Here is a 72,089-nt window from a genome sequence, read left to right as displayed (position 1 = left end):
ATCGTCATCTTCTTTTTCTTCGTTTTCTTCATCAAGTTCAAGAAGAGTCTTTAGCTTCTGGATGCTATCCTTCTTATCAGCAAGCTCGGATATCTACTCCGTTAAAGAAAATTTCAAAGAATCAAAGTCCTTTGATTTCTGTTTGAGGATGGCAACAGTATCTTGGCCAGCCAAAACATACTCATCAGGAAGCTTGAAGTTTAATCCAAACTGATAACCTTCTTGGAAGCCTAGCTGGCGACCGGCCTGTTTAGAAGCTTTGAGAAGGATAGCAACACAATTCCTAGCTCATCACTAGCCCGGACATCAGCAATGACCTGTCAAAATCATCACGAATAAAAAACTCTAAACACTTAGATTATTTGTGGCTAGAATAAAATACATACCTTGGGAATAGCTTCCGCCAATAGCCATTTTTGATCCGCCTTGGCCTGAATAAGCTTTATTTTGTGTTTGGCCCATTCCAGGGCTTGATCACGATTTCTGACATTAAGATCAGCCAGGCGCTTGTCCTTGGCCACTGACTCAGCCTGCAGGGTTTCCAGCAACTTGGTCTGGTCAGCCATCATCTTGGATTGTTCATCCAGTTGTTTTTGGAGAGTGATCTTGGCTTCCTCGGCAGCAAATCGGGCAACCTTCTCTCCTCCAGGGCCTGGCCGGTTTCTCTAGCTTAGTTTATAGCTTTAGGGGCTTCTTCTTTAGCATCGGAAGCAGAGGCCACCAGCTCATCCCATTGTTCATTTATTGCCAACCAATCCCTGGTTATTTCGTGGGTGGTGGAAATAAAGTTCGCCAAATAATAATAGTGAGAGTTTAACAACTCTTGGCGAACACTAAGGCGACGTCTTTCCTTTTCACCATGCGAAAGACTCTCCCGCAGAAATTCATAACATGCGTCCACGTCACGGAATGTCGAATCCCGACGTAAGGTCCAATTAGGTTGATGCGGGGTAGGGTCTTCCTCTTCAGGAGTAGGGGAAGTTTGGGAAGCATAAGGGAACGTGCTTATACCCCCTTGATCCCTGAAACGGTGAACATTATAAGAGGGCGACACCTTGGCATGATCAGTCGTGTTGACCCCCTTATCCTTCAAAGGCGAATCATCCGCCACAACTACCGGGTCCTTGGCAGTATTAGGAGGTGGTGGTGGCGGACGAACAGGAGAATCCTTCAAACCGGAAACACCTTCAGAGAGGTTATCCAGGTTCACTGAAAAACATCAACAAATGAGTTATAAACATTCTAATTCACAACAATTAACAAGAGAAAAGATTTAGCTTACCTAACGAAGGATCGTCAGCGTCGAGTTGATCTAAACGAGCTCCCAAAGCAGCAGGGTTTGTCTTTTTAGATTTCTTCTTCTTTGAGATAGCCTTGACTGGATTAACCTTGCGTTTTCCAGCCGCTTTGGAGACGCCTGCCTCACTCGCTCGACGATCACCCTCAGCAGTGATGTCATTAGACGCAGATCTATTACCTTCTGCTTCAATTGTAGCATCACCTTGATCCGTCGTTTGGCTAGACGCAGCCCTCTGGCGAGTGAGACCTGCAGATGAGTCCACAGCTCTATTAACATCAGTTGAACAAGCTTCTTCACAAAGTGATGACTCCTCGCTAGACGAGAAGAGCACAATCACTCCGCTGGAAGTAATAGCAGTCATAGGTTTGGGTTTCAAAATGCCCTCACCTTTCTGGATACAATCTTTAACATATGCCTCACCTTTGGCATACATCGCCTCGGAAACTTTAGGTTCCGGGCGGAAAGCTGTGGGGAATATAAAATTATGACAGGTGCGCTCAAGAAAAGGCGCATCCCTCTTATCGATTGGGCGTCGCACCATCATTCCCCCCTCGCGATCCAACAAAGTACTAAAGGAGGAACCTTCGCCTACACAAAGCAAGAAAACAAAGTTAGAAAATACTTAATGACAAAAAATAGATAACAACAAACTTACTCTTGTTGTTCTCCTCGTAGTACGGTTCCAGACTTGGAAACGGCCACAGGCGGCTCATCTTTGCACACACCATCGCCCCTTCATGAATTGGGCGTAGAGGAGTTGGCGTGGAGATCAGCATTTCATACCACGCCTAATCCTCGTGAGCGCTAGAAAGAACTACGGGCATGGGAGCGTCCGCCTTACGTTTCGTCATCTTGAACGGAATGACGTCCTCATGAATCCAGAAAAACTTTGGCTTCCAGCCATGAAGGCTACGGAGCCATTCCGTGCCTATAATCCTCTTCTCGATGGAGGCAAAACTGTACCATCCATCACGAAAGGTCATCTTATAAAAACGGCAAACATGCCAACAGTCGGTTCTAGGTTATAAGTTTGGCAACAAAATTCGAAATGTCGAATACTCAACATCCCAAAGGGATGGATCTGGGATAGATGAATCCCATAAGTTTTTAAGATCGATCCGACAAATTTGGTGATCGGAACCCGGAAGTTCCCCGTGGTAAAATGGTCCACGTAGACAGCCATTTTATTCAGAGGAGGACTAGTGGCAATAGAACCACTAGCAGTACGTTCCGGTTTCCACTCCGTCGTTAATCCGTAAACATTAACAACGTCATTATAATCTTCTTCTTTAAGGCAGACGACAACGTCGTTGATGGTGGGGGTATTCTTCTTCTCTTTAGCCATTTCAGTTTCAAGAAAATTAAGGAATCTCAGAAAGTTGCAGAAAAGTTTCAAGTGTTTGGGAGAAATTTGAAAGCGATAAAGATTAAGTGGAAATTACAAGGGTTATATTTATGCCCATCGCAATTAATGCGATTCATAAAGTGACAGAGGAGAGAGAAACCGCGGAACGCCAGATGGTTGACACGTAAGGCGGGAATTTCAAGATAATGCAAACAGGCTGTCACTGGCGTTCTCCACGTCTTGTCAGTTGTCCTCAAAGAGTTTCTCTCTCCGCCACGTCGTTATAGTTATCCAAACGTTTAAACATTTCAAAAAACCTGTAAATTTCAAAAATATCTTTTAGAGATATTTTCTCCAAACAACTGATTGTCCACAAAATTCAAAGAGGTTTTCTCATTAATTATTCGAAAGATAATTATAAAATGAGAAAGAAAAATTACAAGTGATAAAAACCTAAGAATATCCTAAGGGTTCGAGCCTGACGGATCTTCTGGAGCCTTCTGCGAAGTATCTTCTGAGGAATCATCATCAGATTCCTCCCCAAGGTAACTCTTCAAAAGTTGTACGCCGTCGTATACAGAAGCAAACTCCGGAAGCGCATCTTGTAAAGGAAACACTAGAGTGTCATGCTCCTTGACCGGGTCCGCACGATCTTGTTTGATGTTTACACCATATAGCGGATGGTCTTGAAATGTGCGGTTGCTTTGAGTATAACTCACTCCTTCATGGAAGCCCGCCACACGCCTAAGCAAAGAAGAGGCAGCCATCACATTGGCAAAACTATCATTCAGCTCCTTACTTCTTTTAATATGGCGGACGACCTGTTAAGTCAAAAACATAAGTTCCCAATATCAAAGAATAAGAGCGAAATAATAAACGATAAAGATTAACTTACAGCATCAACTCCCCGAGTAAGGAACCACTGACGATCCTGCTCTGCACGCTCTGCCCGCGCTTGGAATTCCTTCGATTCCGCGATAGCTTCCTCATGAGCTCGAAGAGGAGAGTCATAGGCAGTCTGAATTTCAGCAGCGCTCTGGTCTTTGAGTTCGACTCGCTCCTTCTGCAACTTTAGCTCCGCCTCGAGGTCATGGATACGTGCACCTTGAAGGGCCACTTGATCTTCCAAGGAAGAATTGGCTTCTTGAGCGCGGGCTAAGTCATCCTTTTTCCTTTTGGGTCTTCTCCCGAGCAGCTTCAAGAAGGGAATTTTGTTTCTCACAAGCTTCCTTCCATCGACGAGCAGCAGCAGCATTACGATCTTGTTCACTTTTAAGGGAATTCTCCGCATCGATCTGCTTCCACTTAGCAGTTTGGGCAGCAATACGTTGCTCCTCAGCTTCTTTCGTGGCAGCCTCAGTGGCCCGCCGGGCCTCTCCCACTTTCCCGCCTAAGGTACGCCATTCACTTAGGACTTCTTGGCTACTGGCTAAAGCATTAGCCAGGTGGTAAGCCACGTTGGTATGTAGGTCATTGCGGGAAAGGTCTCGTTGAACTGCCATCTCAGCGGGTGGCGTACAATGTTCAACAAAATCTATACAAGTTCTAGGATGGGAGAACCGTGACCCGTTAATAATCCCCCATGGAGGGACAAACAATTTATGTGTATCACCCAGGCCCGTATCCCCATAGTAACGAGAACCCGAAGGTTTAAGGCGAGTTGGGGTTGAAAGAAGTTGTTGAGGAAGAAGCTGAGGAGGAGACTCCTCAGTCCTATAACCCTCCTCATTAACAACAGGATTGTCCTACTGACCACCAGTACCACCCCCCAGCCTCAAAAAGATAGTTAAAACGATCATCAGTCTCAGACTGGACATTAGCCCCCTCTATAGTGGCAGTATCAATCGGAGGGAATGACACTCTCTCCTCTACCAAAGGTGAGGATGGTTTATCCTTCGTGTTAATATTGCTAGGAGGAGTCGGAGGCTTATCCCCCACATTCTTCTCTGGAGAAGGAGATGGTTGCTGTTCAGTTTTAGGAGTTGGTGTAGGCAACTTCTCAGAGACATATTCACTAAAGATCAATGGGTCTACAAAAACAAAAGCCATCTTTAGCTACACATCTTATGAAAGTATAGTACTTAAAAAAGATTAATATGTACCTTCGACAGTGTCAATACGGTCAGCAAGGCTGTATTGTGGCTTCTTAGAACAGCGAATTTTTCGTTTCTTCTTCGAAGGTCCCGCCTCAACATCCGCAGTCTCGACGCCCACTTGTCCTGCTTGAGAAGCCATAAAAGCTCTTTTTTTCTCTAATTCTGCCAACAAATGGGAGACAAAAGAAGGTTCAGGTGTGTCATTATCAGATTCCCTCTCTCCTTGGGAGATCGAGAAGTCAGAACTATCGCCGTCATCGTCACTCAACAATAAAGTGTCGATCGTCCCGTCAGAAGTAATAGCAAAAAGTGGATGAGGGTTTAGAACATACGCACTTGTCTCAAAGGTGGCATTCGAGACAATGGACTCAGCCCGCACCTTCTTTGGAAAAAGGAAGCGGGACTTAGTTTTCTCGAGAATAGGCATGCCACTGGCATCCCGGATGCCATGTCGGACACAACCCCTATCTTCAAAAAGCGCATTGAAAATCGAACCCCGACCTGAGGAGATAAAAAGATTTAATTATAGAATACATCGCAAAAAGAAGAAAAAACAGTAACTTACGTTCATATAAGTCAACAAAAATAGGCTCTATAAATTCTGAGGCCCATAAGCGACTCATGCCTGCCCACACCAGGGCTTCTTCTGGCAGTGCCCGCATTGGTGTTGGTTCCATCGTGAGTACGCGATACCATTCTTGACCTTCATGATTAGCGGTAACAATGTCCGGAAGGGCAGAATTCACCGGACGGCGAACCATGTTTAACGGCACCACGTCCTCAGAAATCCAAAAGAACTTATTCCGCCAATCTTTAGATACCTTTTTAACATCATATCCGATGCTTCGGTCAGAAAACCCCTGACACGTATACCAACCATCACGAATGGAAAGACGGTAAAAAACTGGAAATCGATCAATATGTGGCACCATGTCACGTGCTACGGAAGTTCCCATGAACAAAATAATCGGCATACAAAGCCATTTTCCCAGGCGGTGGGAAACTGGCTATAGAATCGATAGAAGGAAACTCTGGTTCCCACTCGGGTGGAATACCATACGTTTCCAATAACTTTTCATATTCTGAGTAGTCCCATGCAATTTCTATCTCATCAACTTCAGTCTGAACATTCGACATTTTAGGAAGATTTAAGGAAGACATATAAGAAAGATTCGATACTTTATTAGAGGGAAAATAAGAAGATAATCAGAGGAAAAGAGTGATAAAACCTCTAAAGAAAGGAGTCTCTCCTTATTTATACCCATCGCAATTAATGCGATGGGATATGAACAGTAGAGATAGAAAAACATGACCCAACCAGTGACTGCCAAGTCACGCGGGAAATTCGAAAAAGAGAAAAAGTTGTACAGTCGGGTACAGTGACAGCCGTAAAAAACGTTCCACCACCTGTTCACGCGCTTGCGAGTGGTCAACTTGTCCTTTTTCATGATTATCCATACCATCAGAAGATATTTTTTACCTAATTTCTGAACAATAAAAATCCCCAACACGCATTAAGTCCATAATTTCACCCGCATAAAGATTTCACATGGAAGAAACACTATACTGGGGGGACTTGTAGAGGTAGGGTACCAAAAAGACCCAAATACCCTTAAGTACCACCCGCGGGTCACAGAGAATCCTCTTATAAGCCACCCACGGGACTCATGGACCACCTGCATATCACGAATGAGGAGGAACGTCCTCACAACACACGCAAAAGCATCCTGGCATCCTCAAAAGTCATCCGCAGGACAGGATATCTATCCGCCTAAACAACCGGAAGACAATGCCAGCGGGACAGCTGTCATCACTCAAATACTCTCTATAAGAAGGTTCATAATTCTTACTTGGGGAATACGTGACTGAACAGCCAGTAAATAAAGGACACCTGGCCAGTTTGTTATAACTGTGCACATGGCCAGGGTGCAATCCATCCTATCATTGGGCGACGCGTGTCCAGGTTGTTATACCCATGCACATGGGACGAATAGCTCAACCTATCACAAGAGGACACGCGTCCAGGCAGTTATCAAAGATCTTTTGGAAGAGGACAACTGGCCCAATCACCTTCCTACATCCTTCGGCTATAAATACCTTGTCAAACGGTATGAGGTATTCATTCACTCACTTGCATCCTGACTACACTTAGTCTGTTTACTTCAGTACTTTCTCCATTTACGAACGTTACTGATTCTCACGCCGGATGGTGGTTACAGGAAGACCCCCCTCTTGTCCTTCCTGTAACGAGACTCACGGTGTCTGTTTTGCAGGTTTCGGTCATTGGACTTTGGGAAGTTTTACTCATATCCTAATTATATTTACCGTACTTTACCCTGTAGACTCATTGGATCCAGGACCCATACCCAGGGATCGGATTCGTGTTTCTTCAGTTTATAAGAAATATAACTTGTTAATTAATATGAACTCCTTTAAATTCATGAGCTTAAATAAGCTCGGCATGTGAAATTCGGGTTTAAGTTTGTTTATCAAATGAGTCCCAATTTAAGCTTGAGCTCACAAGTTTCAACTACGATTCAATTTTAGTGAGACGATAACAAGTGGTTTATGACGATCTCAAGTATCTTATGTACATATATCCAACGTCTCGATCACTTTTTATTACATAATCGATCATCACTTATTGGTAGGTGTTAATTATAAAATATTTTTATTGCATCACGCTACGTACTATATGTATAATTACATATCGTACATTAGAGTATATTAATTGGACTTATTAATAGGTGATATATATCATTATTTTATACAAAACTTTACATTTTGTATAAACTTTTTATTGTTTAACACGTACATGCTTGTTTGCTACCAGCATGTATGGGTGAGCAAGATAAGGGTCGGACCGTTGAAACCCGATTACTCGACTCTTAAAACCCTTAGTTGGACCCGAATAAATAAGATGGGTCGGGTAAAGGGAATTTAAATTTCATCTTGAAGGGTAAAAGGGTTTCAAGGGTCCGACCCCTTTTCAAACCCTTGACCCGTTTTATACATCACATTCACGATTAATCTGAAATTTATGAGAGGTTTGTATTTCATATATGATTCATAAAAAATTTCCCAACTACTAAGAAAAATAAAAATAAAGGGTCATACTACTGAATATAAACATATATAAAGAAATCACTGAATTGTGTTCTACAAGTAATTTGTGAATGTGAATATTGTTTGCATCAGCTTAAATGATGTTTAAACTACTTTCGAAGTTAGACTTTACTATATTATTAAATGAAAGTATAATTGTTCTAGGATTCATATATATTAAAGTCATTATTATATATGCAACTAGTAATGTAGAAAATGAGATATGATTACTGTCTTAAGGGTAAAGGGTTAGACCCTTGAAACTCTTATTTATACCCGACCCTTTTATTGGTTAGAGGGTAGGGTCTAGGGTCCACGTTTTTTCCTAAAAGGATAAAGGGTCCGGGTAGGGTATTAATAAAAGAGTCGAGTCTTACCTTTTGAACAGTCCTAAGCCCCTTGTCTTCAGCCATAAACGTACACCGTCGGCTTATTGGGCCGTTACATTAGAAAAAAATACTAATGCAATGCAAATAAAGAAATCATAATGTTCCAATGCTTGGAAATTTAAAGATTGGCTCCGTGCATTGTATCGTTAAACAAAGTCCAATTATGTGCATAGTCAAACTTCAAAAAAATTAAACCAGGCATATAATAAAAAGTTACACAACCAAATATCTTATATCTAATTTGATTTTTTCAACCTTCTTCAAGTATAATTAATTGTAAACTGACAACTATACAAACTGTTCCATCATTGGCCAGTTCTAGATCATGGCCTATACATCATTTGGACATTAAGAACGCTTTCCTTCATGGTTCGCTACAAGAAACCGTATTCATGCAACAACCTTGAGGGTTTGCAATCCGTCTTTACCCAAATCATGTATGTTTTCAAAAATTCCATTTATAGGCGATCTAACAGGCACCACGGGTTTAGTATATTAGGTTTTCATCATTACTTTTTCTCTTTGGGGTTTCAAAGCAGCTTTTGTGGCACCTCTTTGTTCATCTATCAACAAGGAACCGACTTGCGTATTTATTACTTTATGTGGATGATATTGTCTTAACCGCTTCACATCCAAGTTTTCTTGATATCTCAATCATCAATGGAATTCGCAATGAGAGACCTCAATCCTCTGCATCACTTCCTCGGCAGCATAGTTACATAAAAGCATTCACATTCAATCTATCAAAAAACGTGAGTGAAGTGTATATTTGAAAGTGGTTGTATATTTGATTTTTATGTATATTTGAAAAGTTACTATTCACAAGCTATAGTTATTTAATATATTCTGAAAGTGGATGTGAGTGAAGGAAGTGAAATGTTAATGATAAATGTATAAAAAAATATTATTTAATTAAAATGAGAGAGAAATTGTAGTTATTTTTAGTGTAATTTTGGAATAAGAGATAATGAATTAGATGTGAATGCTCTAAGACAATCGTGATATTAATCTTTCACAAGAACACTACGCTAGCAGGGACGGACGTAGCTCTTTACTAGGGGTAGCTTCTGCTACCCCTCAACTTTTCGTCGGTAGTGTAATTTTTTTTGGTAGGTTTTCATATTTCGATACCCCTGAAAAAATATAACGTGACGCCTATTTGTTTAAAGCTTAATCAATTTAAAAGTTCAACCCAATTAAAGTCCAAACCAATTAATTCTCATTAGTCATTTTCCAAAATTATACCCGTTGTTTGGAAATTGGAAAATAACCGGACATCAAAAACGTTGCACCAGACACCACCACTCCACATCATGTTGAGGTTGAAGTTTTTTAATATGGTTATGGATATGCAAATTCAAGAACATCGAAATAGATTCAGTGAGGTCTCAACTAGTTTGTAAGAAAATATGTCTGGTTTAAATTCTTGCAATTCAATTTTTAAGTTTGATATATCTATGATGGTGACATTTTATGAGATGCATGAGAATGATTTTTGTAATGAAGAAAGATGGTGTATTTTGAATAATTTTTGTAATGAAGAAAAATGGTTTATTTTGAGCTTCAGTATTTCATTCCTTCATCGAGCTTCTATAATTTTTATAGGTGGTGGGGCCATGTCACACCCCGACCAAAGGCGGCGGAACATGCCGGGGTGCAACGGATTGCCCATGAACACAAGACACTATTAAAGAGACAATATTTAAACAACTCATTCATTTATTAAATCAACCAAATAACACAAACTTGTTCATACAAATAACCGAATAAATAGTCAAACAAATAAATTGTTCATTTATATCTTATAACCTAAATGGTGAGAAGATAATAGTTTTTCAAGTCTTCAAAATCAACCATGTAATAAACCTGTAACATTGCATAAAATAAACTTTGTCAACACAGATGTTGGTGAGCAATTTTCATAGTTTTGAACAATAAATATATAATAGATGAAATCCACAACTCGTATATGCATGGAACAATAAATAATAGCAATAATTTAGATATGCAAATAGTAAATAGTTTGAGACACATTTCTATATGGTAACAACCAAGTATACTCGGATAATAGTTGCCCTATGCTACTAGCAATTCAGCTAAAATATTTAGGGGTGTGTATGATCATACTTAATTGTTTCATAGAGGCCAACCCGCCTAAAGCATTAAACATATAACATGTAATCATGTAAAACATATAACACCAAATCGAGCATTTATTTAAGTAACATATACTAAAGAGTTAGTAGTTTTAGACATAAAGTACAAATCGTTTGAATTTGAATAAGTATGCAATGCCACCCCCAAAACGTAAGATGAAAAACAGGGGATGAAAAAGTACTCAAGCTAACTAAGTAACTTGAAAGATTAATTCGTGAATAATCAGAGATCGGTTTAACGAGCAAGACCTAGATTATAGGGGTCTTAAGTTAGTAGGTAGTCTTGAAAAGGTTTAAAGTAAAAAATATATGTCAAGTAAAGTAAATAAATGAAGTTTAGGGTTTAAAAATGTAAATATTTGAGAAATTAAAAATGTTTCTTGAAAAATAAGTTTACCCGAAGCCGGGTTTTGGTATTCCATTCATTAATATTACTCAACCTATGTTAAGTAATTATGTGGGTTATAATGCACTATTGCAAGACCCTTTGTTATATAAATACCAAAACGAGGTTTTAATTGAGTGTTCGGATTTGTCGATTCGAGTCTTGATAATTATCCAAACTCGAAGTCAACTTTCCAAAGTGATAAATGTTATGAGATAACTCATTAAAAATCAAAAGACTTAACCAAGTATATACTATTGTGAAGAACCTTAACGTCCGTTAAGCGAGTATTTGGTTTTACCGGTCCAAACTTGTTATAAGATCAAGTTGGATTCCGACACACCAAATATGTTGAGAAAATAATGTAAAATTAGTTTAAAATATATTCTTGAAGAAAAAGATGAGTTTCGGTGTCCCAAAACACACTTGTGTGTCTTAAGCGAGTGAACTCGGTTTAGTTCGGGTTTAGTTCAGGTTTGGTTCGGTCCTTGACTCGGAATAATACCGAGGATGGTTGCCACATACCCAAATACCATAGAACTATAAAAGCGATTTTAGAAGTTATAATATTCAAATCTTACATATAACATGTTTATTTAACTAATTAAACAAAACTTGTACACAAGAATTCGGTTTTGGTTCAGTTCTCAACTCGGGATAAAACCGTGGCTAGTGACTACATACCCAATACCAAGGAACTCATATGAATTAGACACTAAACTACTTACACTTTAAACAAGACTAGTAAGCATTAAAGGAAATATAGTATATATAATCAAGGACTATAATGAGTCCTCCATGTAGCCTTTCCTTGTAGCGTATCACCTCACCTGAACATGGCAGGAGAAGGTGAAAGCCGAAGGTAAACAAGGGATGCATATTATATATATATGTGCTACAACAAGCTTCAATTACTATGCAACAAATTAAATTAAAGAATAGTTATTGTTTGATTAGTAAGAACCTTGAAAAGGTGAAGTTATGATCTTGTTTGAGAAAGAAAGAAGTGAATGAGCAAAGTTGAAATGAAGGAGATGAGCTTATTTATATAGGGTAATGGTCAAGGTTTATTTCTATGTTTTATTTCAAGACTTGCATGAGTTTTGCTTGGTTAAACAAGTCAAACAATGCAAACAAACAACAAAATTCGTCACATGAGCTGCAGCCAGGGGCGATGCAAGGTATAACTACGATGGGCCGGTGCCCACCGTCCGGCTGCCGGAAATCCGCGTTTACAGTTACGCTTCAGTATATTATGACTCAACAATCATTCCATGGCCACCGTCGGTTAACATCATCGGAGGATTTACATGGATGTATTAACCTTCAACGACAATGTTGTTGTTAAATTACTTTGAAAGAAAGAAAGAGAGAGGGAGAGGGAGAGGGAGAGGGAGAGAGAGAGAGAGAGATTGATTGGAGAAGATGAGTAGGCCCACCACTATTGCTATTTATTAATTAAAGAGTTCTTATATTTGAATTATTTAATTAAAAGATCGAATATTGTAGTATTGTATCATAATATGTATTTTCTTTTCTAAAGTTATCCATATTACTCTTATATAATTTTTTTGTTTTTGCCTTAAAAAGAAAAAAATAATCCCATATTACATTACTTACCATTTCTAACTCAAGATTGAGATTTTGTCATTTTATTGAATTTTTGTTTAATATATTAATAGCATTTTGGTATGAAGTCTTTTTTATTTTTATGTTATAATTTTATAAAGGTTATATTATTTGATTAGATATGTAATTTTAGTTTCTCAAAAAATATTATTATCATTATTATATAAAAAAGTCTTTTTGGAATGATAAGTTGTGAGCTCCCGATTATTATCAACTACTGTCAATTCGTGAAACATATACAAACAAAAAGTATATAGTTACACTTCAATTAAAAGTTTCTGGTTTCGTCACTGAAGGTCACAGTAATGACAGTGGTGCTTGGTGATGTTGTATAATAGTTAAAGGTGGGTCCAAAACACAACTTATTTAACTCTTAAAGGATGGTGTGTAAATAAATCGGTTTACCCTCTCATCTGCCTCGAAAGTCACTTTGGGCCTCCAAAATAGTTGGATGGCCCTGTTATCTTGACCCGGCCCATTTTTTTACCTGATCTAGTTTGTGCCCACCCTAGAAAAAATTTCTGGATCCGTCACTGGTTGCAGCTACTAGGAGGCGCCGCACGACCAGCCTAGCCTCCCTGGCCGCGAGGCGCGGCGTGCTGGGGGGGTCAGGTTTGATTGTTTGGCAGATTTGGTCCCTGCAGTTCGTTTCGAGGCGTTTTCGAGGCGTTTTAAAGCGTTTTAAAAGCCGTAAAAAGTGTTTTCGAAATTCGACAAGTGCGAGATGATTATGTAACATAACAACCCATTATTTCATATTATAGAAAGATCCGGGTTACAAATCGGGTCGGTTTACAGTTTAATCATACAAACAAGTTAGCCCAAAAACAAAAACCAACCATTTGCTGGTTGGGCGTCACATTGCGCAAGTTGCCCCATTTTGTAACCATTCCACTACACATAGCCTAGTGGGTGAGCTCTTGGTGTTTTTAGAGAATGATATTTTTATTATGTGCCAACTAATTTGGTATGTTTTTTTGGTGTTTTTAAAGTTTTTATTGTGGATACTCAGACCAAAATAACTCTTTTGACCAATTGACCAGCAACATTTCTTGACTGCCCTTCTGTTTAGAAATACCCAAAATAGTCATCCAAATAACAATCGGTTCCAACCGTTTGAAACCGACAACTTATTAAATGGCCGGCCCGACTGTTTAATGACCTTCAATCATGCAAACCTATAACACGTTTATAAAAATTGTTTTTAGTGATTTAAGAACAATATAAGTACATAAGGCCATGCGTAGTGGGCGGGAAATATGGGCGAAATTGGGCGACAACACGGCCCCCGTGGGCGACAAAAGGGGCGAAAAGGGGGTGGGCGACATATATTTATCGCCTATGCATGCTTCGTTTTTATTATTATTTTAATGGTTGTGAGTGTGATATATGTATATGTATATATATATATATATGGCTACAACACCATTACACCCAAAAAACAAAAACATACATTTTGTCACATGACGCAAAACGCTCCATTTTATACCCCCTCCACTACACATAGCCTAAGGCATACAACTATAAATTGTTGTACCAACTACCATTAAAAGTACTAAAAATCTTTTGGGTTTAATTATGGTATCAACTAAACTCACATTAGTGCACATGTTATAATGTGTTGGATACATAAAAAGATCCGACTTACGCAGATGATTGTTGGTGCCGCAAGGTCCTGATTGGGTCAAGTGGCACCACATTCATCCAAACTGACTGAACATTAATTTTATTTTTTGTTACTCTTTTTGTTTTAACCGACCAAATTCGTATACCCTCACCACCTCAACGCACAGGACTAACGTGACAATGCTCAGGTTTGAACAACACTCATGTTTTAACGACCGACGCCACCCCATTGGTCCACCTCAACTTTTTTTCAGTTTAGAAAGCAACCGAAACCGTAACAGACAAGACAAAAACTAAGTGAATTCGCGTAGACTCGTCGCCTCAACGTCCAAGAGCAACAGCACCCGGGTTTTACAAACATTGCTTGAACCGTAACGAATGTAACCGGCAATGACCGAATTCACGTCGACTCACCGTCGGATTTTACTAACTTCCGAGCACCAACATCCAGGTTTTGCTGCTACTTTTTTTTGTTTTTTATTTTAAACATGTTAATTTAACGAAATCTTTTAGGTTAGTTAAAATATCCACCTATTTCGCGTTGACTCTCCGCTACCACCCTCGGTTTTTACCGAATGAGCGCGAGTAATTTACTATTTAAATATATTATAGTCAATGTTTTTTCGTCCCAAAGTACATCTTGCATTTGTCATGTTGTGTAGTGATGGAGAAAAGATACGCATGGAGTTGCGACTCAAGCAGGGTTAGTTTGGCCTTTGGGCATAACATCACCGTAATGTCCAAACTTGATATTGGTAGATCGTTTATTCTATAATGGGGTAACCTTATAAATTAAAATCAAGTTTTCCAATTTATATAATTAGTGCAACTATTTTTCATCTTAAAAGTCACTCAAATTTAAGTTGTTATTTCAAACTTGCGTAATTATAAGGTTTCCTTGATAACGTTTTGTTCATATTTTTGTATTAGTTCATATTGCTTTTAGCTAAATAAATTGGAATATGTAATGAAACTTAAATGACTTAAAAAAAAAGAAATTTTTTAGTAATTCAATGAAATAAAGAAAAACTTGTTATTATTACATATTTACATAAAGTTTTTCTTAAATATATATTTATTTTAGATTAATTACATTACATAAACTATTCGATTATTTTTTTCTAAACTTTTCACTATAACAAGTTGATATAACAAAAAGGAGCACATCTCAACATTACCCAAAACACGTGAAGCTAATAATTGGTCTCTTGGATTCCACATGAACCACTTGTATTTTATTGTGTTAACTTTTAGTTTTATTAAATTTTTGGTGTGAGCTGTGCTATTTCAAGTATGTTATTGTATTTCAGGTTGTTGAACGTTAATGATGCTTATTGGGGCTAGTTACTAGCTTACATTGACGTTTCAGGATGATCGGGATTGACACGTAGGCATTCCAGAGTTTGAACGAGTGAATGGAGAAAACTTTCGGTCACCAAGCCCCGTTGCGTTGCGTAACGGGGTGAAGACATTGTTGTGTGTTTCCATCTTGATGGTATTCTCGTATCCGAAAGGCTCACTCTAGTAATGAGAATAGTTCCAACAATTGTTTTAAACAAAAAAGCCATTGTCTTTCTATTTTTATTTATGATTTATCTAAAGTTGGCGTATAACATCGGTTTTGGGCTTTTGGTGTACGATTTCTAGACCCAATGTACGATCACGCCACCTACATTATTATTATTTTTTTTGTGTGTGTGTTTCATATTCAAGTGTCCCAAGTTCTAACTTCTAACTCAACACAACCATGCAAACCCATAGTGCTCTAAATATAATGAATACAATGATTTAATTAATGTGTTCATTTTATCACAACAGTGCAAGTACACTATAGTCACGTTTAGTTGATCACAATCAAAAGTTCAATTAATGGGCCAAAAAAAAACTTTGTGACTCCACTTGATCACCTACAACTTCAACTTGATCACAACCATGTGATCTCATTGTTAACTTTTTTATTATGTACATCAATGTAATCTCATAAATCTCATGATGAGACTTTTAACTTTTAAGCAACATGTATGGATTTCTACTTATATCACACACATATAATTCCGTATGAAATTTAGCATACAACTCACCACGTAGTTTATCAAATTCAACCGCATTGCATAAAACGTAGACATATATACTTTCCTACTAGTGGTGTTAAGTCACATGTGCTCTTAGGACCCTAAGTTTTAACATGCCATTTTGCAATTTGTTGACTTCCTAAAAATCAACCATACATCACATGCATTAGTGATGCAAAATTTGGGCATTAAGATTCACACTACAACATATTGATTATTTCTAGTTAACATTTATAGGCTACTATGACACATTTACCGACATTTTAACTAATATAGTTTGTTTTGAGTTCTATATTCTAAGATCTTGACTTGATAACCTGCTTGTATGTCACACCTCGACTTACGGCCTGAACGTGTGACCAACAGTTGGTACCGGTTTTGTAAATGTATCAGAGTTCAGGGGAAGTTCTTAAAAATATATTTTGAAATATTAATTTATTTATAAACTTTTTATTTATAATAAAATATAATATATATATATATATATATATGGGGGATGGATCATGCGAGAAGTGAAATTATAGTGAGAAGTGCGAGAAATAGATCTGGACCATTCAGTATGTCAATCAATGGTTCATAATAAAAGTGTCAAACTTGTAATATATATGAAAGAAAAGGTCCAAGATTATTAATAAAAAAGGGTAATTTAGTCATCAAAGTGTAGACATTTAATATGAAACGTATATAATTAATTACCATCTCTTATTTACTCCAAATTTTCTTTTGGTATTTCTTTAACTAGAAACTTTTAGCCACCAATTTATTTATTTTTGCTTTCATGATCTTAATCATTTGAGATTTAATTTTTTGTCTGTTCAAATTCTAGTTGGGTTGTATTGAGTTCAAAGCAATTTGGTTTGTACGTTGATTAATAGTATCCAAGGTTAATTTCTATTATTATGTTTCATAATAGAATAATTGATTTAATCATATACTGGTTTAATACATATACATTATACATAAAAACATACATCAACTTATCTTAAGTGACTACACAACATTAGTTTTGCCTACACTACATTTGTTATGACAACACAACATTTGAAAATGTCTCTACACTACATATTTTGCCTACACTAAATTTGATATGTTTAAAATACATTAGTTATGACTAGACAACATATGAAAATGTGGCTACACTACACTACATTCGTTTTGCATACACAAACATTGGATACATCTACGCTACATTAATTATTAATATAAAACATTTAAAAGTGTGCCTACACGGCTACACTACATTAGTTTTGCCTACACTATATTAATTATCACTACACAACATTTGAAAGTGAGCTTACGTTACATCAATTTTTCCTACACTACATATGATATGTCTACACCACACTAGTTATGCATATACAACACTTGAAAGTGGACCTACGCTACATTAATTTTGCATACACTAAATTAGTTATGAGTACACATCAATTGAAAGTGAGTCTACATTACATTAGTTTTTCCTACACTACATATGGTATGTTTACACTACATTATTTATGACTATACGATATTTAAAAGTATGCCTACACTACATTACATATCTATATCAACATTACATAAGATAAGCTACACTACATTAGTTATTTAAAATGAAACAAAAAAACTTCACATTTGAGACCAGACAAAAACATATTAGATGGCCATTTGTTAGAATAAAATGATTTTAATTCAAATAGATTTTAATGGTTCAAATTTTAGATGAAATAAATAATAATAATAATAACTTACCATATTTTAGTAACTTATCATAAATTAATTCATTAATGAGTATGAGTTACAAAACAAAAGATGTTATATTTTACTAACATAACCTTGTATTTAAATAATAATAAATTAAAAAAGAAATCATGTGATTGGTTATAATCTCTTCTCGCACTAATAAACGCTTCTGAAATGAACCAAATCATATATATATATATATATATATATTTAAACATTAGTTTATTTGTACATCTTAATGAAACGTTTTGATTTATTAGAAAACTTCTTGGATAATAAATATCCACATGGTTGATTTATAAAATTTGTTTTAGATTTAATAAAACTTGTATAAATATTTCTTTCAATATTTTATTTATTTGAAATTATGAGCCATCTCTACCTTGCGAACATCCACTTCATGAATGGCTCCGATTCTTGATACTTTAATCACCTGAAATGTTAGAAAAATACGTCAGCGATGTGCTGGTGTATACGCTGACGCTAAAATATTTTCTTTTACTTTATTACTCCTCGAGACTACGCCTGCCTCGGCCCATCGTGGCTTAGGAATAATAAAGTTAATACACACATTTATAAATTCAATTCTCTACTCTAGGTCACCTCAGCAAACACCGCAGCGTTCGACTTAGTTAAGTACCCGTAAGTATACACAATGATCGTACTTCCCGCGGGAAAACGTCCTACGATCAGGGTGGTGCGATGTGTCCATCGCGTATTACCACATATGTAAGGATCCAGATATACGTATACCACAGCCTGAGGGCTAGGTTTATACTTTCATTTATAATGGTTTTAGGAACACGTAGTTCCTTGTAAACAATTTTCATATAACATGTTTGACTCGTTTAAAAACAAGTTTGTAAAAGTTTGGGAGCGTATTCACCTTTTCGCTTTGGGATTGGCTTCAACACCGTCCGAGGGTCTTTCCCTTGCTATATCGCACCTGTAGTACGGGTATAGCCTTCTCTTTTGGATCAGCTTCAATACACTATCCGAGTGTCTTTCCTTCTTCTTTGTTATCTCGCACCTATAGTACGAGTATAAATTTTTGTTAGTCGGATATACAATCCGGCTTAAGACCTCTAGTCTCTTTTGTAAAAATCTTTACCTCGATTTTAAATTTCTTTATGAACCTTAGTTCAAAACATCTTTTCTTTATTTTAAACCTTTAGTTTAAAATATTATTTCGTTCTTTTCTTTTTCAAGTTAAAATTCTTTCTTTTAACTTATTTGCTTTTCTTTTCTTTCACAAGATAAACTTCTAGTTAAACTTGTTTTCTTTGTTTAAATTCTACGTTCCTTCTTCATTAAGAAACATATATTTTTCTTTTACTTATTATTTAAGAATAATAAACTTAAATAATATTATCAATTACATATATGTTTGAACCTATAGTCCAAATCATATATCTCTTAATCTTTAGCTTGATATGTTTTCCTTTCTAAAAGATACATTTCCAAAACGTATACTTATATATATATATATATATATATATATATATCATTTATATAAACAATATATATATATTTTCATTTACTTAACATATCTTTAAATATTAACTTAATCTTTATTTAATAAAGGTTATATTATTTTATTTGTTTCTTCATTATTTCTCTCTTTATCATAATAATCATATATTATCTTTATACTTTCTTTGATTTATTTTCTTTTTGTTTATTTTCGAGGTATAGACTATACCCTTGACTAGGGTCTAATCCTTTATTATTTTATTAATATTTTATTCGGGCATTAAGCATACCTTGTTCGGTTTATTATTTTATAAACTCACGGGCAGCACTTCGACGTTTGCATGTATATCGAGAATCTTGATCCACACCTCCTTGTCGCGCTAATCGAGGCACACCGGTCTTCGAATCTCGTCGGCACGCACTTCGGGGCGGGTCGTCGGGGTCGTCTCGGGTCGGCACGTACTTCGAGGCGGTACGTCGGCTCGTCTCGGTTCGGCACGTACTTCGAGGTGGAACGTCGAGTCCTACCGGGTTGGTATTTGGGGTATCGTCGGTTTAATGACACACATTACGAGGTATAACGTTGGGTTTTTGGTATGGAAAACGAGGAGGTCGGTGACACGTTTTACGAGGAAATTTCTAGAGAGAGAAAGTAGTGTGTGAAAATGGATGTGTGAAAATGAGATGCTCAAAGTTGCTATTTATAGAGAATTTCTGGAGACCCGTTGCGGTATGCGAGGGGCCTAGACATAGCCGTCGCGTATCGCGACGTAGCTATGGTGAGTCGCAGGTAGGTTTGCCACGTGGCGGACGCGGTGCCACGTGGCGAGCTTTATGCCACATTGTGACACGTCTCAGTTGGTGTGCCACGTGTTGACACGTGGCATGGCACGTGTCTGGCTATCAGACATCGCCATCGGGATACGCGATGACGTTGCGCCCAAGTACGTCGCGTATCGCGATCGGTCGCGAATTCAGAAATTTTTATTTTTGATCCTTGGACTTTTTAAACTTTGATATTTTTGACCCGATATTTTCATGATGTTACGTTGTAACCCTACATTATATATTCATTTGTTTCGAACCACATATCAATTATCAAACACGCTATATAGGTAAAGTTGTGGGAATTTTGTGAGCAAAGTTCAACATTACCCTTTTAGGCCTAACTAAAACACCATTTCTCATTTTGAGTCAAATATGTGACATTTAACAGCATTTCATTAAAATCATCATTTGAGTTCTTAATCACCATATTTTGATTACGAAAACATTTGCACGGTATGTTTAAACGTGTCATTCATCTTTGATTTACTAGAACTGGAGACCATGTATAACTTAAAACACCCAATTTCATAAATTAGATCAACTCCTTCAAAAACCCACACACCTTGAATTTGATTATATAAGCATGTCTACTTAAACAATTTATATACATCTAAAGAGGCATTATATTCAGAAAAAGTGCACAGTCTCTCCCAAAACACAAGTGTACGTCCATACACAAATCGTTTTATCAACAATGAGGTTTTATGATTTCTAGCTACATTATAAACTTTTGTGACATGTTTCTAACTCATTTAGCAACAAACATTCAGATTTCAATCAACACAAAACCTGATATCATATTAATAAATTTCAATCAAGTTTAAGAGCACATATCCTTTACTCTTTTAAAAACCGGGGTTTTGATCGACACATCCTGCCGATTCAATAAAAAATATGTAACACGACCTACTCAATAATATCATGTTACGAAAACATTCCGTTAATACTTTTTTAAGATTTTTTATTCACGTGTTGTTATTCTATTTTATTTTATATTAACGGTAGTTTTGGCACCTAATTAGAGGCGCGTAAAGGTTAGCTAGCTATTAACGAGAGCATCTCTAATGGTTTTGAAATAAGGACTGCCACCTCACCTACCTTTATCTTCTCTCTCATCATTATCTCTCCTCTACAACCCCACATCTCTCACATAAAGTTTCAACAAATCGGTTTGTAAATTCAAAACATTTTGCACTCTCTCTCTTCCAACAAGGATCCATGTAGGATAAAGATGGTTTGTAGGAGCACCATTGGAGATGCCCTAAGTTAGCATGAAAAGATGATCTATGTAGATAGCAATGGTACAGCTCGAAACAAAAAACTGTAGATAGCAATGGCCGTTCATGTGACTAGTCAGTCAGTGGGTGTAAAACTCATATTCATATTCATATTCATATTCATATTCCTCACTCCACTCTTTCTAGAACAATTACTTTCAATTTATTAATAAAAACAAGTTAACTTTCTCTGTTTCTTTAACCATTAAGTGTTGGGTGTTTTACGACACATGACGTTCCTGCTCGTAAAGTGGCATTTTGCAAATGTGTTAGTAGTGATAAAATGTTGTCATAGTCGTTATCTAATCATTACTCAGTTATTATTTTTCTATTTTCTTTTTTCAATTTGTAATATAAATAAAAGAATAATTTCTTTAAACAATAGCCAACGGTCATGCTTACCCCCCCCACCCCACCCCACCCCACCCCACCCCACTCCACTCAAGTGTTGTGTAGAAAATGCTGTGAACCAAAAAAAAGACACCAAAACCGGCCCAGAGACGGTGTTTCGGACATTTTCCATTCAAAACGCCCGCTATGGCTGGTCTTACAAACATCAATGGAACTAGAATAGAAAGATAATATAAACATTCAACCTATCAAACCTTTTACTTATTATTTAATCTTTGCAAAGGGTTTTTGGTACACCGGTTTCAAGGTGTTGGACAATGTTTTGCCTTTTGAAGTAATGAGGGTTCAAGTCGTATAGTTAGAAATAAATAATCTCACATTTTGTGTATTAACCGATATAACCCAACATTTTAAAATCACTATCAATGGTCCAACCTTTCAACTATTTTCGTCTCAATGGACCTCGTTTATAAACACTTAACATCGTGAAGTTTTTTTTTCTAAGTTTCAAACTGATGTTTTACATTATACCCCTTTAATGTTTAAACCATGCTAATCAACTTCAATTCGATCACAGAACTAATTAAAACCAAACGGGCACATGACATTCTGATTTAATAACGTACGGGTGATGGTTAAGGCTTGAGATATTACAGTTTAAAGTTTGAAACTTGACTCAAAAAAAATTTCTTAAATAAGTCAGAATTAAAGCATTAAAAAAAATATAAAGTTAACGTTTAAATATACGCACCCTGTTGATGGTGGGTTTGTTTTAGACGAGGCTAAAGAAAATAAAAACCAAACCGACACAAAGTCTCACGTTTTTCACCATGTGGTGTTTACACCATCATCACCATCTACGTGGCATCACCATGTCATTTTATTTCTATACATGCAAATATCTAAATTCACAAATTAACGTCACAATTAACAGCCACGGGCCCACCACCCTCTCTCCCTTTATATACCCATCATCTTCCTCCATACCTCTAACGCCATATCCAAATTTCAATTCACACACACAAACGGTTCACAATAATAATATTATTAATACAGGATGACGTCAGCAGCGTCGGCGAGAGTAGATCTGGACGGAAATCCGATAAAGCCGTTAACAATATGCATGATCGGCGCCGGAGGATTCATCGGCTCGCACTTGTGCGAGAAGCTGATGGCTGAGACACAGCACACTGTGTTAGCAGTCGATGTGTATAATGATAAGATCAAGCATCTGCTTGAACCGGAGTCTCTGCCTTGGACCGGTCGCATCCAGTTCCACCGGCTCAATATTAAGAACGATTCTCGCCTTGAAGGCCTCATTAAATGCTCTGATCTGGTAAATTATCACTTTATCTTTACAGATTCGTGTAATTTGATGCTTATTTTGCATTTTTTACTGTCAGTATTTGACAATTTGTGATGTTTTCTGTCAATTGTTCAGATCTGCATTTTGGTGTTAAATAATGTGTTTTGAGTGGAATTTGAGTTATATTAAGTTGTTAATACTGAAATGATTGATTAGATGATTAGAATATGTAATTAACGGCTTGCTAATTGCAGAGATCGTAGTTAAGGTGAATGTGAGAATCTGTTCAGGCATTTGATTTATTTTATTTTAATTAGGTGAATCTGTGAATCGTAGTTAATAAAGCGAATCGGTTCATTTGATTTGATTTGATTTCACATTTTAACTGTTAGTAATTGTGATTGTTGCTGTTAATTGTTCTGGATCTGCATTTTCGTGATTTATTGGTTAATTGTGAGTTTTAGAGTGAGAATTTGAGTGATGTTAAGTTGTTCAGTGATGAACAGTTCAAGGCTAACTAATTGCGGAGAATACTGAAATTATACACTAGGATATGTGATTAACGGCCAGCTAATTGTGAAGATCGTGTTTAATTAGGCGAATCTGTGCTGGCATTTGACATGTTTTAATATCTGTTCATGTTTAGACTGTTACTAAGGCGAATCTGTTCAGGCACTTGATTTATTTTTTTTTTCCTATTCATGCTTAGACAGTAAATCTGAAATTAACAGTTAGCTAATTGCAGAGATCATATTCAGTAACACGAATTTGTTCTGGTGTTTGATTTATTTCGTTTTCTGATGCATAGACTATTAATTTAGCATATGATTTTATTTTGTTATCTGTTTATGTTTTGACCATTAATCTAATATAGCATTTTTTTTAGTTTTGTTTCTGTTCATGTTAGACAGTAAATCTGAATGTATACATTAGGATGAGTAATATAACAGTGCAGAGATCATATTCAATTTGACAAATCTGCTCCGGCATTTGAGTTATTATGTTTTCTGTTTGTGTTTAGGCTGTTAATCCAGCATTTGGTTTATTGTGTTTTTTGTTCATGTTTAGACTGTTAATCTAGCATCTGATTTATTTTGTTTTCTGACAAGTGTTTAGAGTTTAGACTGTTAATCTAGCATCTGATTTGTTTAGTTAACTGTTAGTGTTTAGACTGTTAATCTAGTTTTTAATTATTTTAATTTCTGTTTATGTTTAGAGTTTAGACTGTTATTGTAGCATTTGATTTATTTTGTTTTTTGTACGTGTTTAGACTTTGTTAATCTAGCATTTGATTTATTTTGTTTTTTGTTCATGTTTAAGATTGTTCACTATTAGTATAGTATTTGACTTATTTTATCCGTTTATGTTTAGACTGTTAATCTAGCTGCAATCTGCACACCGGCGGATTACAATACTCGTCCTCTTGACACAATTTACAGCAATTTCATCGATGCGCTCCCTGTGGTACGATTTACGGTTTTATAGCTTTAATTTGACGTTTTTATGTATTATAAACTATTCTACTGTTTTTGATGTTTGATTATATGAAGTATTCTATGACGTTTTATGGATCGTTAGTGTCATCTTCGTCTGTCAGGTCAAATACTGTTCGGAGAATAACAAGCGGCTCATTCACTTTTCCACTTGTGAAGTATATGGGAAAACTATCGGTAGCTTTCTTCCCCAAGATAGCCCTCTGCGTCAGGTAAAGATTCAGATTCATTTAACTTATTCTTAATTAAGATTAGTTGTTTGTTAAAATAGTGTTTTCATGCAAACACAAATCAGGATCCAATTCATGGTAGTATACTAGTGTGAACCTAATCTATAAGATTTGGTTGATAAGCATCTGTTCAGAGTAGTGTATAACATTTTGTGGTAGTTAATTTAGTTAATGAATTGCATCCACTTACAGGATCCTGCTTATTACATTCTGAAAGAAGACACATCCCCTTGCATTTTTGGCTCAATTGAGAAACAAAGATGGTCTTATGCATGTGCAAAACAGTTGATCGAGAGGCTCATCTATGGTGAGCATACTTGTTTTTGAAATAACCTTATTGTTAAAACTAATGATATCCACGTGGCATGCTCTTATTACTTTCATTTCATATGCAGCCGAGGGTGCTGAGAACGGTCTTGAGTTCACCATTGTCAGACCTTTCAACTGGATTGGTCCTCGGATGGATTTCATTCCCGGGATTGATGGTCCGAGTGAGGGTGTTCCCAGGGTTCTTGCATGCTTTAGCAATGTATGGTTAATTAATTAACTAACTTAATTTCATCGTTTTGAGTTCAAAATGTTTATAATTTTGAGCTTTTTGATTTTATTTTTGCTGATAAATGTTTCAGAATCTGCTCAGGCGTGAGCCTTTGAAGCTTGTGGATGGTGGTCAATCGCAAAGGACCTTTGTTTATATCAAAGATGCTATTGAAGCTGTTCATTTGATGATTGTATGTTGATGTTAATGTTACAGACTTGATTTCCTTTCAAATCTCTAAATATATAGACACTGAATTCTTGACAATTGATGATGTCATTTTCAGGAGAATCCTGCTAGAGCTAATGGTCATATCTTCAATGTGGGTAACCCTAACAATGAAGTTACTGTTAGACAACTTGCTGAAATGATGACCAAGGTAATGTAACATTATCTTTTCACTCAAATATTTATATAGATTAAAATGTTATTGGTATTCCGTATGGTGTAATTTAGTCGCATATTGCAGGTATATGCAAAAGTAAGTGGAGAGAATTCTATTGAGACCCCAACCATTGATGTAAGTTCTAAAGAGTTTTATGGTGAAGGGTATGATGACAGTGACAAGAGGATTCCAGACATGACCATTATAAACAAACAATTAGGTACTTAGCCCACTTGATCCTTGTTTCTTGAGTAATGTTTCATGAAATTGAGTTATTTCTACTTATGATGGGGTTTTAGATGTGGTGAGATGGGTGGGTCAGACGGTTTGGTTAATGGGTCGAAATGGAGGTAATGTTCCATGACTGGTATTATTTGTTAGCCTAAACTGAACCGAGTGTTCAGTGAACTGTTTGGTGGAAAGTCTTTTTATGTTTGTTTGCTTGATGAAGGAACGGACATGAACACAGATTTTTGTTCACTTAGATAGGCAATCGAACATGAACACAAAGGCTGTTCGATCATATACATTTGTGAACGTTCATTCATTTCTGTTCGTTATGTTTATTTATGTTTGTTTATATCTTTCTATTCGTATTTGTTCGTTTATATCTTTTTATTTATATTTGTTCATTTGGTTCGTTTAAATATTCATTAAAATTTATATATTGCTGATATTGATTTAAAATCGATTTGAATTTCATATTTAGAATCGATTTAAAACCTTTATTAATATCTTGTTTACTTTTTAAATATTGGATGCAATTATCATATGCTATTTTCAACTTTAATTTGGCAATACTTTACTCTTAGTAGGTATTTTATTATGTTCGTTTGTGTTTGATTGTATTCATTTGTGTTCGTATATCAACAAATTAACATAAACAAACATGAACTAGAAAATCTGTTCATGTTTGTTCGTTTGGTCGGTTAAAGTTAAACGAACGAACACGAACAAGCCTCTTTTGTATTCGTTTGGTTCGTTTACAAACTTAACTATTAGTAGCGTGAGAGTTTTGTTGAGATGGGTGGGCCCGAAACTGGAGTAACGTTTCGTGAACGGTATTATTAGTTTTATAGAACAGTAATTTACGATAATAATTTCCGTCTGTTTGAATGGTACAGGGTGGGATCCAAAGACATCACTCTGGGACTTGCTGGAATCCACACTTACCTACCAACACAGGACATATGCTGAAGCAGTGAGGCAGTCAATTGCAAAACCACTAGCCAACTAGAAGTGTGGTTCTGGTTCTTATAATCTGTGTGCAGTCCTACTGTGTAAGAGTTTTGTAGAAACTGTTGATCATGTGTTGGTTTATTTCGTCGTGTGAGACTATAATGTGTAGTAAGGGAACTCTGCTTGTATAATTGCAAAGATACCTACTTCCCCTGGCAGTGTGCTATGGGGTGAGGTTGGTGTTGTTTTTCGTCTCTTTTATGTTTTGCTCGAGCGCAAGTGTCGTATTCTTTCGTTAGGTCTCGTCTAGACCTTGTCATAATTTAATAAGTTATTTGTTAAATATCGAATTGCTGTGGCCGAATTTGTCATATAATGTTAGCTAATACGAACTGTTGAAGTGGCTTAACATTTTTAAGTGCAAGTATCATTAAGTTTCTACTTAGATTTGACAAGGTAATTTGAAAATTGTTAATATTTGAGCTAACAAACAACGTGTATTAAGTAATCTAAAAAATGTTTGTATCTAAGCTAAGAAATCGTATATGGTCTGATTCGTATGAGTGTCGGTTTTTGTTTGCTAGTCATACGATTCGTATGTGTGTCGGTTTTTGTTAGGGTCATATGACTCAGTTTTCGTCAGTAATCGTTGACCGATTCCTTACAACTCATATGCCATCTGCCCATCCATACGACTTCAATGTATTATTTTTTTAATGATATAAACTGCTAGTTTTCAAACGGATCTTTTTCAAGTTATGTTTATGTTCATATATTTTCCTAATGGATGGTTTAAAACAACTATTTTTCCAAGTTGTCTATGTTTGTTTTATTCAATGTTTAAATTTTTTTTTTTAATTAATCCCACTTTTTCTCATTATATAGAAACATAGATATTACATAGATGTTTAATTGTGTATCAAGTGAAATAAATTATTACCGAAATCTTGTATCGTGCTGAATATTTTGTTTTTATGAGTCGTATGACCCAAGACGAGTCGTATAGGTTATACGACTCATATAAAAGCCCGGTCAACGGCATGTATGAAATTCTTGTACGGTGTCGGGCACAGAAAAGTTATCCAATTCGTATCATTGACTATAAACGACTCGTATCGAAGGTGTCTTGCAAAAGCTGAGAGGGTGTTTGGATAATAGAACCCAAACTCTCCTATGCGTTGTGCTTAACAGCTGCTGGAACACATGCCCTCCTTAGGTTGAAAACATGTTAGTATTCACCACAACACAAAACACATGTTCTAATAAAAAAACAAAAGTATTCTCTTTTTGTAACAAACTAACAATATGAAGCTATTATCCATATCCTTAGGCATATAACTCATATAGATTGGTTTAAAACTCATAAGTCGTAGATAACAAGAATTTTTTTGCATCCAAGCTCTGACCTTTATAAATATCCTTACAAGGACCAGACCCCCTTGCACTATCCTAAATAGTATAAATTTGTCGTGTCTGGACGACTGACGAGGTAAACATCATGTGTACACATATGGAGGTAATAGGTGGAAATGAGGGAGATTGCTCAGTTGATTGTGTAGTATGATTTACATGTTGCCTTTTAATTTATTACTTGGTTCTGTTAAGGAAAACGTTGTTGTTTCTTCATAAGGGAATTTGATTTTTAAGTTCAAGGTCTTAGCTTTTTTTGTTAATGTCCATAAGTAACAGATCAGTTGATATAAATTTGAGTTTTCATTCCAAAAGGTTTTAAAGATTGGGCATATATATTCCCAAACAGCTCTAAGAACATTCTCAAGTGTAATCTTTTGAAGTTGGTTAGGCAGATTCTCAAACCTTCTTTGTTAAGTTATGTATATGTTTTTTGTATGCAAATGTTCTTGTTTATGGTTTAGTAATAGTCTAATATCATCTTATTATATTGGTGTTTTCTGAATCACTATGTAGTTTTTCATGAATAATTATTTTAAATTCAAGTAGCTTGTTAAACTGCAATAGTTAGTTTATCATGTTATTGTATATAATCAAAGGGACACACATGGCAATATTTTTTATGTCTGAAACAAAAAAAAAATGTTAAAATACTAAATAAATTAAAGGAAATTTGCTAACACTAAAACTATCAACATAATTATCTTGCGATTAAACAACCATAAGTATCGAGGAGAGTGGATGAGGTTACTTACAAATTCGAAGTCTTGGAGAAACTAATCCCTTGACAATGTTGTACATTCTCCTATGGTTATTAATAACCAATTGGCATGTTTGTCACAACATTTGACAAGAGCAAAAGGAAAGCATCAACTAAATTGAAGATACGCGTTTCTTAATTAAAACCGATATTCACTAATGTTGTTCAAGGCGTGTTTCACAAACATTCCTGATTCGTGACAGGTAGACCAGTCAACAAATAACTATGAAATATTTGTTTGTATTTAGCGACTTAACTGGTTCAAGCCTGGAAAAGCCAAAACATTTACTGAACCCTTGGACTAGTAGTTAAACCACTCTATCTGACATAACCTATAGTAACTATCTTAATACTAAACTGGCCTTCACTAACTAAAGGAAGATTCATTGTTGGCATGCAGGAGATTAATATCCTTAATAACGTTAAATTGTTATGAAAATACAATTTATCGTTATAGGGTTTGGATCAAATACAAATAAAATTAACATGCTAATTGTAAGAATCAAACAAAGTAATTATGTAATTACATCATAGAGTAATTATGTGGCAATTTCATAATTACTCTATGATGTAATTACATAATTACTCTACTTGATTCTCACAATTAACACGTTAATTTCGTTTGTATTTAACATTCTCTAGTCTTTGTATTAACGTACAATCTAAAGATACCTTACAAGCATAACAAATCCATATCTTGAATATATGTATGTATAATATTCATAAACTTGTTAAAATAGGCTAGAATTTCTTAGAGCGCCATCCGGGTAACGAGCGCCAAAGGATGAAATATGTTGTAAGCTAAATCAAATGTTGCCATCCAGGTCAAATAATAACCTTGATTTATTTATTTGGTTTGAGTATAGATGTAACATTATATTAACACATAAAATGAGTAATCCTAGTTGAAAAAACATAATATAAACAGTGATCGGCCTCCAAACTAGGAAACCTTTATTTTGATGACCAATAATTATTTTTATGCCTTTGCCGATCACCAAATTTGATATCCCTTTTGCAAATTCTCTCTCTCTCTCTCTTTCAGCCGATCGTTCTCTCTTTCATACACAATTTTCCGGTCAAAATCTTCGAATTTAAACCCCCTTCTTTAACCGGTGAACGACGGCCGCCCACCGAACCACCACATTCAAATCATCACTGCCGCGATTTCTTCCCTGCTCGTCCCATGCAACCACGGTCTCATCAATGTAAGATACATTCGGAACTTATAACTATTCTTTATGGGTGTGCGTCCGAAACCGAAAAAACTAAGCCGATATATCTGAACCGAAGCAAAACCAACGGTCTGGTGTTACGTTTTTTATAAAAACCGAACTTTTGTTTGGTTTCGGTTTTGCATGTAACTAAAACCGGAAAATTTGAACCGAGCCAAAAGGCTTAATATACAGTTTAATGCAAATATTTTAGCCTAAATGTTTAATAATAACAAAATTATGAACTAACAAACAAAGAATTTACCACTAAACTCATGATTTTGGGCCAGTTGTTTTTTAGCCCAAAACTTTTAAAACTATATGACAAGATTGAAAAAATTGAAATGGAACCAAAGACGACTAGAAACCAAAATAACAGAAACCCAACCGCTTTTACAAACTTAAAAACCAAAATTTCGATTTTAGCCTAAAATAACCCCGACCCATGCACACCCTGCTATTTGAGAGCACGGCCGGCAAGAAGAAATTTTTTTAGACCTAAAGTAACAGGAACATTTTGTTGGGTTTAAATAAGTTAATTTTAATTGGTCTTACTTGGTTATGATTTGAGTTGTGTAAAAAATTTTTGTATAAAAGTAAACTTAAAAATGTATCAAATAAGTCTAGTTACCAATATGTTTTGGTTAGATGTCATACCCATTTGTCACTAGACCATGCTAGTAGTTATGTAATTGTATTGAAACATTGATTATACATAAATTTTTTTTCATAAAAAACATATATTTTTTCTTTAAAAAAAATTTAGGACTAGCGGGTTGTCAGACCTGTAACCGTCAGACTACCCTGCCACCTATAAGGCCGGCCATGTCTGAGAGAAATCAATATAGCCCGTAACTTGTTGATACTGGGACTGGATTTCCACATAAAATGCCTAGTAATTCATTTAAGATTCAATTAAATTGATTTACAAGGTTATATGTTATAAAATTTAACTAATTCTTTTGTGTTTACAGTGTGACAGCTCTCAAATGTGGCACCCATGCAAATAAGAACAAGCAATGCAGACGGTTTCAGGATCAGCGTATCAAACACACCAACCACACTTCTGGTTACGACGACATCGAATCACTAGGTGATGTTTTCCTATGGGGAGAGATATGGTCCGACGTGGGCTCCACTGACACCTCTTCAAACACACTCCCATCAAAAAGTGACGTCACCGTTCCTCGTCTCCTAGAGTCCAACGTTGTCATAGACGTCCACCAGATTGCTTGTGGCGTTAGACATTTTTCCCTTGTAACAAAACAAGGTGAGCTTTTCACCTGGGGCGAGGAGTCCGGTGGCCGCCTCGGCCACGGCCTCGAACAGGACTTCGGTCGACCTAGGCTGGTTGAGTTTCTAGCCGTTACGAATGTCGAGTACATCGCGTGTGGCGAGTTCCACACGTGTGCTGTTTCCACTTCGGGTGATTTGTACACGTGGGGGGACGGGTCCCACAATGCGGGCCTTCTCGGCCACGGGACGGACGCCAGTCATTGGATACCGAAGCGGGTTTCGGGCCCGCTTGAAGGGTTGGTGGTTTGTTCAGTCGCGTGCAGCACGTGGCATACGGCCCTTGCGACCGTGGACGGGAAGCTTTTTACGTTTCGTGACGGGACGTTTGGCGTTTTGGGGCACGGGGATCGGGTGAGCGTTAAGTATCCGCTTGAGGTTCAGTCGTTAAATGGGTTGAAAGCATTGAAAGTCGCGTGCGGGGTGTGGCACACGGCTGCGATCGTGGAGATTACGAACCAACATGGGGGGCTTTCGACGTCTCGAAAGCTGTTTACGTGGGGGGATGGCGAAAAACATCGGTTGGGTCACGGAAATAAGGATACGTATTTGAAACCGACGTGTATTTCCGCGTTAATCGACTACAACTTTCATCAGCTCGCGTGTGGGAACACTATGACATTAGCGCTTACTACATCGGGCCATGTTTTTTCGTTCAGTAGTACCTCGTACGGTCAGCTAGGCAACCCGCAATCAGATGGGAAACTGCCTGCATTGGTGCAAGACGGGTTAGTGGGCGAGTTTGTTGAAGAAATCGCGTGTGGGGCGTACCATGTTGCGGTTTTGACATCGAGAAGTGAAATATTTACATGGGGAATGGGTGCGAATGGGAGTCTCGGGCATGGGGATTATGAAGACCGAAAAACACCGACTCTCGTTGAATCGTTAAAAGATCGGGTCGTTAAAAGCATATCGTGTGGCGCGAGTTTCACCGCGAGTATATGCATACATAAGTGGGTGCCAGGGGCAGACCAATCGGTTTGCTCGGGTTGTAAACAAGCGTTCGGGTTCACAAGAAAGAGACATAATTGCTACAACTGTGGGTTTGTACATTGCCATGCGTGTAGGTCTCGTAAGGCGTTAAAAGCCGCACAGGCTCCGATTCCTGGGAAACCGCATCGCGTGTGTGATTCGTGTTATGCAAAACTTATTAAAAAAACCCCGGACATTGGAATCGCAAGTGGAAATACATTTAGTTACCATAGGAGGTTTGGTAGTCAAACGGGCCAAGATGGAAGTAGGAAAGTCGGGCCGGCCCCGGGCCCAGCTCGTACATCCAGGCTTTTAATGTCACCCAACATCGAACCGGCTAAGTACTTGGAAATCATGTCAGCCATGTACGGGCCGAAATCAGGTTCTTATTCGTCAGTAAGATCTTCACAAGTTCCTTCATCTCAACAACTAAAGGATATTACATTTCCGAGTTCGATTGGCAGTGCTTTCCGACTGGCTGCCTCATCATCGTTTCATATGCAGACTCCGTTTATGCCGGCACAACAGCTGCCACCTCAACCTCAACCGCCACCTCTGCCAGCCAGTAGCAGGCTCGGTTCAAGAAGACCGATGACGCCTTCATGCTCGGGCTTGCCCATGTTCTCGAGGGGTGTCATTGATAATCTTAGCAAGTCAAATGAGCTGTTGAACCAACAGGTGTCCAAGTTGCAGGGTCAAGTACTATTTTTTCCTTAACATGTTGTGTTCGGGTCAAAATGGGTTGTTTTTGAAATAAAAATTAATAATTTGATTCAGGTCAAAACAGGTGTTATGGGAAAAATGAGTTTGGGTCAAAATGATTTATTAATCTGGTTTGGGTCAAAATGGATTCGGTTTGATATGAGTCATTCTATGAAAAGTTAAAAATATCAAAACTTATACTTTGTGTTCGTTATAAATGGTAGGTGAAAAGTTTAAAGAGGAGCACCGAACGTCAAGATGCAGAGATTCATAAACTGCAAACTTATGCTGAAGAGTCGGCGTCATTAGCATCAGAACGAAATTCAAAGTGTCAAGTTGCTGTGGATATCCTCAGATTTGTCAAATCTAAGGTATTTTTATTATTGTATCTATATGTTTGTAGCTTTTGTAATAAACAAGTAGTTGATGAAATTAAATGATGTTTTATGGTAGTTAAAGACGTTGACCGAAAAGCTGCCTCCTGATATATCTGAAGATGAGACCATAAAATCGTTAACGTTTAAAGTGGATGACTTCCTACAATCTCCCTCAAGGAAAAATTCAAGGAGAAGGCAATCCAGGAGTGAAGAGAGTGATAATGAATCTTGTGTTGGCGAGGAAACGAAAGAAGTTGTTGAACAATTTGAACCGGGTGTATATGTAACTCTCGTCGAATTTCCAAATGGCACCAGAAAGTTCAAGCGAGTTAAATTCAGGTACATTTCTATAACACGTTCACCTTAAAATGTATGTTCAATTTTGTCACACAAGTGTAACTATTTATACAACAAACAAACGTAGCAGTGAAATCTCATTCATAGCAAGCTACTGGAAGGGTCCGGGTGGATAGAATGGGAAATGCCTTTCTTCCATCCCAGAAGATAGAGAGAATGCTTATGCTAAATCCCTGGCTCCAAAAACCTTCTTTTGACATGTAAAGTATAATAGCGGGATAACATGAAGTGTCAACGGGGGAATAAAAAAACAACAAAACAAAAGGTACTAAAAAATAACAATTATAAACTACTGATAACACAAAATGGTAAGAAAACTATACTGGTTAAAGATTAAAAAAAAAGCAGAGAGATTTATCATTACGAGTTCATAAATACATGAATCTATATATATATACATACATACATATATATATATTCTCATGTACATATCTAAAATGCAGCAAAAGAAAGTTTGGGGCGGAGCAGGCGGAAGAATGGTGGAAGGAAAACAAAGAAAGGGTGATGATGAAGTATAATAACCGATCAAGGTCACATCGTGGCGCGAGTACATCTGCAGCTCAACCGCCACCTGACCAGGACCCATCTGCATCTACGTAGCTTAGCCACTTAACAAAATTCAGCAGGTTGGCCTTCACTAGATTAGATAATTTATGTTTTTGTTTTTACTAATTTGGGTCACACGTGAAAGAGGCAGCAGTGTGGAGATGTAATATTAAACTTCTAACATGTTAGTTAATGTATAGTTAAAATCAAAGAATTATAACCCAAGGACCATCCTGTTATTACTGAGTTGCAACATGAAAACAAATATCAGATAGCTTCACTTGTATGTGTTTTGGATGATTGTTTTTCTCATGGTCTAACCTTGGTTGTTGTTTTGAGTCGGACCTTTTGTGTCTTGTTTTTGTTAAACGAATGTGGCAAATTCTAACATGCCCTCGAAACGTGACACGAAAATAAATAGGTTTAGGGTTGGTTGATATAATCAGTTTATAAACAAGCTGACCCAATCGATTTTTTCAGGTATCATGCCCACTAGTGACTAGAGGTGAAAAAAAAACCCAGTTCTGGACCCGACCCTACCCGCGGGTACGGACCGGGCTTTGGGTTTCCCCCGGAACCAGAACCGGCCCGGACGCAATGGAATTGGTTCCGCCAATACCCGGTCAAAACCCAAAACCCGAAAAAAACCCAGTGAAACCTGTCAAATATCCAACTATACCTGGAACCGGTTCCTACCCACCTTATAGTGTTCATCGTGAGATGGACGGGTCAGATGGGTTTGTTGTTGTGTTGAAATGGGGTAATGTGTAGTATTGTAGTATAATAATCTTTCATAATACTCAATAGTAACTAAAGTAGTAACGCATTGTTATCTTGTCTTGAATTCGTAATCTGTAGATTTTAGGCTGTTCAACTAATACAAATTCAAAATTAGGCCTACTTGTTTCAACCAACAAAAAGTTGAAACGGGCCCATTAGTGTGAAAAAAAAAAATTGAATTTCAAGAGTAGAGAGTTGAAAGAGTAGAAATATATGAAAATATAAAGGATTTGAGTGATATATATAAGATTAATTATTATTATTATCACATTACAAAAAATAAAATTATATCTACGTGTATCTATCTACATAAGGTCTATCAAAATATCCCACATGTCACTCGTTGGTTGCTTCCCACCTCTCATAAGCCACCTGGTTGTTTGATTTGAGATTTGAGGCTTCTTATGTATTTGATCATATGGGTCTCACTAAACCCGGATATAATTAAATGAGTTACAACATCTCATTTATTTGTGAAATTCTTCAATTATCAAACAATAATTTCCGTGAGTCATGAGTCTCACCTAACCCGGATATCCTTTAAACGGATTATAACATCTCGTTTTTTGTGAAATAACCCCTTAATTATCAAACAATACAGATCTCACCGGGTTATAACATATCATTTAAGTTTAAAAAATAAGCAGGTCATGGGTCTCACAAAACCCGGATAGCCCTTAAACAGGTTATAACGTCTTATTTATTTGCGGAACACTTTCATCATCAAACCTAAGTTAAATTCTTTCCTCTACATATTCTTCGTCGCCGGTCTATCCACTCCATTACCTGTTCACTTCCGATTACCACCTGCCATCGTCAACCCCCCCCCCCTATGCATCAACCACCATCGTCGCCTACATCAATCACCTCTTTTTCATACGACAAGTATTTGTGTTCATGTTTGTTCGTTTAAAAGAGTCAACATGTTGTTTGTTTATGTTTATTCATTAAAAATCTAAAAACCATACACATCTTAATTGAAATAGTCTAAACGTTAAAAAATATAATGAACATAACAAACTAATATACATATGTATTAAATGAAAACAAAACTACATTAAAAATATAAATAAATCATTACAAAATATAAAATAACAAAACAATTTAAAAACCTACATAAACTCTCTATCACGTTACTCAAACCAGTGAACACTTAATTAAAACCTTGTAATAATTTAATGAATTGAAAATAAGATTGTAACCTTAAAGTGAAAGCAATCACGGGTAGAGGTACACAAATCGGGTTTTTCAAATACCCGGGTTCGGGTATGGAACCGGGTTCGGGTATGACTGGGTATTGGAAAATCGGGTATTGGTAATAACCGGGTAGGGTTCAGGTCCGGGTATTGCCTCTAAAAACCATACCCTATGCATCGGGTTCGGGCAGGGTATAAAACCGGGTATTCTAAAACCGGGTATTTGAATACCCCATTTTCGGGTATTGAAAAAACCCTATTTGTGGGTTTTTTGGGGCTTTTTTCTGGGTATTTTTCGATTATATATTGGATTTTTTAATAGGTTGCACTTTTTATGAGTATTTTCGGGTATTTTTAAGGTATTTTTCGGGTATACATCGGGTATTGGAAAAACCCGGTTCCGGGTATGAAACCGGTTCGGGTTTTTGGGTATTACCGGGTACAAATCGGGTCCGGTTCGGGTTCGGGTTTTAGTGGCGAAATGCATACCCTATCCGTACCCTACGGGTAAGGTCGGGTTCGGGTATTAAAAACCCGGGCATTAAAAAAACCGGTTCCGGATTTTCATTTCGGGTCCGATTCCAGATTCGGGTTTTTTGTGCACCTCTAATCACGGGTCACTTTAGCTTTTGAGGAAGATTCTTCTCTACACTTGCCTTCTCTGTTTGTTCTCCTCCAAGAGATAAATGCCACGATTAATATTGTCAGCTTCGAAACACACCTTTAAGTGGGTCCTCGAATGCATTCAACCCGTCAATGACTTCAATTCATATTATCTTTTTATTCAGGATTTGATACAATAAAAAAAACCATTATTTGGTATAGCAACAACGATTATTTCATTTTCTTTATTTTTTAGCCACGTGCAAATAAAACAGTTTATTATTTATATTATTTTGTTGTTGTAAGTACAAGTGTATTGAAAGCGTTGGTTAACAGAAAAAAATTACGACACGTCACTACACATATGTGGAAGAGGATTAACTAACAAAACTTTCAAATTGGTATAATGGTTTTAAGTTATAACCAAACATTAGATAAAAGAAAAAGAGAAGGAAAAAAATATGTGATTAGTTAGTTTGCAAGTGACCCTGCCTTCTTTTTGTCCATTGCTTGTCACTGAAGTAGCGCTACCTCTCAATAGCGCCTCCTCCCTTGATGCGTAATGGTGTGTGACGCCCTTTGGTGATGCATGATGTGTGACACCATTGGTGGATCAATGTATTTTTTTGCAGGGGGGTCATCGTTTTTAAATCTCGAATTTTATAGAGTCAAATATAAAAAAATTGGGTCAGTTCAACTATTAGGGTTAAGTAAGGTTCATCACATAATAAACATACACTATAATAAATAAAAATACAAACTCTTTGTGCATGTAAACATAGGTCACTTCCTCCGATAAACATAGGTGTATTTGGGACATCGATGTACGTGTACATATCTTTGTTATTTCATAATACATAAAAGCTTGATAATACTAACTAATTAAAAAGAACCGCATGATTGTTTACGTGGTAAAAACTTTTTTGAATTTCATAAGATTTTAAAATTATATTATAGCTAGTCAATGTCCAATATCAAGCCCAACTAAAACCATAATTAAAAATGAGTTGTCCCTTTTTTTTAAAAAAAATTTGACATGTTGAAGAACTTTAACGTGCATATAAATGTTGAAGAAACTTTTGTGAGAAAAAACGAAAAGTATTTTGGTTTTTTATGGTAGTTGCCCTTAAAAATATTCAAAAACCATACAAAACAAGAATCAAACATGGAATATCCGGATCTAGGCTAACAATCAATGCCTTAACCACTCCATCACTTTTCTAGTTTAATTTATGGGTGCATTCCAATTTTAAGAAGGTGCACCGTATATTTTATAGAGTTTTTGGTTAAAAACTCATATTTTATATATAACATTACACTAGTTTTGAAATTCGTGGGTACCCATGCACCCCCGACTAAAAGTAAATCCGGCCATGGATGGTACCCACTACACATAGTAAAACACATCACTTAAAACAAAGGACGCTTGTAATAAATTAGCTGATGATGAATTTGGTTACTTCATCACCTACCTTAAAATGGAAGTAAACACCAATCACTTTAGCTTTTATAAGATTCTTTTCAATTTGTTCCACTCCAAGAGATAAACGCCATAGTTAATAGCATGGGTCCCTTAATGCATTGAATTCATCAATATTTTGCTTGCTAAAATTTGGGATTTGCATTTTCTTAATATGACAAAAATAAACTAAACTCGCCAAATTTAACATTGATCCGCCAACAAAAACCAAAATAAACATGAGAGACAAATAAATATTTTTTTTTTGGTATATTAAGGCTCTCTCTATAGCGAAACCCATAAAAGAACCATAAATTAACTAACACGTCACATTTTTCTGAGTAAACGTTCTCTAAAAATGTCTTCACTGAAAGGCTAGGTTGTAGCTAAAACGTCTGCGATAAAAGAAAACCCCTACAATAAAACAATATATACCAATTTATATTTAAACAAAGAAATATATTTTAAAAAAAATAAAGTAATAATAAATAAATGTTTTATATTGGGTAAGTTGTTGGTAAATGGAGTGAATTTAAAGAAACGAATATACTCACTCTTTTGCTGGATCCAATGCATATGGGTAACTGCACTCCACCTGTTCGACAAATATCCTCAGTCACGCAACCCACACCACGACACCTCCATTTTCACCTAGCCAACACAAAAAGTAAAACACACATATACAAAGAGTTTTTTTTCAAAAGAGTATCGGTGAAAAAACTATTTATCGAAATAGTAGTGTCCATTTAAAAATATTTACCAAAATGATATTGTTGGCTAGCTTTATGTTTCTCACCCCTACTTTTATTGGATAGCTAAAATAGACCCATGCCATGTCTTTATTTTCTTTTTATTTAAAAAATATAGTGTAAATATCAATCTAAATTAATACTCCATTCTAAAAGTACACGGCTATTCCTTTTTCTTGTGTTTCTTTTTGGAATTCATACTAACAAAACTTATCCAGTTAAGCACTATAATTATTAATAAACCCATATTACTAATGAAATCTATATTTTAAAAAAATAAGAAGAAGCAACTATTTTTAATACATTTTAAGAGTTAAAAGTAAAATAAAAAACTATTTTGATGAAATACCTAAAAAAAATTCCTGGTTGCTCACTGAATTTTTTAATAATTTAATAAGACTTGTATTAAAAAAAACTAGTTTTATTATTTTTTTAAGATTTATAAGAAATATAAGTTATTTTGGAAAATCAAAGAAATAAACATGTATTTAAAGATTCATAAACCAAATCATGAGTTTCAATTTTTTATATTTATAACATTTTTTTTCCATCTCATCGATTTTATTAAGAACTCATCCCATTGAACATTGAAATATTAAATAAACCTATATTTTTAATAAAACAAATATTTAAAAAAATCAGTCTTTGATATTTTTGATGAATTAAATCAAATAAAAACTATTTTTTGGAAAAAAGAACACAAACGTGTATTTAAAGATTCACAAATCAAATCATGACTTTTTATTGTAAAATATTTTTTATTTGTATAAGCATTTTTTAGCTTAATAGTGTCCAATAAAATAAATAATTTAGTTAAAAAAAAGTTTATTGCCTAAACATGTACTTTTGATTTAAAAAAAATTATACCTGCATTAAAAAATGATGTTTCACAGTTCAATAAAACAAAAATATTTTAGAAAAGAGTGAAGTTTTATAGAATGAAACTATAAAAACACCCTTTGTAGTAAACTGTTTTTATTTTATACATAATTTATCCGGTATAAATTTAAAAAGAAAAAAGGGGCACGTATATTTGTAATTTGTAAAAATGTTATATATTTAGATAGATATTAACACTACATGTTTTAAATAAAAAGAAAATAAAGATATGACATGGGTCCATCTTTGCTATCCAATAAGAGTAAGGATAAGAAACAAAAAGCTAGCCTACAACACCATTTTAGTAAATATTTCTCAATGTTTGATAAATAGTTTTTTCACCAACGCTCTTTTAAAAAAAGAAAACTCCCTAAAAAGACACACACATATGTGCATGCCATGTGGAGGATCCATATTTAGTGTTTAAATACTAGTGTTGTTGACTCAAAAGCAGGAATATTCTTCAAAGTATTTCTTTAACTTATTATTTCTTTACTTTTGTTTTGATTTTGATTTTCTTAATAGCCTATAAGACCATTTTGGACTTAGGGCTCTTCACGAGTCGAGGATTGGTTTAAACTCGTGTTCAAAATTAAACGAGACAGCTTTGCTCGGCTGGAGCTCGAGATTGAAGTAAAACGAGCCTATGATCGAGTCAAGCCTAGGTCGATCTTGGACCAGTTACAAAAGTGAGTCAGCTCGGCTCAGGTTGTTTCAAATCAAGTTTTTTAACTAGTTTTGTTCGTGCTTTTATTGAACGAGCCACAAGCCCAAGCTTCGAGCCGCAAGCTTTTTGAACAACAACAATTTTGGTTGTTGAGTGAGTGAGTGGTTACAATTAATTGGTTATGCTACCAGGATGGATTGCTTTTGAATGCAAAAGTGAAAGTTAAGATTATCATTGTTTAAGGTATAAGTATAATTATTATTAGTTAGTCCGTCACAACTAAGATGATTAAAAGGGTGTTGCTATCCGGACACCCTCCCCATTTTTTAGACACCATGTATAAGACTTGTATAGCTTCATATGAGTCGTATGAACTTTCCGTACTTCACAATGCACAAGTCGTGTCAGTTTTATCTTTGACCTTACTTCTAATACGACGTCTGATGTACACGAATCGTATATGGTCATATGATTCGTATAAATAATGATAATTCTGGACTGATACGAGTCATATACTCGTATGAACCAATCTTGTATAACAAGTCATATGCAAACATCAAGATTGTTTAACAAATGTCATATGGATAAACAATGGATCGCGTATACACCTGTATGATTCATGTAAAGGAGTCCCTTCGTATAAAACGGCCAATGATCACCATCATAAAAGATAACACTTATACGACTTGTATTAACCTATACGAGTCGTCGAGTCGTATAAATGAGTTATTAAAATTCAAATTTTCTTTTTAATAAAATAATAATAATATGTGGGACCCATTTAGGTTGCTGGGTGGTTGTAATTAATTGATGTTGGGTTTGTCCCAAGGCACTCCCATACTTTAATTTAATTAAAAAACCACCCCACAAATAGAAAAACAGTGAACAAGAAGCCACCATTATTGCTTTTCCTTTGTCATCTTCAAAAAGATGACACACCCGACCCGACCCGGATGGGTTTCATGACTCATCTGCCTAATTCTTTATGTTTTGACACCTATCTCTTTGTGGGTGTTGTGTTTTTAATCAAGAATCTTGAAACTAAACATGGGTCTTATTTGATCAGCAGCCATGGCTCCTGCTGGGAAAGCTTTAGGGTTCTATCAAGAAGCCAATGAGTGGTAAAGTTTATATCTTTTATATAATATAATGATTTGTGAGTTGCTAAATGCTTATTTGAGTTCATTGGAATTAAAATCTTGATCATTTCTGGCTGATTTTTGTTTTTGTATCAGGTTTTGTAATGCAGGTTTGCCAAGTGATATAACTGTTGTCATTGATGGAGTTAAATTCCATCTACACAAGGTATGTTTTGTTCATATTGACTGTAATTATGTATCTCTACATTTCGATATTGTTTTGCATTTGTTGTAAATGCATATAAAGTTCATGACTTTTTGTATAAAAATTGAGTCTTTAAAAGTTAATGGTTGTGATTTTGACCCGTTATGAATCGGTCGATTTGGGTTGTGTTTTTTCTCAATGTATTTAGCTAAAATATGAACGAACGAGTTAAGTGGTTAGCGCATATTTCACGCGTTAATCATCTATAAAATTTGGAGAAAAGAGTGTTTATGGGTCAACCCAGCCCGACCCAGACTAAAAATGACTTGTTCTAATCCAAATCCGTTTGAGCCGTGACCAATACTAAATACGAGTCATTAAAAGCTAGAGGTTACAATTTTGACACTTTTATTTGAGTTGTGCTTTTCTCAAAATATATAACGAGTCAAATGGTTAGTGCATAATTAACACATTAATCATCTATAAAAATGGATAAAAAGTGTTTAAGGGTCAACCTAGCCCGACTCATACTAAAACGATTCGTTTTAATCCAAACCTGTTTGACCCGTTTCTATTTTGTTTTACCAGTTTCCCTTGTCATCAAGATGTGGAAAGATAGAAAAACTAATCGAAGAAGCTCAAAAAACAGATCAAGACTCTCACACCATCACCCTAGAAAATATTCCCGGTGGGCCAACCACATTTTTAATCATTGCAAAATTCTGTTATGGTGTTCGCGTGGAACTCACACCAAGAAACATAGTTATCATATTTTGTGTGGCAGATTATCTTGAAATGTATGAAAACTATGGAGATGACAATTTATTGCCGCGGGCTGAAAATTACTTCCACAAATATGTGTTAAAAAACTGGAAAGATTGCATGGTTGCACTTCAAAGTTGTGAGAATATTTTATCACAAGCCGATAATTTGCAAATAGTTAATAAATGTTTGAATGCGATATCGATGATGGCGTGTACGGATCCGAGTTTGTTTGGGTGGCCAATGATGATGTATGGTCGGTTACAGAGCCCGAATGGAAGTATTTTATGGAACGGGATTAATACGGGTGCAAGAATTAGAAGCCTGGAATTGGAGTGGTGGTTTGAAGATATTTCATATCTTAGTGTGCCTTTATTTGAGAGGCTTGTAAAAACTATGGAAGCTAGAGGCCTTCGGCCTGAGAAGTTAACAGGTGCTATAATGGTTCAATCTTTATCTGTCTAACTGCATAAAAAGTAACCAACTTTGGTCCAGTTCCTGTTTTGGTAATATTAACTAACTTACATTTAAAGTTTGAAATTTTTTGTTGAAGGTATTTACCTATGATAATGGTTGACTAATCAGCTGTCAAATCATCAGTTTGACCGGTTAACGGGTCAGATTACATTAAATCGAATATTATGAAATCTGGGTTACCTTAAAGTTATGATCTTTGAAACTCAAGTTGTTTTTGAAAAAAATGGTTACGTAAATTAGAAATTGGAGCACATATTATTATTTAATATGCAGTTAGCCCAAATTTTGCCTTTCTCTTTGAGAAGAATCTTTATTTTTATTATATGATCAGCATACAAGGTAATTAGCAGCCTAAAAGTATATTGAAAATGCAGACTTGTTGCCTAATCTTGGAAAATAAAATATATCTATAAATGATGGTAATAAAACTAAGGGTGTGAATTTCTGACACGACAGACACAAACTTATCACGGAATTCACAGATTTGGATTTAGTCCAAACGGATTCGGGTCAGTTTCTGGTTGGACTCGCAAACACGTTTATCTAAACTAAATGGGTTGTGTTCCTGTCGAGCCCGGTGGGTTTGCAGGTTGGCCCGTTTATCAGTTTGGGTGTTCTTAATTCTTATGCCAAACTAAATATAATATGTAAATTTAGAAATTTAAAGTATTAATATGCAAAAACACTATGTACCAGTATAAAGGTCTTTTCTTGGGTTAAATGGGTCATGTCCGTGTCACGTGCCGTGTTTGGGTTCATGCGTGTGACACGCTTTCCAGGTTCGTGTAAAATTTTCCGGTCTACCTGTCAACATACGAACATGACTCGTTTAGCAGCCCTGATAAAAACATATATTTTACTTATTTATCTTATCACACGAATTCCATGGAGATTGATATGCTGCATAAAACTTGATCAACTAATATTAAACATTGCTGATTTGATTTGACCCATCAAAGATAGACTATAACCCAATATCGACCCATTTTAGGAAACGAGTCACACTTTCCACTTATACCCATTGACATTATTCGGGCTTTTCTGTTGTTTTCAGGTGCTATTATGTACTACACTAGAAAACATCTTCACGGGTTAGGCAGATGGCAAAGCGGGCAAAACACCAAAATCAAATCAATCGCAAGTTTCAGCATGAAACCCGCGATTGTCGATCAACGGGTCCTTCTAGAAACCATTGTAAAACTTCTTCCAGACAAAAAGGGAAAATCTTTTTGTCGTTTCTTGTTGGGACTTTTACGGGTTGCTTTGATTTTGGGCGTTAATGATAACTGTCAAGATTCTCTTGAAAGAAAGATTGGAATGCAGTTGGAATATGCAACACTTGATGGTGTTTTGATTCCTACATATTCAGATTATGATACTTTATACAATACTGATTGTGTTGAAAGGATTATTAATTACTTTTTGATGGATGAGGAAAAAGTTGGTGTTCTTTCTCCAAGATCGATTGTTTCGGAAGGATCAACGTCATCTGTACCGTTAAGGAAAGTTTCAAAGATTGTGGATAGTTATATGGCGGAAGTTGCTTGTGATGTGAATTTGAAACCTGAAAAGATGAGATCGCTTGCTGAGATTCTTCCGGAATCTGCTAGATCTTTGGATGATGGGCTGTATAGAGCTTTGGACGTGTACTTCAAGGTAACGGGTAAAAACGCTCTGGTTGAGACAACTTTTTTTGTCCAAATATTATAGATTCTTAAATTTTTAGATTTTTAATAACAAACCAGTGTTCCATATATTATTTTGAAAGTTTTATATTTCAGTAAGGGTTGTTTGTGTATTAAAAGCTAACCAACTCTAGCAAAAAAAATTCATTAGGTACTCAACTGTTTTTAGATCATAGAAAATCTCATAGTTTTGTAACTATCATCCAAAGTAACCAACTTTCAGAAATTTCAAGATTCGGGTATCTTGCCAAAATGATAATGCGGCAACTAACATGTCGAAAACTTTGACCAAGTTGACTCCTTGGACATAGACTACTCTCGAATTTTTGAAACTTTGAAGGTTTGTCTGGGGAGTAAAATAAGTTGGTTACCATATCAGATTTTTTATTGCAGTTGTGTATGTTTTATCTTTTATCTTTTTTTTTTCTCCTTACATAATTCCCTTTTAAGTATAATATTGTATTTCATATAAAATGATTTAGGAGGTTTCATGCATTAAATAACACTTTTTTGTTGACTTTCGACCCATTTGTCCGTTTATTTTATTTTAACGCGCTAGCGATGAAACATAACCATATGCTAGGGAAAACAATCTCGGTTGTTAAATATCTATTATTATTAAATTAAATTTTATTTGATTATGCAGGCCCATCCTTGGTTATCAGAGCAAGAAAAAGAACAGCTTTGCCACGTCATCAACTGCCAAAAGCTATCTATTGAAGCATGTGCTCATGCTTCACAAAACAACAGCCTACCACTTAGAGTTGCCCTCCAAGTATTATTCTTTGAGCAACTGCAGCTAAGAACAGCCTTAGCTAACGTGGCAGATGACGAAAACGCCCCTAGCGGTCCATCGACAGCTGGCCAAATTGTACAAAGAGACGGTTGGGTCACAATCGTGCGTGAAAACCACGTCATGCGAATAAACATGGAAAGATTGCGGGCCCGAGTTGTTGAACTTGAACAAGAGTTTAATAAAATGAAGGAAGAAATGAAGAGAGTAAGTAGAACACATAATGTTCTAGAACCTTCTCGGTTTCTTTCTAGAACATTTGGAAAGTGCAAACTTCTGTTAGATTCGTCAAGTGTGAAGGAAGATGTTGTGGAAAGCGTGGGGCCCGCCACGCCACGTGGGTCGGTCGACCAGCCTCGACCATCGCATCATTCAAAGCAACGCTGACGTGGACGAGGTTTAAAGAGTCTTTGTAAGTAATATATGGTTTATGATACCAGAAAATCCATCCCAGATGTTTGGATGTTGATGACGTGGACATCTGTTATGGATTTTTGACCCGAAAAACGCTTATATCATCGGGTGATTGAGCTCGATTCATGCTTATTCTTTTGTTATAGCAGGTTCAATTTAAGTATATAATACAGGTGTGTGATGAAATTGTAATGATAAATATTATACAGTAGTTTTTTTGTTTTAAAATAGTAAGATATGTTTCTTTGTCTTCTATCTTTCTCACACACATTATAGTAAGAATATAATATGCAGTTCAATTGGCTAAGCCTACATTCCATGGCTTAAATTTATAATTTCTTATTATTATGAATTCTGCTATATTGTTAACAGTTATTTTCTTTTTAGAACATATGTTGCATCAAAACTATTGATTTGATGTTCAAAATTTTTATTACAAACTTATATAGTACTGGCTACAACAATTTAGCAGGCTGAATGCGTTAACAATACACTTTGATTGCTTTCAACCTGTTCAGGCGTCAAACCATTTGACCCGTTTCCCTTTTAACTAACTAAAAAAGGAAACAGACGTACAAGGTAAGATCTCACTCATTCATAACAGGTCTGTAAAGGATGAGAAAAAAGTAAACATTTTCTCTATTCTAGGAGATAGACAAGTTGTACTCGACTACTCGTAGTAACCCCGACTTAAAAAAATCACTTTTTTTGGTTTATAAATATACAAATAACATTAAGTGTATATAAAAAACAAAAATCTAAAGTACTAATACTATGAGTAATAAACAACCTGTAACAAGTAGTGCTAAAACTAGTAATACTATTGAGAGTAGAGTAGAAGAGAAACAGAAGAGAAAAGAAAAGGATCACGAATACACGAACATCTTGAAAGTACTAGCACCGATGTTAAGAAAGAAAGACAATCAAAATGGTAGAAAAAGCTTAACACAATCAGACAAGCTAAAACAAATCTAAACACGCCCTAAAATGCTGACCTTTAACGTTCGTCTCTAGAAAAATTTTATTACTGTCTTCAACAAGATGCAAGTCTAATAAACTTATTCTAATTCGTCCACCCCTAAGAGGGTCTTCACGGTTCTTACTAGTGTCGCAATCAGTCTCTTCAACACAAGCCCAAACCATCTTGATCTTTCCTTACATGAAATGTGTGCCACCCGAACTGTCTGCAAAATTATCATTTCTTATTCGGTTCAACCTTTTTAACTAACTACTCGCATAACTTAAACCATTTATTCCTAACATCCAACTACCCAAGTAACTCATTCATATAAATGACTTACATTGCTAGATCTCACCACTTATCATTTGTTACATGTAAGACATAACCCAAGTAACTCATCCATACAAGCAACATGCATATCTTCAAAAACCTTATAAAAACACTGCCAAACAAATACGATATGCGATATAAAAATGTTACCTATCCATTACGTCTCGGGTCGGGTCACCAATGTCACATAAGCGCTATCCAAAAGGTATAAATGCCCCACAAAACCAAACGGGGGTTAAAAACAAGTATATATATTTTAAAAAAACACAATCTTATCAACCATAAACATTTAAAAAATAAATCTTCAACATACACCAAACTTCAATGAAACCCGCCCGCACCCCTCTCCCTACGAGCCGCAATGTACAAGAACAACAACGGCTTACTGGCGGTTCGAGGGGTCCACAACTTCACTAGCACCACTCCCGACAGTTGCCACATTTCCACCCCGTTTCAGGCTCCCAAGACGAGTCTTCCTCCCACGGTGAGCACTCCTGGTGCAGCCACAAACCACAGGTCTGGCAGAACAGGTCCGGGCATGGGTCAGTTTGTGAACACACCTTACAAGGCACCATTTCAAGCCCGGTCTCTATAGAAAACATGGGCTCTTGTTGATCATAAGTTATGCCCATTTGGAACTGATCAGGGTTCAGTCCGGCCACGTTTACAGGTGGGTCCTCGGGCCCACCGGGTGGGACACCGTCATCGGATGCAAGTAACTCATTGAAGGAAAAATACGTTTGTGGTTCGAATTCCATATCTTCATAATTTAGATCTCCATAATCAAACATCATATTATCCGCAGCCCCGTTTGCAGAAACATCCCATTCCACAATCGGAGTTGACGAGTCCACTTCCAGGTTGTTGGGTCCCGCGTACGTGTCGGGATTTTCAAAACCGGGATCAAATTCCTTTTCCGGTTTAACATGTCTCCTGACCGGTAGCTTCTTGGGCCCGTTGACTTGGTCATCGTTGACTTGGTCATTTGCTGGATACGAATAGTAAGAATTTTCATTATCTTCTTGAACATCGACCGTGTCTTCCTGGTCAAACACCGGATTCGAATCAAGATCCCAGTCATCATCTAATAAGTCATCATTGGTTTCAGAATCAAAATCAAAATCGGAATCAGATTCAAGATTCTTCTGCTGCTTTTGAACCTTTGCCATGGCTTCCTTTTTCTGCTCTAACTTCGCTCGGGTCTCGGGATCCGTGTAAGGACAAATGGGTATCCGGATCCTTCTACACCTACAGCATTTGTATCCGTACAATTCCATTATCTGTGACTCATGTAAGTCAACCGAGTCAGCATGAAACCAGCCTGCAAATGCACATAAATCATGTTAAAACCCATAAATAATATTGAAAAAGCCAGATTAATAATTAAAAAACTTACATTCACATTTTTCGCATCGAAGATACATCAGTTCAGGGTTATACGGTTGTGTGCACAGGTTGCATTTAGGCGCCAGCAAATGCCCGTTTGGATTACCTTTCAAAAGAATATTGTTTATCCTAAATTCATGCCCGGTGTCATTAAAGTTCCTTTTCTTCCAAATCAACCCCAAACAAAACTTGCTGGCTTTGCTGTTTTTCGGTCTTAACCCCTTATTGGAACTAAAAGGTTTTGACTTTTGGTCAACAGACTGCAAAAGACGGTTTTTACTACTTTTCTTTCCGCTTGTAAATTTTTTGGCTTGATTAGGTGTCGGATTGGGATAACTTAATGGTCTTTCATGACCATTTTGTTTTCCTACTTTAATGAGTGATGTTGAATGTTGACTTTCTTGACCTTGCAATAGCAAAGGACTAGTGGGAGAATCGCCAACGATCTCCTTTTTAGGTGTGGCGTCTTTTTCGATGTGGCATCGTCTACAAGTGATTATAAACGCAACAAGTGCAGCTGTTTGAATGTTTGTGCCAACAGCACACTGCTCGTGACAATAACCTGATGCACCAAAAACATTTATCAAACATGTAGTTATTGATAGTGCATAATAAAGATATAATAATAAACCAAAATGTGTAAAGATACTCAAACTGACAGAAAGTTCTTTGTAAAATCAAATTTATATATATACGTGAAATAAAAGCTAAAGATTCCATTTTTAAAATATATATGAAAATAATGTGATAATTATGAATAGAAAAACAATAAGATCACAACGATAAATCTAAATCTTGAAAAAAAGGTTTTATAAGATTGTATGCATTAAAAATAGACTTTGATTGACTTTCAACCCACTGATTGGTTCCTGGTTCAGTGAGTCTTTTCTATTTGACCCGTTTGAGAGTGAAAACAACCAAATAAACTAACCCATAAGTAAACAAGTAAGCCTGTAAACAAACACTAACGAGGCATGTTCGTGTTCATTCGTTTAACTTTAACAAAACAGACGATTGAACATGAACAGTTAAATGGGTAAGGTTTTCTAGTTTATGCTCGTTCATTAAGAAAATAAATACATTTAAGTCCTTTTATGTTCGTCCATTAAACAAAAGAATATAACTGAGCAAATATTTTATGTTTATAAGACTAAACTAAATTGTAATGGTCCTAACAATTTAAATGAATACATAAACGAACAAACTTGAACAAACGATCATAAACAAACGAACGTTCACGAACATAAATAACAAAGAAACATGTGTTCATGTTGGTTCTTTTAACTCAACAAACAAAACGGTTTTTATGTCTATCCGTTTATTAAATAAACGAACATAAACAAGCTTCCCGCTGAACGGTTCTCTGAGTGTTCGGTTTGTTTACAAGCTTATAAACAAGCCAAATGGTCATGTCTAGAAAGAACAATTACAACATAAAGAAAGGCAAACAATTCATAACTTTATATAAAAATAGTATGTGCAGTAACATACCTTGGCATACACTGCACCTTGCAGCAACCCTAATTAAAACAAAACAGAAAACTTTATAAGTCACGGGTAATAAAGTTATAAAACAAATTCCATAAAAACATTAAGGCTGATGAAGAAAACACGTTACCTGAACGAAACATCACGTTGACAAAAAGTGCAAAAGCATTTCCCCGTATTATCCCTCTTCTGCTCCAGAAAAGAAAATATATTCTTGCCCGAAGCCTTTAACTGCTTTTTGGTCAACTTTGACAATTTTGTCGCGTGTTTGATATCAGATATTGGCGGCAACTTTGCGTCTGCAGCAACTACCATTTCATACTCTTTGATAAGATATAGCGGAATGTGCGTTTCAAGAAACCAGTTTTTTGACTTTTTATCTCCAGTTTCTTCAACTTCCAATACTTTTTTTAAAACACGTGACGGAAGATGCTTTTGGTTTTCAAAAACAACCCCGTAACTGAGTTTGTTTCCCATTAATTTCTTATCAATAACACAAGCGTTTCTAAAAGCAGAAGCTTCTGCTTCTGGACCTTTTGAATCTTGAAGAGGTTGATCGGGACAAACGAGCTCGTTCCATCTTACGTGAAGATCTAGGTACCTAATCTGTTGTGACAGTGAAAAACAGTTATTAATAATTATGGTCTGTTAATCTCACAACAGTGAAAAGGTAGGCATGTAAATGAACCAAACGTTCAGTGAACAGGTCGTAACCGGTCAGCTGGAAGTTCGTTTATTCAATTAATGCCTAATGGACGAACATGAAAAAAAAAAGTTTGTTCATTGAGTTAAATGAACGAACATGAAAACGTGGCTTAGTCGTTTACGTTCGCTCACTTAAATTCGTTTATGTTCATTCATTAACTTTCATTTATGTTCGTCAAGTTACAATTGCTTAAGGTTGATTCGTTACGTTCGTTAACATATGCTTTTACATTTTTTTGGCCCGCTACAAAGTAGTATAGTTTTAATAACTTTTTAGGCCCAACACATTGTTGTTCACATTACTTTTTACTGGTTTTAGCTCAATTATGTTCATTCATCTATGTTTAGTTATGTTCATTCTTTTATGTTCGCGAACCATTCATTTATATTAGTTATAAACAAACACTAACATGTTCATTTTCTTAACGAACGAACACAAACAAGAAAACTTTTTAGTTTAATTATTCGTGTTCGATCGTTTGTTCAGTTAAAGTTAAATGAACAAACACAACATGCTTCGCTCGTCTCTGTTCGGTTGTTTGCAAGCCTACCAGCAAGCAATTTTTTAAAATAATTACCTGAAGAGCAAGTTCTGACGCCGTTTGACTCATGTCAACAGCAGCTCGCCAAATAAACTGCCTGCTTCTCTTGGGAACCTCAAGACCATCGACATATTGTACACCATTTATTTTTTCACGGCCACCTGATTAAATAAATAAATTCTCTTTAACCATTTCATTAGTTACCAACAATAACAATAACCATAAGATTGAAATTTACCTTGTCGAGCAGCATGCTTAATCATCATTTGAGGCAATATCCCCTTTTGGAAAATGTGCTTAGAAAGCATGCCACCTCGCCACCAAGCAAAATCAGATGACAAATCGTTAGCATCAGCATCAGGGACTTCAGGTACTACTATAGCCGGTTTCCTACCAGGCCTACCTCCACGTTTTTTGGCGGACCCGACCACACTTTTAGCACTTTGACTGAGTTGACTTTCTGAAGCCGTGTCATCCACGTGCCTGATCCAATCCGAAGTAAAAGCAATGTCGCGGATATTCCTCTCAAACTGCATACAAACGATAAGATCGTATCAATAAACGCATGACATTAAAATAAAAATAATTATAATAATAAAAATAATAATAATAATAATAATAATAATAATTAATAATAATAATAATAATTAGCTAACGACATCTTCTATAATTATTGATTTTTATTTTTTTTCAAATGACACTAGGTTTAGATTTGGATTGTATATGGTTTGCTAAACGAGAATAGTCTTATTAAGAAACTAAATCTCACGCGTTTATAATCTAATAATGTGCTAGATTTTCAGGTCGTTATAATGCACGAAAACAAAAATGGTTTCAAATGCAATTAACAATCTCATCTCCTATTAAAGCGAGATATTGTAGATAAAAGAAAATAAAGAAAAATATACTCACGTCAAGCAAGTAGGCCTTTATCTCATTCAAAGTTACAGCTTCCTCAACATGTTTCTGCCATTGAGTTCTATAACTTGAATTCAAAAACGGCCCGACTGTTAAACCATATAAACTTTCTTCCATGAACATAACGTAAGTTGCAATAGAAGCAAGACTGCCTTCAACATTATTTGAGTGGCGCAAAGAAGAAAGAATCTTTGCAGCACCTTTAATAGCATTTGAAACAGCTGCATTCAACAAGCAACCTCTTTTGCTAACAACTGTAGCTTTACAAGAAAGACACCAACCACATCTTTCTCTAGGAACTTCCACAAGCTTCCTTTCATAATTCGGCCAGTAAAAACGTTTAGCAGCAAGTGAAAATGCTTTTGTCTGAAGCGAGTAATTAGCAGACATAAGTTTCCTGTGGTTGCTTATTGAAGATTGAGTTTGTGTGGCCAGTTTTTCTTCTGATGACAATATAGCTAAACTAGCACCAGCTGATGCAGAAAAGTCTCCATGAATGTAAGCGTTTAAGTAAGCTTGCGGTTTAAAAGATAACCCCATGTAAAACTTAGTCTCTTTCTTCTGAGAGGGCAAATTAGTCAAATCACATGTGCTGTTCATATTGCTTTTGTTATAACAGTTCCCATTTTCAGAGACGTGTGCAGCGGATTCATCTTTTGAGTCATTTTCAGCAACACCATTAATATTCCCAGCATTAATAGCATCCAGTGAATCAGGTAAACAAAATATACTTTCAGGAATTTCCCAATATTGCAAAATACCCTTGCATATTTCCAAGTATAAACTCGTATACTCAACCGAGCAAGTAAGTGCATGCACGACTTTTTGAATATCAGCAGCTGAATAGTATCTGATATGCGAGCCTGAACTTGAAGAAGCTTTCATCCTGCATTCATTAAACAAAATCATTATACAAGAAGTTCATGTCATGAACAAATATTCAGAATAAAACTAAGGGTATTAGAAACATACACTAGAAGATGATCACAAGATCCTAAAAACACTTGCTCGTAAGGATCAATACCGAAAAACTCAGCTCCTTTTAAAGACGTTTTCTTGGTAACAACTGGCCCGGTTTTATTAATTGTACACTCTGGACAATACCACTCCCCTTCAGGAATGAACGATTTCATTACATTTATACATCTTGAGTGATATGACGACGGGCATCCATCACAGCATATTAATAACCCTTCCATGCCACATAGGCGACATTCATCACCATTACCGTCATCATCACCACCATCGTCATCACCAGTATTTGATGATCCGGTAGTTTTGGGAACATCTTTTACAGCTTCAGGAACATCTTTTACAGCTTCTTGATCATTTGGAAGTGGGTTCTTACGAGGACGGCCTCTTCTAGGTATGTTTTCAACATGTACTACAACGTCATCAAGACGGCCTCGTCTAGGTCGGTTTTCATCATTTACAGCAACTCCGTCGGGATCAGGGCCAAATTCAGCTTCTTCACAATTGTCTATTTCGGCCATCAATTCTGCAGAATTTGATGCGTCGTCACATAACAGCTGCAAAATTGTTAACTTTCTACCAGCAGATAGAGCAAAGTAGTCTTTCTCGAAAACAGTAACATAAAAATCTTTCCATTCTTGCCCTTCTGCATATCTCATAGTCACTAGATACTGGACTACAAACACTGGCCAAGTCAGTGAATCAAGCAAGCTCCAATCCATGTTTCTGAGCAAAAGAAGACAAAAAAAAAATCAAAGTCAAGAATCCATAAATATGATAAATGCAAGCCTTTCATTTAGAAACTATTACTTTTTAAAACCGTGTCGAAAAGTGGAAAAACTTGACTTATAAAGTAGATACCTTTCCTTATTTTTTAACTTCATATTCAAACACTCTATGTGTAAACATAAAGAAGGCATTCATTCATATATACGACCGACAAAAGACATTTGTGTATTATGATTCTCCGGCTTTAACTTTCTAAACAAAAATTCTACGGTTTGCATGAAATTAACCACATGTTTCATATATAAAGTCTCACGCTTCTTTTTTGCAGATACCTTTTCTGATCTTTTTGTCTTAAAATTTCACAAAATTGTTAAATATTTTCATAAACTACCATAAATAAAGATGCTTTAAAATAAAAGCATGAAAAGACTTCTCATTGTTATGAATTATAAATCTCGGATATTAACATATTAAACAAAAAACCAATGATTTATAGAAATTAACCACACGTGTTACACGACACACTATTTAAAAATAATATCATGTAAATTACCTTTGGCATTTCAATGCGAGCTCGGAACCCTCTGAAGCAAGAATTTCCACATGACTCTTCAACGCACGAATAAGAGCAACATGAATAGCATCCAACAGTGTATTGTGGACAGAACAATTAAGAGCACCAACAAACTCATCAAGTCCAAAAGGACTTAAGAACAAGCACACACTAAACGACCTCAAAAAGCTATATACAGAAAGCAGATACGACACGTCCTCCTCAGGGACCCCAAAATTACCCGAAGACGGCGGCAATTGTGGCGGTGGGACCAACGGATGTTCAGCCTCCGCCACCACATCAACAGGCTGCTCATCATCACTTAAATCAGACAATTCACCATCCACATCAGCAGACTGCTCAACAACCGAACTTTCAACCTTATCAGCATTAGCTACCTCACCACCATTATCACTAACCACAGTTTCAACCTTATTAACCGGCTCACTTTTGGATTTTTTCACCAAATACGCATCTAACGACTTCTTCCGTTTCCTAAACGCAGCGTCCATTTCACTATCCTTAACAAGAAGCCCTTTCACTTCACGCGTCTCCAAATCCTCACAATCTCCATCTTCATACTCAACTCTATACAATCCCGTATCATACGAAACAATCTTCCCCAAAAACTCACCACTTCCTTCAAACTCCTTCTTCACATACCGCCCGATCAACACCAACGTCCCCGTCCCAGTCCCAGTCCCAGTCCCAGTCCCAGTCCCACCCGTCCCGTTCCCAACCACCGCCTTCTTCCCCGCTTTACCGCCGTCTTCTCCATTCCTCCTCTTCCTCTTCCTCCCTCGACGCTTAACCGCCTCAGGCTCCATTTCCCCCAACCGATTCAGATCCAAATTCAATCAAAACCTAATCCAATCAACAATGACATCACTTTTAGATTTTCCCAGATCCCAAACATAAATCAATGGTTCATAAACAACAAAACACACTAAAAATCCAACCTTTAACAAAAATCAAAAATACCCAGATTGCAAATCGACCCAGAAACAATAAAGATCGAAGCTTTAACAAAAATCAAGAACACCCATAAAGATCCAAGCTTTAACAAACAAAAATCAATAACACCCAGATGAAATTGACCCACAAAGATTAAATCGAATGGTAACCTAAAACGATGCATAAATCGATCGATGTAGGAATTGAATCGTACCTTGTGAAGAACAGTTAGCCGCCGGTAATAGATCGATTAGGGTTTCATTTCCGCCAGCGATGTGTGTATGTATATATGTGTGTGTGTATGTGGAGATTAGCCCAATAGAGATAGATATACTGAATAATATTATTGGGGTTTTCAGTATACAATTACACTCTTCTTCTATTCTCTATGTTATGTATATTGATGATGGTTTTTAGATTGACTCGTTCGAGTTAGCAGACTCGTGACTCGTCCGAGTTCAAGTTGGGGTTTAAATTTGATTATTATTTAATTTTCCCTCTTTTTGTTTTAAATTAATGGTTTTGATTCTAAGATTTTGTTTCTAAGTTACCCATGTATGTTGAATAAAAGAAGTGTGGTAATTGGATCTAAATTTTTGGTAAAGTTTGTGTTAACGGTTAGGGTGTACGGAGAGATGATTTTTTATGACGGGATGAGGTTGATTTAGTCGAGATGTGGATGAGAAGGAGATGATTGATTTAGGGGAAATCCATCTTGATCAGGTGATGAAGTAAAGAAGAAAACGAAGAGATCGGTGATACAAGGGAGATTGGGAACACTATTTTGTGAACAAGTTACAGATGCTACAATATTCAGTGGATCAGGATGCTAGGAGTTTAGTCGTGCACCCTTAAGATTAGATTATGACAAACTCATAAATAATAGAAAATTATATATGGATGAAAGGGTAGTAATATAAAAATTATTTGCCGTGACCATTTCTTTTTTAAACATTGTTATCAGATATTTTAAAAATAAATAACTTTTTATGTACTTTATTATTTTTTAGAATAATAGTTATACTATAAGATTGAGCATTTTATCATGTTTAATTTAAGTATAATATACTTATATATTATTTTGTTAAAATGACTTTTAAAAAATTATATAATTGCTAATATACGTTGAATAATTGTGGTTCATACATTACTTGATAAAAAATTTTACTATATTTAATGTAAGTATAAATACTGTTAAAGTATTGTTGATGTGTGTGTTTTATACATCGGAGTTCTTAACGTGAGTAACATCATTGTCCCCTGCGATTGAAGAAATGTGTGTCTTCTTCTCACCTTTTTTTATATAAACTCAATTGATGTGGTATTTTTGTATGTTATGTGTGTGTGCATGCACACACGTTAATATATGTGTGAGGGGGGGGGGGGGGGGCTGTGTTTTATGGGTCAGATCTATATCCTTAATATAATAATTGTTGATATTATTTTTGACAAAGTCATTACAATTCTACGAACTTACGAGACTAAGAACTACATCAATCGACCAAACAAGTATGCAAGAAAATTTAACAAGTAAATACACCTTATTGGTTCATATTTCAATTATGTCATGGGTGTATTGATACATCATGTCGTATCACTTTTATATTAAAGTACTTCAAGTGTGCATAATCTGTAATGAGATAAGAAAAAATGTTTTGCAAAGAATAGGCATGCGTCTTCTACATGAATGAAGTTTTTAGTTCGTGTTATAAACAAACCAAAAGAATTCATTTATGTATGGATGACTTATTACAACGACTGGGATAAAACATTGCAACTATTCATGAAATAATAGAACATGTGATGTGATAATCATAAATCGTTGGCATTTATGTCAGTGAAAACTTTAGCAGTAACTAGTTTACTATAGGCCTAAGTTACAACTTCAGATAATACTACTCAAACTATTCTTATTGCTTGTAGTTAATACTAAACGTAGTTACTACTGTCAAATAGTGATTTATTATTGGCCATTAGTTACCTATTGCAAAGAAAAAAAGAAGCTTATTTACCATTGATCAATGGCAACTCACTGTCTTATTTGCCATTACTCGGCAATAAGTTACTACTCAGGATTAAGTTGTCACTGTTCAATACTAGTACTAATAACACAAAGATAAACGATGTCTTCGGAGTCGCATTATGACCTCCTCTATTTATCATCACTCGTCTGTAAAGTTATCATACTTTCAAATGCGTATACATTCAAAAATCCTTTCTATCACGATTGGCTTGAGGAGTTGACAATTGACTTTGGTTAACGTTCCATGTTACATATATCCTATCATCTTGAATTCGACAACCATTTGACATTGATTTACCTCAAATGAGACTCGTGGTGTGGTTTTGTGTAGAGTCACTTGCTTTGTAGTTTAAATGTTCAAATTCGTAACGAAGTATTTGCTATATCTCACACAACTTTAGATAAAAAAACAAACCAAACTTATGATATTTATTTTTTTGTGCAAGAAGTTTTACCGAATATGTATAAAAAAGGTATATAGATTTTTTATTTTTTTAATTAATCACAATTAATATTTTAGGTGGATAAATTATTAATTCAAGTTACAAAAATAAATAAGTTTGTTCAATTAAGTTATAGGAAGTTAGGAAAAATATTCCTACGATTCCCTCCAAACATTCCTGAGTCAACTCGGATTGATGCTACCGTTACTAACAACAGTGTCTTTTATATCTTAAAGTTTTTGTCCAAAACGAACACGTACGGTTTTTGAGCTACAAAGGAAGGAAGTGCACCAACTTAACCGACTATTATTTTGGCGGGAGTAATGTAGGTGAGGTATTACTTTACCCGCCTATTTTATATATATATATATATATATCACTTTTGAACGTGTCCCGTTTCTTATTTGTATATTTTCATGCTAAATAGAAAATGAACATTATTTTAGATCATATGTTTTATAATTAGATATTGTATACTGTGTTTGAGTAACCTTTTTTTTAAATAAATATGAATTAGTATAGTTATAGAAGTATGTAGTAAATATATATATAGTCTTTTCGAACAAACAAAATTAAATTGTCAATTTTATGATATGCGTAATATAGCGGATGCTTGATACATGTTTGTACAGCCGAATATTGTTATGATTGACAAGAAGGAAGAAAGATATCGACTAACATCGACTCAAAATGCACTGGCTAGATATATGACAATATGACATATTGATTGTTACAATTCTTTGATATCGAGACAAAATACCTTGATAATAATATAAGAACAATCAATATGTGTTCTTTAAAAAGAACTCTAGAACTTCATAAGGCTATACTTGCAAGTAATCTTTGCTGATCTTTAACACCACTAGATTCGCTAGTAATATCGATCACCAACTTCCAGCAGAATAACTACATTTATATGCTTTTGTTATGGTTTTAGACTATGTTAAAGAAATGTGTTGTTTGAACTTGTTGATACGGTCTCAAGACATAAACATGAACATAAATTATTATTATTATTATCTTTTTTTGCATATATATATATATATATTGAAATCGAAAACGGAATTGCAATCGGATTTGGTTCGAATTTGAACTACCTAAATTCGATTCGATATTCCGTTACAACCAAACAAATTTCAAACCATATAAACCGGATTGAGCAAACCAGAAACCAACCGTGCATACTTTACCCGGATATTGAAATATTGTTCGAGTATGGGTCTCAACCATTTTGGAGTTAGGTATCATTTTAAGGAGCTCCTACACCATTTTCCAGTTAGGTATCTTTTTCAGCGGCGGCTCACCCATTTTAAAAGCTCAAAGCGAAGTTAAAAATTCGGGGCCCTTCCCTTGTTAAAAATATGGGGCCCTTCCCCCCCCCCCCCCCCCCCTTTTTTCGTTTTGTAGTTGATCGATTTGATTTTAATACATCTTAATAATGTAGTTTGATTGCTTAACTATGCACTTTTTATATGGTCTATAAATGCTACATCAATGTGTTTTATTATGCTTTGAATTGAGAAGAACTTTAAGTGAAGATAATGAAATTAAGTTATAAAAAACGATGACGTGAACAACAAAAAGAAGATTTTAAAAAGTGGTCAAAGTAAACTAATCCGCATTTAATAACACGTATATTAACATTACTAGATTCACTTATTCTAAATCTTCACCTTCTATTGCTCATTTGTTCAAAAATTATACATTGCACAATTGATTTAAAATTTAAACGATCTTGATTTTTATTTTTACTCAAATGGGCTTTTCATATTTCATTTGGAACTTGGAAGTGAAATAAATTAATTATTGGGCTTTCCATGGGTTGAAAAAATAAATCTTGAATAAAAGTTAAATGATCACACCTTTAGACTTTGGTAGTTTGGTATATACACTTTTAAGAATCACGCCTTTGGTAGTTAGCATTTAACACTTCTAAGAAAATGAGTCCTCTGTTGTTTTGGGCCCTAAGCCCTTACTTCTTCGACCATCTCTATTGGGCCGGCCTTGTTCTTCTTTACATATATACCTAAGTTATATAACGGGTCAGTCATTTTGGTTATACTCAAGACAACTGTTATTTTGAATGGATACAAGGGAAATACACGTGTATGGATTTAAGAGAGGTTTCCTCTCTTGTGGACTTGGTAAATAGTGTTTTCTCGGTAGGTCAAGTTGTTTTAAAAGTTGTTTTATGCAAAGTGACCAAACATGAGAAAACACACATTGACAACCAACACGTGTTCGTACAACTTGCATTTGATACTTTTGGTTTCCTTGCGTATGACTGCTTACTCGAGTTTAACGGGTTATGCAAAGAAAAACGGGCTAGTGGCATACCTTCCTTGTCGCTCGTTTGCCTTCTATTTTGATGTAAAGGAAAATATTTATGTTATTAATTTCATATATAATAAATCAAAATGAAAATTTAATAGTGTAAACAACCAGGGCCTAGTCCGAACGCATCTAAGCCTAAGCGTATGACCTGTATTTCGATATTTTTAGTTTCCTTGCGTATGACTACTTACTTGATTTTAATGAGTTATGCAAACAAAAGGGGCTAGTGACATACCTACCTTGTCGCTCGTTTGCCTTCTATTTTGATGTAAAGGAAAATATTTATGTTATTAATTTCATATATAATAAATCAAAATGAATTACTTTAAAAAATTTACGAGGTTCGGCACAAAAGTCAGAAGCTGAGAAGCAAGCAGGTGAATTGGTGAAATCGTTTGGGTGTGAAATCAATTAATCGATTGATTGGGCACTGTTGTAATATGTTGTATCCCAAGGTTAGGAACTGACTCGTGTGGGAGTGAAATTGATTAATCAAAACAGTGAACATAAAAAAACAGAGGGCAGGTTCAGCAATTCGCGTTTCATAATTTTGTATTTCTTTCAATTTGGTAGGTTAGTGTTTGGAATTAATGTTTGACCCGACCCAAAGCAAATTGCCGACCCGAAAGTTATAAGTAGGAAACAAATTTGGGTCTTGTGACATTCGGCCCATCCATACTAGATGTTCAAGATTCGCCACTGATGAGGGAAACACGAGTGTGTGGATTTAAGAGGTTTTCCCTCTTGTGGACCTTTTCTGAGTAGTATTTTCACGGTGGGCCAAGTTGCTTTAAAAGTTGTTTTATGCAAAGTGATCAAATAAGAGAATACATGTATTGACAATTAACACGTGTTCGTACAACTTGCGTTTAATACTTTTGGTTTCCTTGCGTATGAGGAAATGGAGCAAAAAAAGGGGCTAGTGGCATACCTACCTTGTTGCTCGTTTGCATATGTAAAGGAAAATATTTATGTTATTAATTTCAAGTATAATAAATAAAAATGAGTTACTTTAAAAAAATTTACTAGTTTAAACAACCGGGCCTAGTCCGAACACATCTAAGCCTAAGCTTGTCTCGTGGGTAACTTTCAATCCCGGAGCTCCATTTTACGCATTAATAAATGTTTTTTTCTTGTAAATTTATAGTTATAAACAAATATATATAAACTAACACACACACACACATATATATATAGATAAAGGATCAAATATAATAATCCCTTATCATACAATATGTACGCGAGTTTGTACACCATCGATTTCAAAAAACACGCGACCTTCTCCTGCTCCAGTGCTTTAATCCTCTGCTCCCATCAACTCTAATCAACTGCTCCATCGATTTTGTACACGTTCACCCTCACCGTCACCGTCCAATGATTGCATCCACCTCCGCGACCGTCGAGGTACCGTCGTGAACACCGTCTTCCTCGTCACGCCTTTTTCACAGGTCAGTTGATAAAATTGACCAATTGAAATTGAAATTGTTGCACTAATTGATCAATTAAACTTTGAAATTGGTCCAATTAATCATCAATTTGAAGTTTCAATTGATTAATTTTGAGTTTTGCAAAAACCCAGTTGCAAACGTTCCATATTTTGTTCATATGATCGAATCAATGATCAAATTAACGGTCGATTCGTTTGATGATTATGAGATTATATGAAGTGATTTAAGTGTTCAATTTCATGTTTACATGTGTTTAATTTTTTTTATGTTAGTTTTAGAAGTTCTGAACACCCAGAACTTCTTAGAACTTCTAAACTTTTTATCAGAACTTCTAAACCATTTTAAACACCCAGAACTTCTAAACTTTATCAGAACTTCTAAACTTTTTTAAACAACCTGAACTTCTTAGAACGTATTAGAATGTTTAAAGATGTTCATTTTTTTTGAACACCCAGAACATCTGTGAACATATTAGAACGTTTAAAGATGTTCTTTTTTGGCCAGAACGTTTAAGGTCTTCAGTTTTGTTTCAGAATGTTTAAACATAATATTTTGAATCATAATCAGAGCTTGATTGAGTGCGCTATTTATGCAATTCCATAATCATTTGATGTTTTTGTTAGAACTTATAAACCTTTTTGTTAGAACTTCTAAAGTTTTGGTACAGAACTTCTAAACTTGAACGTTTAAAGGTGTTCGTTTTTTATCAGAACGTTTAAATGTACAGTGTCTTCAGTTTTTGTTTAACATCCAAAATAAGTTGCAACTGTAAAATTGAAGGCTCAAATTTGTATGATTAGGCGAAAAATTAAAGAACAAACAACAATCGTTTGTTTAATTGCAAAAAAATTAATCCATTGTGTTTGAAGTTTATTCGCAGGTAACGAACATTTTTTAGGTTTAGATAACTCAATTTAGTTTGATGTCAATATGTAGATTAGTTTGTTATGGATCGACGATTGAATTATATTGATATGGCTGGACGTCTGATGAATCAATTGATGAATTAGATCGTAGAATTAGATTTAGGTTATTTACGATTATGCCACCGCATAAAAAATAAATCGACGTTCGCGTACCTAATGTATGATAACTGATTATTGTACAATAACACACCCCTATATATATATTATATTAACAAGTATAAAAGTATGAGTGAAACATGGGCGCGAACTCGTTTATTAAATCAAGTTAAATTGATGCTCCAACTCGTTTAATCTCAACTTGATTCAAGCTTTTAGTAAACCGATCATGAGTAGCACACAATCGGCTCAACTTGTTTACACGCTAAGACTTACTAACTTAAATTTTTTTCAAATGAGTTAGCATCATCCACGACTATAACCACAATCACGATTTTGACCTCTTCCATAATAAAAATAATACGGGTAAGTTTATTTTAATACATATTTTTAAATCATTTATTATAACCCAAACCCACATTACTTCCCGTTCCCAATCGTTTTTAAAATCATTTATTTAGTAACTTTTCTTTAAACAACGTATAAATATAGAAAAAAATATTAAAAAATAAAATAATTAAAATGGTGGCTGTGGGGTTCGAACCCACGCGCACTTATGTGCAGAAGATCTTAAGTCTTCCCCCTTAACCACTGGGCAAACCACCTTTTTTATTTGATGACTTTCACTATAATTATAAGAACTGAAAGTCGGCAGTTCTCTTGTTTTCATTTGACGTTTTCCCACCTCTTGAGCACTTGTCACCGTATTGAGAGCGGAGACACGATGACTTGCCGCCGCGGGTTCCATTTTAAGATCGGAGCCTGTAGAGTTGTAGCCATGGCTCCAGGTGAACACAACATTACCCGTAAACGGCTTATTCAGTCATGAAAATAAAACACGTAAAAGAAACACGGACAAATAGAAGACGCTATTCGGTCATGAAAAGTAACTTGAAACAAATTATATAATAAATGTTTCAACGGTGAGGTAAACTTAATAGGATGAAAACATCAAGAAAACCGAGGATGATAAATTTAAAATATAAATATAAAAGTCGCTACTTTATTGGTGAGACTATTATTGGTGGTGCCAACGAAGTCGCTAAAGCCCTAGACCTTATCAACTCGGAAGGGCCATCATTGGGGCTGCAACTTAATATTAAGAAAACCGAGGTTTTTTGGCCAGCGTGTAATGGGGTGAAAGTCAAAGATGGGTTCTTCCCTAGTGGGATTGGTAGACCAGAGAGAGGGGTAAAGCTCCTTGGAGGGGCTGTTAGTCGAGATCCCTACTTTATTAAGGAGTTGGCGAGGCGGAGAGCATCTCGTGCGGTTGATCTTATGAAACTCTTACCTTGCCTTAGGGATCCCCAGAGCGAACTCCTCCTGCTTAGGTCTTGCATGGGGGTTGCTAAGTTGCTTTTTGGGTTACGAACATGCCACCCCCATATGATGGATGATGCGGTATCCTGTTTTGATAAGGGGCTACGAGAAGCCATCGAAGACATAGTTGTATGTGGAGGCCCGTTCTTTGGTGATCTTCAGTGGCGACTTGCATCTTTACCGATGCGCTTAGGGGGTTTAGGCCTTCTTTCGGCTCATGATGTTGGGGTTTACGCTTTTGTAGCGTCGAGGGCTCAGTCTTGGAAACTACAGAATCACATCTTAAGGAATAGCGGAGTTGTCGACCTGGACCCAAACTACGTGCAGGCCCTGGAACGCCTAAATGGCGCTCTCCCAGACTTTGACATTGGCGGTTTCTCTAATATCGACACCGCCCCACCAAAGCCTCAAAAAACTTTGGCGAATGCCCCTTTTGGAAAAATCGCTCAGAGCCTGGGAGAAGTTTTTGGATTGTCCCCCCGACAGAAGGCGGTTTTTGAATGCTTACAAGGTCCTCATGCCCAAGATTTTCTAACAGTTATCCCGATTGATGGCTTGGGCCAAAGCATGTCTGCGGTCGAGTATAGGGCCATTCTTAAGTACCGTTTGATGGTCCCAATGTACCCAGGAGACGAAACATGTCCGATCTGCCGTAAGGCCTGCCTGGATAAATTCGGAGAGCATGCGGTTCATTGCAAGGAGATGCCTGGGTTCAAATACCGACATGATTGGGTGCGGGACGTTCTTTGGGACATCTTAAGGCGAGCTGGAATATCAGCTAAAAAGGAAGCCCCCGTAAACTTCCTTACAGACCCCACGGAAGGGAGATCCACTCTACGACCGGCAGATTTGCTCGTCTTTGGTTGGGCCGGGGGAAAACACGCTTGTGTTGACCTCACAGGGGTATCTCCCTTAGCTGGTTTGAGAGATAATGGGTTTGTAGCAGGGCAAGCAATGAAAAGGGCTGAAACGAAGAAGGTGGAGAAACATGCTAAAGCCTGCGAAGAGAACCAACATGTTTTTGTCCCTCTGGCTTTTGATACATTTGGCTCCTTGGCACCGGAAGCTATCCGTTTTCTAACCAGGGTCCAACAGGTTGTGCATAGCAATGTGTCGACTCCAAAGGGGCAGGGGTATGTCTTTAGCAGGTTAGGGTTTGCAATTCAGAAAGGGGTGGCGGCGCAGTTTGTTGCCCGCCTACCTGCTATATTGATGTAATATCTTTGTTTCTACATATTGGAACCCAATTTTTGACACGTCTAAATAAAGAAAATTGATATGTTTAAAATATATATATATATATATATATATATATATATAAAAGCAACGCATATAAATATAAACCAAGTAACTGGGTGTTGGGACTTGCCAATAGCTATTCCATTTAAAAGTGATTATGATATTTAATATATAAACTCACTTAACCTTACTAATATTATTGTGTTGTTGACTTGTTGTCTATGTCTTCTGGTTTAGGTCGAGAAATCAAAAAAATATGGTGATGATCAAATCTTCAGGATGGATTGTACGTAAAAAAGATTTAAATAATTAAATGGTAGGACCATGCTTTCATAGAAGTGTCAAGTCTTCATAATTACATGTAGTTATTAGGCAATGTGGTATGGAACCGTTTTTCCGTTTAAAAGCTGAGGTGGCGGGCGATGCCGCCGGCAAATACCATCCCTCCTTTGTTGGTGCCTCCCATCGGTGAAGAAATTGGTGAAATTTCACCGACTAAAACACGCTCAAATCATAGAGAGAGAAGAAGAAGATGCATGTGGTGGTTGAAAAATGTGTTAGGTTAAATATGAGATTGTAACCAGATCTTGTCTTTGTTTCGGCTGGATATATAGAGTTGGTATTTGGTACTTGTTAAGAGTGGTAGTGAAGAGACGAAAAATATAATGAGGTCTCATATTGGCTGAATAGTGGCCTATTTTGTATTTTTACTTATCTTTATTTATCAATTAATTGGGCTGAATAGTATAAAAAACGAACTTCGGTTTATATATATTAGTTTTAAATCATTGTTTTTTTATCAATTAGTATTTTTATGTGATATTAGTTTAGTATATTAAATGTTAATTATATTAAATTAATTTTAGTTATATATATTATTATTTTATTAGAAAGGGAGTGAAATGGTGAATTGGTAACCATTTCCATTGTATAGTGGGGTGAGATGGGGTATGATGTGGCGCTGATGTGACACTGTAAAGTAGGAAACATAATGACACCCATACATGATAATTGATCTAATAATGCATTGATTAGATTTTTTAGTCTGAATATGTGGTATAACATGTAGTTAATTACCCAGAAAAGATATTTATACTACATATAATATATAACTGACGAACAAATTAAGACGGTAGATTTTAAAAGTACTAGAACTCGTAATGCATAACATATATTCATTTGATTTCTTTATAAATAATTATAACTATTTTACCTCAATTTTACTCAAATTTTTTTAATTTAAGAAATAGTTACAATTTTAACCTCTTATATTTACCACTATTACTCAACTGGTTTTCTTCTTAATGTTTTACAAAAATATTATTAAAGAAATCCGAACATATTCATTTAAACGGGCTTATTTTTGTTGATGTTTCAATCTACTTTTTTTTTTCAAAACAAATGGACATTCTCATATAATTACATATCCAACCCTTTATCCATCTATAGTACTATATAATGCACAACTCAATGGCAAAATTAGAAAGAGAGTAGATTTTAAGGGCTTTATAGCTAAAAACTAATTACAATATTATCTCAACTTTACTCTAATTTTTGTTAATTTAAGGAATACTTACAACTTTAACCCCTCATGTTTATAAAAAATATTAATTAACTTTAACATTTTTGTTTTCTTCTTATATGTTTTACAAAAATATGATTAAAAATACTCAAATAATATAAATATCAAAATAATCAACACGAACTCGAATTTAAGATTTCAACTTTAATTCCGAGCTCGAGCTAGACTTGGCTCTACTAGGCTTGTCTCACTAACAAAATTTAAGTGTTGTTTTCCGCTGCATCGCGCGAACACTTGACTAGTATATGCATAGTCGCCTAGGTGGTTTACAAAAAACATAAAAAGCGAATTAAGAAAAAGAAACGAGAAGAACAAAGATAAACCGGAAATACGTGGTAAATATCATATAACTTGTGTACACAACTACACACTAAGAAGATGTTCAACCTAAAAGCACAATGTTTTTATGATCCTTCAAGAACTTAAGAGCATGAAGATAATGTCAGGCACTCAAGGAGTGACTTGCTTGATGAACCATTCAAGGTATTACTTTTCAACACCTTGAATTTCATGAGGCAAGTCCTTTGAGGTATTTTTTGCCCATGAGAATGCCCAACTCATCTCTAGTTACATGGGTTTATTTATTGTTATTAATTTTATAAATAAGGTGAAAAGAAAGAAAATAATATTCTTTTGTTTTGGTTTGACGTCACAAGCCAACAACATATGTTACATGTTATGGTGATGGACTTCATTGGCCCATTAGTTTCATATGGGTATTTCTTTTCTTGGAGAGAAATCCACACAGCCAGCCGACATTACACTAAATATACATGAGAAATATTATTTAGGTTTTGGTGTGTATTCTACCGAAACAAAAGAAAGAAAACTTAAAACAATTTGTGGTGTATTCCTTTGTTCAAAACAGAGACGAAGACAAAGAAGTTTGGTGTTCTTTCCTTTGGTGTTTTGTGAAGAGATAAGAGACGTTTTATAGAACGGGTATTTTCTCGTTGGTGTTACCTCTTACTCTTTGTTTTATTCCATATACTTGATGTTAGTTTGTACCAAGTATATGATGATTTGTGTATGCCTCTAGTTTTATCTAAAGAAGAACTTTTGTATTGCTCATTATTGGTGATAGTGAATTTGAAGCGACTCTAGTAGTCCCGTGGTTTTTACTCTCCCGTTGAGAGGTTTTCCACGCTAAAATTTATTGTGTCCTATTTACTTTTAAATTACCCTATTTGTTTGCATCCTCATTGGTTCATTCGGGTCGGGAAAAAGTTTAGCCAAACGAAGATTAATTCCGCATTTTTGTTTACCGTTCGTGGCTAGGTGGTCGTTTTTCCCAACAGAGTGGTATCAGAGCTTCGGCTCTTGTTCTTGGGTTAAGACTTGTTTTAACGATGGAAGCTAATATGAGTAGGATGGTAAGTTTGAATGGTTCTAATTATCATGTTTGGAAAGGCAAGATGGAAGACATTCTTTATGTGAAGGATTATTATTTGCCTGTCTTTAGTACCGATAAACCTGAAGATAAAACTGATGAAGAATGGAATATTTTGCATCGTAAGGTTTGCGGGTATATTCGGCAATGGGTGGATGATAATGTTTTGAACCATATTAGCGGGGATAGTCATGCTCGTACTCTATGGACCAAGCTTGAAGAGTTGTACGCTCGGAAGACTGGGAACAATAAGTTGTTCTTGATTAAACAGTTGATAAACTTGAAATACCGTGATGGAACTTCTATTACTGATCATTTGAATGTTTTTCAGGGTGTTATTAATCAGCTTGCAGGTATGGGTATTAAGTTTGAAGACGAGATACAAGGTTTATGGCTTCTTGGTACTTTACCGGATTCTTGGGAGACTTTTAGGACATCGTTGTCCAACTCCGCAGCTAACGGTATTATTACTATGGAATTGGCTAAAGGTAATATTATAAATGAAGAGATGAGAAGAAAATCACAAGGTTCCTCTTCACAGTCAAATGCCTTAGTTACCGAAAGTAGAGGGAGAAGCCATAGCAGAGGTCCGAGTAATAAAGCAAAGCACCGCAGTAAGTCCAAAGGGAAGTTTGAAGAATATGAGTGTCATCATTGTGGTAGAAAAGGGCACACAATAAAATATTGAAGGCAACTGAAAAAGGAGAACAAGAAGGCTAATTACAACAATAAAAAGAACAACTACAAGAAAGATGACGGTGATGAAGGTACTTCTGAAACTAACACTGCCACCGAAGAGTTTTATATTTGTTGTGATTATGATAGGGTGAACATTGCACGTGATGATTCGAGTTGGGTTGTTGACAGTGGTGCTACTTGTCATGTGACATCACAAAGGGATTTTTATTCGTCTTATACTCCTGGTGATTTTGGGAATGTCAAGATGAGTAATAATGGGCTATCAAAGATCGTTGGTGTTGGGGATGTTTGTTTGAAGTTTGATACTGGGATGGATTTGGTTTTACACAATGTGAAACAAGTTCCGGATATTAGACTTAATTTGATCTCCGCGGGCACATTAGATGATGATGGTTTCCACAGTACCTTTGGTGGTGGAATTTTGAAACTCACTCGTGGTTCGTTGATCGTGGCAAGAGGTGAAAGAACTTCAAAGTTGTACATGGCACATCCAAAGATTTCCAGAGACTCGGTTAATTCATTGACGAATTCTGATGCGACTGATATGTGGCATAAGAGACTTGCTCATATGAGTGAAAAGGGGATGTCTATTTTATTGAAGAAAGATGCTTTGTCCGGCGTGAAAGATGTTCATTTGAAGAAGTGTTCTCATTGTATGAATGGTAAGCAAAAGAGAGTTTCTTTTCATAGTCATCTGCCTCATAGAAAAGAAAGTATACTTGACTTGGTGCATTCAGACCTATGTGGTCCTATGAAGACTACAACACTTGGGGGCTGCTTATATTTTGTCACGTTTATAGACGATCATTCGAGGAAGGTATGGGTTTATACATTAAAGTCTAAAGATCAAGTATTTGATGTGTTTAAGAAGTTTCATGCCCTAGTTGAGAGACAGACTGGGAAGAAGCTCAAGTGTGTTCGTACAGATAATGGAGGTGAATACATTGGTCCTTTTAATGCTTATTGTAGAGAGAAGGGTATTCGACACCAAAGGCCATCTCCTAAGACAACACGGTTGAATGGTTTAGCAGAACGGATGAACCGAACATTGGTTGAAAGGTTTAAGTGTTTGCTTTCACATGTAGGGTTGCCTAATTCCTTTTGGGGAGAAGCTTTACTTACAACGGTACATGTTATTAATCTTACTCCTTGTATTCCTTTGCATAATGATGTTCCAGACAGGGGTTGGAGTGGCAAAGATGTTTCGTATAGCCATTTGCGGGTCTTTGAATGCAAACCATTTGTGCATATTCCCCAAGATGAAAGATCAAAGCTTGATGTGAAGTCTAGACAGTGTGTATTCCTTGGTTATGGGCAAGATGAGTTTGAATACAGGCTATATGATCCGGTTTCAAAGAAGCTTGTTAGAAGTCTTGATGTTGTGTTTGTGGAAGATGAGAGTTTGAAAGATATTGAAAAGACACAGGTAGTTCCTCAGTATATTGATGATCTCTTTGATTTGGATCCTATTCCTACTCAGCAATATGAGCCACAACACGAAGATGATATTCAAAATGACGAACAACATGGTACTGATAATGTTGATAATCAAGAGCAGGTGGATTTGGATGAGGATATTCATCTCGAGTTAATAGTAGATATGCCTGCATTTGTTCCACTCAGGCGGTCTACGAGAGATCGTCAACCTTCTACTCGTTATTCGGCTGGTGAGTATGTCTTACTCACTGATGGGGGAGAGCCCGAGTATTATAAAGAGGCCATGGAATATAAGCATAAAAGAGAGTGGTTTGAAGCCATGCAAGATGAGATGAATTCCTTGTATGAGAACAATACCTTTGAGTTGGTGAAGTTGCCTAAGGGCAAAAGAGCTTTGAAGAACAAGTGGGTCTACAAATTGAAGACTGAAGAACATACCTCACGGCCTAGGTACAAGGCGAGATTGGTGGTCAAAGGGTTCAGTCAAAGAGAGGGTATTGATTTTGATGAGATTTTTTTTCCAGTTGTGAAGATGAGTTCCATCAGGGTGATCCTTGGTTTAGCTGCTAGTCTTGATCTTGAGGTTGAGCAAATGGATGTCAAGACAACATTCCTTCATGGTGATCTGGATAAAGAAATCTATATGGAGCAACTTGAAGGTTTTCAGGTTAAAGGTAAAGAAAATTATGTTTGTAAACTTCATAAAAGCCTTTATGGGTTGAAGCAAGCACCGAGACAGTGGTACAAGAAATTTGAGTCAGTTATGGGGAAGCAAGGCTACCGAAAGACTGCGTCTGACCATTGTGTTTTCTTTAAGAGGTTTGGTGATGATGATTTCATCATTTTATTGCTTTATGTTGATGATATGTTGATTGTTGGCAAGAATGCGGAAAAAATTGTCCAGCTGAAGAAAGAATTAAGCAAGTCGTTTTCTATGAAAGACTTGGGGCCAGCTAAGAATATTCTTGGCATTCGGATTACTAGAGATAAAGCTTCAAAGAAGTTGCACATGTTACAAGAGCAATACATTGAAAAGGTGCTTAGCAGATTCAAGATGTCTAAAGTTAATGTGGTTAGTACACCTCTTACTCCTAACTTTAAGTTAATTGAAAAAGATTGCCTTACTTCTGAGAAAGAGATTAAAGAGATGGATGGTATTCCATATGCATCAGCGGTTGGAAGCTTGATGTATGCAATGGTATGTACACGGCCTGATATTGCCCATGCAGTAGGTGTTGTTAGTTGGTTCTTGTCAAATCCGGGTAAGAAGCATTGGGAAGCAGTTAAGTGGATACTTAGGTGCTGTTTGTTTTTCCTCAAAAGCACTTCTCCACCTCTTTTGTCTGCACTGAG

General features: G+C 35.9%; 3 protein-coding genes, 1 non-coding gene and 1 pseudogene across 5 annotated transcripts; 3 read left to right on the top strand and 2 right to left on the bottom strand.

Moving 5' to 3' along the window:
- Positions 1 to 22,581: 22,581 nt before the first annotated feature.
- Positions 22,582 to 27,225, top strand: LOC143566637 (UDP-D-apiose/UDP-D-xylose synthase 2-like). Its single transcript, XM_077053282.1, has 9 exons — positions 22,582 to 23,087; positions 24,429 to 24,521; positions 24,655 to 24,762; positions 24,973 to 25,087; positions 25,176 to 25,309; positions 25,410 to 25,511; positions 25,605 to 25,697; positions 25,788 to 25,923; positions 26,828 to 27,225. Exons 1-9 carry the CDS (start codon positions 22,809 to 22,811, stop codon positions 26,938 to 26,940), a joined length of 1,173 nt encoding a protein of 390 aa, XP_076909397.1. The 5' UTR covers positions 22,582 to 22,808; the 3' UTR covers positions 26,941 to 27,225.
- Positions 27,226 to 31,266: 4,041 nt separating this feature from the next.
- On the top strand, positions 31,267 to 34,600 carry LOC143566631 (PH, RCC1 and FYVE domains-containing protein 1-like; annotated as a pseudogene). Its single transcript, XR_013141267.1, has 4 exons — positions 31,267 to 33,230; positions 33,458 to 33,604; positions 33,687 to 33,949; positions 34,411 to 34,600. The product of XR_013141267.1 is annotated as a PH, RCC1 and FYVE domains-containing protein 1-like (transcript).
- Positions 34,601 to 41,664: 7,064 nt separating this feature from the next.
- On the top strand, positions 41,665 to 46,495 carry LOC143566636 (BTB/POZ domain-containing protein At3g44820-like). Its single transcript, XM_077053281.1, has 5 exons — positions 41,665 to 41,967; positions 42,082 to 42,151; positions 42,719 to 43,325; positions 44,424 to 45,025; positions 45,701 to 46,495. Exons 1-5 carry the CDS (start codon positions 41,918 to 41,920, stop codon positions 46,232 to 46,234), a joined length of 1,863 nt encoding a protein of 620 aa, XP_076909396.1. The 5' UTR covers positions 41,665 to 41,917; the 3' UTR covers positions 46,235 to 46,495.
- Positions 46,496 to 47,668: 1,173 nt separating this feature from the next.
- On the bottom strand, positions 47,669 to 56,301 carry LOC143566635 (DDT domain-containing protein PTM-like). Its single transcript, XM_077053280.1, has 10 exons — positions 56,014 to 56,301; positions 54,846 to 55,709; positions 53,564 to 54,289; positions 52,586 to 53,477; positions 51,912 to 52,203; positions 51,710 to 51,834; positions 50,557 to 51,032; positions 50,430 to 50,458; positions 48,949 to 49,500; positions 47,669 to 48,873 (listed from the first exon to the last, which is right to left on the bottom strand). Exons 2-10 carry the CDS (start codon positions 55,670 to 55,672, stop codon positions 47,966 to 47,968), a joined length of 4,827 nt encoding a protein of 1,608 aa, XP_076909395.1. The 5' UTR covers positions 55,673 to 55,709; positions 56,014 to 56,301; the 3' UTR covers positions 47,669 to 47,965.
- Positions 56,302 to 63,592: 7,291 nt separating this feature from the next.
- Positions 63,593 to 63,674, bottom strand: TRNAL-UAA (transfer RNA leucine (anticodon UAA)). Its single transcript has one exon. It is a non-coding gene; the product is annotated as a tRNA-Leu (tRNA).
- Between the last annotated feature and the right edge of the window lie 8,415 nt (positions 63,675 to 72,089).

Source organism: Bidens hawaiensis, unplaced genomic scaffold, assembly GCF_021521415.1.
Source record: "Bidens hawaiensis isolate Kalapana, Puna unplaced genomic scaffold, B.hawaiensis_p1.1 tig00022929_1, whole genome shotgun sequence".
Lineage (NCBI taxonomy): Eukaryota > Viridiplantae > Streptophyta > Magnoliopsida > Asterales > Asteraceae > Bidens > Bidens hawaiensis.
The sequence above is the reverse complement of the archived record's forward strand: the minus strand, read 5'-3'. Positions and strand labels throughout refer to the sequence as shown.

What these genes read in the sequence shown, in the direction of transcription:
- LOC143566637 (XM_077053282.1), top strand. Translation starts at nt 22,809, where the DNA reads ATGACGTCAGCAGCGTCGGCGAGAGTAGATCTGGACGGAAATCCGATA. An exon ending in AAGATAGCCCTCTGCGTCAG is followed by an intron (nt 24,763 to 24,972) that starts GTAAAGATTCAG and finishes ATCCACTTACAG; the next exon opens with GATCCTGCTTATTACATTCT. An exon ending in CATTATAAACAAACAATTAG is followed by an intron (nt 25,924 to 26,827) that starts GTACTTAGCCCA and finishes TGAATGGTACAG; the next exon opens with GGTGGGATCCAAAGACATCA.
- LOC143566636 (XM_077053281.1), top strand. Translation starts at nt 41,918, where the DNA reads ATGGCTCCTGCTGGGAAAGCTTTAGGGTTCTATCAAGAAGCCAATGAG. An exon ending in TATCAAGAAGCCAATGAGTG is followed by an intron (nt 41,968 to 42,081) that starts GTAAAGTTTATA and finishes TTTTTGTATCAG; the next exon opens with GTTTTGTAATGCAGGTTTGC. An exon ending in TCGGCCTGAGAAGTTAACAG is followed by an intron (nt 43,326 to 44,423) that starts GTGCTATAATGG and finishes TGTTGTTTTCAG; the next exon opens with GTGCTATTATGTACTACACT.
- LOC143566635 (XM_077053280.1), bottom strand. Translation starts at nt 55,672, where the DNA reads ATGGAGCCTGAGGCGGTTAAGCGTCGAGGGAGGAAGAGGAAGAGGAGG. An exon ending in TAAGCATGCTGCTCGACAAG is followed by an intron (nt 51,835 to 51,911) that starts GTAAATTTCAAT and finishes TTATTTAATCAG; the next exon opens with GTGGCCGTGAAAAAATAAAT. An exon ending in TCGATGCGAAAAATGTGAAT is followed by an intron (nt 48,874 to 48,948) that starts GTAAGTTTTTTA and finishes GTGCATTTGCAG; the next exon opens with GCTGGTTTCATGCTGACTCG.